Below are 60,948 nucleotides of genomic sequence, written 5' to 3'. Positions count from 1 at the left end.
GTAAACGTATAAAATGTTAAAAATAAAAAATTGCAACAACAAAAAATGTTTCGGTTGTTTTTATACTCACAGGTCTGATACGAGTTGCCATGATTCTTCTGGCTCCTTCGAACAGCAGGCGAACCAGTTCACTGTACAATATCCACTTTTTCAAAGAACTTACGTTACAGGCGTGTTGACGGTTAAATCTGCTGGACTATATTGCCGTTCAGTCTTAATTAATTGTTCTCAAAAACCACACTTACTCCTACGGCCTAGTAAACTGCACACGACATAAGAAACGTTACTCTTACACGGTAGTTGTATTAAAACATCGCTCACCTGTTGAACACCACAGCTGTAACGTTAACATATGACGCCATCATCGGCAGAGAATGCTGAACTCCCTGATTGGTTGAACCGGCTGCCCACATTCACGTTAACGTGTGAGCTTGACCAATAACCAAACGGTCACGTCAAAGAGCGCCACTACTCTGACCAATCAATATAGAGAACACAGTCGCCTCCCCTTACATGATCAATAGCCAGGCAAATTTATCCTAAGTAAGCATTTTAATTTATTTAGCTAAAGGTTATTATTGAATGTCTTGTACTAAACACCAGATACTCCTCTCCAAACACGCTAGGGCAAAAAAGGGATATTATAAGAGAAGTATAATAACGTGTATACCGTTTAATAACGTTTGTTTTTCTGCTGTCCACTGACCTTTGCAATAAACTTAATTGTTTTTTTAGATTGAGGTAAGATTGATGAGATATAAATCGGCAAATTGTTTCATTACCTGCATACGTACCACAGGAATAATAAAGAACATAAAAACCAAGAAAATTTGTTACCATCAGTGGACCAATGGGAGTCAATGATGTTTTCTAAAACCAGAGTTAAGCCACGTGTGTGTGTGATAAAATCGAAAGTTAAATCAAAGTCTATACTCTGCCGTCTGAAAAAGTGTAAATACAGCGAAAACCCTGGGAAGATTTACAAATCCTACTATGACGAATGGGTCCTGCTAAATTTACTTCCTGATGCGTCTTGTCATACGTAACCTATTTATTTTCAATGAGCCACGCCTTACCACCCTAGCTTCGAGCCACTGGCCGAACGAGGCTGAATCCAGCTCGTCACGAATATTCATAACAAATCCTTCACCATAGTAGTATTAATAAATTCTCCTTGTGGGCTTCTCTCGATTACGATGGTGAGTGGAACCATGTCTTCCTTTGTAATTTGTGTTTGTTTTTGAGATGAAAGGGATTTGACTTCCTTCAGGCGATTTTATTGAATTTATTGTTTCATTGCTATTTGTACGTAGCCTTACCGACACGTTGCTTTACACACATAACTGTATCTGTGCTACCGCCGCCGCCGTAAAAAATAAATATCTGGAACGATCGTCTATATTAATCAAAGAAACACTAACGTGTAATATCTTATGGCAATATATGGTTTACATGCACTGCACTGTTTCTTGTCCTGTATTTATAACCTGCAGTATATTAAATTCTGTTCGTTACTGTAATGGTCTCCTTTGTTTTATTAATTCTATTTTATTCTATTCTATTCAGGCCACCAGTCCCAAAAGACCCTCACTGGGTGCCGTGGCCCCTCGTAAAAAAGCCAGTCCAAAGCCTGAACTGACGGAGGAGCAAAAACAGGAGATTCGAGAGGCTTTCGAGTTGTTTGACACTGACGGCTCTGGTTACATTGAGGTGAAGGAGTTAAAGGTGAGATATAACGCCATGTAACAAATACATATACATGAAGGTGATGTGTAAAAGCTGTTGTGCTTTAACTGTGGAGTTATTGTTGTGGAACTACACTGAAGGTGGCCATGCGTGCTCTGGGATTTGAGCCTAAAAAAGAGGAAATCAAGAAAATGATCGCAGAGGTGGACAAAGATGCTACTGGAAAAATCTCTTTCATTGATTTTCTCTCAGTGATGACTCAAAAAATGGTAAGAGTTAAAACTATTTTAAATGTCAGCATTTCTCAAAGTCATATTTCTCTCGAAAATCAGAAAAATGAGCTTATCCATTAAGGATTTACAAATAATGACCATTAAAATGAATTACAAAACATAAATAGGGGAAAAGTACTCACATCCTGGCTTTAGAAATGTGATTTATGTAATAAAAATAATGCCACAGGGCAAAAAGAATTAAAATGCAAAAATAGAATAGACCTGAACATGTTTGTTTGTTTGTAAATCTTAAGGCAGAAAAGGACTCCAAGGAAGAAATTCTAAAGGCATTCCGGCTGTTTGATGACGACGAGACAGGGAAAATATCCTTCAGGAATCTAAAGAGAGTTGCCAAAGAACTCGGGGAAAACCTGACAGATGAGGAGCTACAGGTAAGACAAAAATCTGCTAGACAACCTTTAATAGTACTATAATATACAGTATGTTTGTTGTGTATGACTTGAATATAGGAAATGATTGAGGAAGCAGACAGAGATGGTGATGGAGAAGTTAACCAGCAAGAATTTCTGCGCATTATGAAGAAAACAAGTTTGTACTGAAAGTCACTGTAAGCACAGAAGTCTGATCAACAGAATTTTAATTCTAAAGATTTTTAGAATTTTAGCTTTATGCACCATTGATGTACCATTCCAAAACCTAGATGCCTAATCCCAGAGGTCATTTAAGATCTCGGTGTGTTTGCCAAACATCAAAGACGTCAGCCGTTTACAGACTATATTCTCAGATCTTAAAGGAATAGATCACCCAAAAATGACAATTCTGTCATCATTTACTCATAATCAAGTTGTTCCAAAACTGTGTCAATTTTTTGTTCTCCAGAACACAAAAGAAGATAATTTAAAGAACGTGGGATACTAAACAGTTCTGGGGCACCATTGACTACAATGGTGTTTTTTTCCCCTACTATGGAAGTCAATAGTGCCCCAGAACCGTTTGGTATCAAACATTTTTCTTAATATCATTCTTTGTGTTCAGCAGAACAACTAATTTAAACAGGATTAGAACAACTTGAGGGTGAGTAAATAACAACAGAATTTTCATTTTTGGGTGAACTATTCCTTTAAAGATATAAACAAACTGTAGCACACAACAGCAGTTGTAGTGATTGAATCGTATAATGTAGAATACACTCAGATATTCTTTACCTTTGTGTTTATGCCTTAGGGATGGTTGATATAAAAATATTTTAGAAATAATCACCGATTACACTATCCTGAACCTGTTTATGATTGTTAAAACAAGTTGACAATTTCTTCTGTTACCTTTAGCATCAATATGTTGTATGCAGCATGCCGTATGATACTGTATGCTTTCAGGGATTTAAACTATACTGTATCCCTTCTCTGTGCCTCAGTCTGATAAGAGGAAAGTTCTGCTATTTTAGTGAATTTCGTGTGATTCTGTGATTATATTTTTGTAATTTCTGTTTTTGCACCCTCAAATTAGTTTCAGATGTCTTGTATACGAGTATAATTGAGATGCTATTTAAAATTATTAATGAAACTAAATTAAATAGTGTTTGTTACTGAGATTGTGTTGAGTTTTTATATATCTGAAAAAGGCAAAGCAAATGTGTCTCATTTCGAAAGGCTGCATCCTCCGGAGGCTACATCCTCTGAAAGATGCGGTCACGGAGCATCCTCAACCTGGAATTAAACAAGATGTCCTTTATAGGACATGTTGGAAAAAAGGAAACAGGAAGCATCACGTTGCTATGCCAACACATTGTGCTCTCACACCGGTCAAATTAATAAAGCAAGATTTTTACATAAAAGTTAAAATTTAAAAAAAGTTGGTCTGTTTTTACCCGCCAGAAGAATTTAAGTGTTTTTTCATGTTTAAAATCACTAATTTACTACATCTGTCTACTGAGGAACTAAAACGTAAAAAACTTCTTAAATTGAAACTACACATTTGATTAAATGTGCAGCTGCTGCCGTTTCTTCAAATAAAGACGGTTGGTTCATGGCGACGCAAAGAATTGTGGGTTATCTCTAGCAACAAAGGATACACCTCATGCATCCGCCGAATTCCTGTGAAAGGTCGCAGTGTCGTTCTACTTGCTTTTTGAAACGAGACAGCCTCCATGACCTATGCAGACTTCTTATGCGACCTCTCTAGGACGCAGCCTTCCGAAATAAGACACAGCTATTGTGTACAGATAAGATGTTACATGTACCCCATCAGTCTTTTTTGGAAATAGATATTTGACAGACCGAAAGCTGCTTACAGCCCAGCTAAATATCCAGCACTGATACAGGCTGAGCATGCTGGAAGATTTACAGTTACACATGCAATATTTAAAGCATTACAAAGGGCTCTTCAACAGCCCATAACTAATCTATAAACACATAAAAGCAGGTTGTATTACAATGTATTATAGATCTCAAAACAAACATTAATGAACAGCCTTCAATAAATATTATTTAGTTATTTGGGGAAAAACACTTCTGTCGTTTCTAACTGAATAAATTATGAGTCTTAAAAAACCCACAGAAATTGACATTTTACTTGTTCAGTAACTACTCAGTAACTGCAAATGTACTAAAATTTTATTATGAAAGAACATAAAAAGACATTTGAAATAATTAAACAAACACATAAAAGGCAACTACTACACAAGAGAATGAGAGTATGAAATTGCAGAGTCCTCATATTAAACATTCAGAATCAAGTTAATGAATTGAATACGGCTCAAATATCATAAATACCATCACTTATCATAAATATGATAATTTCACAGTGGAAAACAATCTGAATCAAATCTAAATAAGAGACAGCATCCTCCAGCACTAACAGAACTCTTACTACTGCAGCAGTCTTGAAGGTTTGAGGTATTTAAGGTTTTATTCCTATTTAAGTATCTGATCCCAAATCAGCTTTGACTTATGCGCGTCTTAGTGGCAAAGTCTGCACTGAGTTTGCGCATTACCTCACCGTGACTTTGCCCGACCAGTTCCTGTCTTACTGAACCGTAATTCTCCTTTACGAACGTAGCGAAAGGTGTGGCTCCTCGCGGCTTTGACGGGGTCAGTAAAACCAGTTGCCCGGTGCACAAAGCACACACAAACTTTGTGGTGTCCAGTGACTTGGAGTGACGGCCAATCCTGTGCAGCAGAGGATACAGTCAATATTTGATCATCAACATCTACTAGTAGGAACAGTTGATCAACTTGTGAGTGAGTGAGTGAGTGAGTGAGTGAGTGAGTGAGTGTGCCGTGATGCTAACACGTGGTGGGTGGTTGCCAGAACGCCATAGGGCGTTTCTTGGTTATTGTTAGTGGGGTTCTTAGGAACCTTGCTATGCTCCAGCTTATTACCCTGGTCTCTAGATATGGTTCAGGTCACTCCTGCAAGTCTATGGGATCTATACCCGTTTTATCATTTACCCAGTGAAAACTGTCCGTCAGATTGCTTAGGTAAGATGGCACAAATGCCGAATGTGTCAAATGTTGATATGTAGTGTTTATAAGCAACAGTAAAAGTGACAGTTACATTTTTAACGTGCGACCTGAAGAGAAAAAAGCAACAGGATTTAGGCGAGTTTGACACTTACGTGTTCTTACAGCGGTCACACTGATATTGGTACTTGTAGTTGATGTCATAACTGTGGCAGCGCGTCACCATGGGCAGCTCAGGGTGTGCAAGCATGGCTTTACCGGCATAAAGCCTCCAGAAGGGCCCGTGACCATCACGCACATTGTTTATGAGCCATGTAGCAGCATGACACATTTCATGAACTAACGTATCACGCAACCGATCTGTTATCACAAAAAAACACAGGGGCTGCGTGCATGTACATAGCATATTCATATTCTAAACATACTTTTATTCTTATTGATGTTCATAGCATTTTGAAAACTGTAGTAAGTACCTGCGGAGTCACACACTTTGACAGACAGCTCGATGCGGGCGTATCGTTTTCCTGTGCCTCGCTCTTGACCCGAGATGCAATATCCGGCCGTCTTCCTCATCTTCTTATTCCATGTGACGGACATGTCGATGGGAAGCTGAAGGGGAGTGGAATTTGTAAATGAGGCCAGATTTAAACCTTTGCCTATGGTAAGAAAAACAGTGTCTAGCATGCATTATATTTCAATTAAATTCTAGTTTTGTTCACGAAAATCATATGTAGGTAAGCTCATTTTAACCGTTTAACCATTAACCTCAACATCCAAGTGATGATGAAATCTATTCAAAGTGTCTCTAATCATTTGGTAGGAGGTCAGCCGTGTTTTCTGTTTGCACAATATACATACAGTACTACACAAGAGCTATCGACTACTGTTACAGTTTGAAAGAGTTCCAGGTTTGCACCTTGCTGTCAAATACACTGGCGTTGTAGAGCTGATAGAGTTTACTGGTGAGCTCCTCTTTGTTCTGTTTGAAGCTGCGGCTGTATGAGGATCCGGGGACAGATAGAGACTGCAGGAAACACCCTGGAGTTTTACACACCACCACTCTGACAAACACAACATCACTGTCAAAAAAAAGGAGATGGCACCACTGCAAAAATTATGAGCAAAATGTCTTGTTCTTTCAAGATTAGGGATGCACAATATATGTGAGATCAACCACATCGGTTATTGGCTGATAACTGTGTTATCAAGGTTGTTTTAATGTGCGCTGTTCTGAACTGAGAATGTTTCTCAAAGTCTAAAGGGTAGCGAACAGGACCCAGAACGGACTGAAAATCGAACTGAAAGTAAGGAAGTAGAATTAAAATTCAAAGATATTTATTTTGCTGCAGCATGATGTCAATGTCATTTTTAATTTACAAAGGCAACTAAACCTTGTTTGAAAGTTGCCAGACAGGTGTGTTTGACGTGTCATCTATACATTCACCGGCCAACCGGGTTGGATCCCCTTTTGCCTTCAGAACTACCCTAATTCTTCATGGCGTAGATTCAACAAGGTGTCATAGATTTTGGTCCATACTGACATGATAGCATCACGCAGTTGCTGAAGATTTGTCAGCTGCACATCTATGATGCGAATCTGCATTTACATCTGCAAGACGCTTGCTCATCTGTAATATGTCTCTGAGACGTCTGCTGTCAGATGTCATATAGACATTTAGATGATGTCTGTACGATGTTTAAAATTGCTCCAAGACGTTTAGCAGATGTTTTTACACAGCATTTGTTTTCCAGATCTTCAGATGTTTAGCAGACATCACACAGATGTACCTGTGCTATCTGGGTAGACATGGTTGTGCGTGAAGATCTCAGTAGATCAGCAGTTTTTGAAACACTCAAAACCAGCCCGACTGGCACCAACAACCATGCCACATCCAAAGTCACTGAAATTCCCTTTCTTCCCCATTCTGATGCTCTGTTAAAATAACAGCAATTCGTTTTCACCATGTCAAGAGTTGTGTCCCAAATGACACACTATTCAATATGCACTTCAACTATGCACTATGTACTTAACCATCTGGTGTATGAATTTAAGAAGGGTAGTATCGTCCCAGATGGAATACTTAACGGTTTTATACTAACTGGAAGTATAAGCGGTTTCCCAGACGAGGGCAAATGACGTCAATCACACAACACAATGTGTGACAAGAAACTGATTAAACTTCAAAAAAATTGAAGTAGATTCCAAATCAACTCTCTGTAGAGAGTGATCAATTCACTTAAAATTCACAGGTAATTCACCTTTATGACCAGTGACTGTAGCCCTTTAAGAACAGATCAAATGTTAGAAAAAGCCCTGGATGTCGCAAGTTAATCCAAAATTAATATTACACAAAATAATGTGGATTTATAATATCTGCCAACCACAGGATTAACATAAATAAACATAATGGGGTGGTTTCCCGGACAGGGATTAGACTAGTCCTAGACTAAAATAAATGTAAGAGCTGTCCAAACTGAAAACAGCTTGTACTGACATATCTTAAAATACATTAGTGCAATTGTTTCGTCTCAAAATGCACACAAGTAATGTTTTTGGCAAGGCATGTTTGTTAAAATTACTTTATTACATTTTCTAATTAAACTAAGGCCTATTCCTGGTTTAAGATAATCCCTGTCCGGGAAACCGCCCCAATAAATTTAATGCAAATACTGTCAATGCATCTGGAAGTAAAAAAATCTCAAGATATTGTGAACACTGGAGAAAATGTTTATTCTTTTCGTGTAGAAATTACACACCATGTATAACCAGTACAGGTGTATGACGGCTGGATGTAGGTCATTACCTGCTGTTGGGTGGTGCTCTGGGCTCAGTATGGCTTACTGGTCTGCTGCTGGGCGTCTGCACTGGGATGTGGCTCACGTGTGATCGCTCGTCTGTCTTCTTACCCACTGCAGCCGGTGTGGACAAACAGGGTGGTCGTGGTTTGGGCTCTACAAGTTGGGAAGATAAATCATTTCCATTCATGTTCGCTCTGTATCAAACCTTGGTGTTGCAGCATTACAGTGTCATAGGCAAAATGTCAAAACACCAAAATGAAGCTGCCTTCAACTTTTGAAAAATATGCGCAGGCACAAATTAACTCAAGATTCAATTTAACATTCAATTTATCACTTCAAATAAAACAACCTTTTAAGCTTTTAATGGATGCATCATCCATGTCCATAGAATAATCAGTGCATGAAATATAACACACTTAAATGCTCAGCGTTATGGGTTCGTTTAATTCCTTAACCTTATACGAGTACTTCAGGTAGAAAACCCATCAGCTTTCATCTATTCTTGTGTTCATATTTTTGCGTTCATACTAGTCGTGTCATAACATCAACCTCTTTTGGAATCATAAGTTAGTAGACTGAATACACAAACTGAACTGCTACCTACAGTATGTATTAACAGGCACCTATAGTTCACCCATAAATGAAAATTCTTTCATCATTTACTCACCCTCACGTCATTCCATACTTAAAATGACTTTTTCTTCTGCACTACACAAAAGAAGATATTTTAAAGAAGGCTGGTTAACCAAACAACACTGAGCCCACAGACTTTCATTGTATGGATGGACGCAAAACATTTTCAAATGATCTTCTTTTGTGTTCCACAGAAGAGTCGTGTACACGTTTCAAATGAAATAAGGGCAAATAAATGATGAGTTTTTGTCAACTATGCTTTTAAATACCTGGAGGCAGTTTTGGACTTGCAGGAGTTTTTCCTCCCAGATTGTGATTCTGTCTGACTCTGTCCAGTAAAGACTGGAACTCTTCCTCAGAGCTGCATGTGTCGTCTTGACCACTGGGTGTCATCACTGTGATGACCGGCGGAGGAACAGCAGGTTTCTCTTTACGAGAGTTGTGATGTTCCTTAGATGCTGGGCGGCTGTGTCTGGAACTCCATGTGCTCTGGATCACAATGTTAGTGTCGTCATCATCACTGTCACTCAAGAAGACTGGAGGATCCCAGCAAGACAGAGGCCGTTTCTCTGTCTTCTGAAGCGATTTAGGAGTCTTGGCAGTCTTGGGTTTCCCTAGATAGAAGCAGAAGGTGTTGGATGTAATGTGCGGGTATTGCACAAAGGACTCACATTTACACATCTACTGGCTGATGAGAAACTTGGCCCGTTTTGGTTACAGTGAGATAAAACAGAAAAACAGGATGTATGGCCTTTTCCTGAACAAACGAAGAACTACTCATAAGAGTAAAATGGTCTTTGTCAAACCATGTGCTCATTCGTAAAACAGTTGAGAGTCTTTGTTCATATGTTTTGACATGCAGTTTAAAGGAAATATAAGACAGAAAATTACCGCATAATAACCCTGACTGTGTTCATCTGATAAAAGAAAGTCAAATACACCTTGGAAGGCACGAGGGTGCGTTTTAATTTTGAGGTAAACCATTCCTTTACATTAATAAAATGGGTACCTTTGGTAAGGAAAGGCTTCCTCTTGCCATTGATAAAATCATCATCAGATGACATGCTGTCCACTACGAAGCGTTTCAAACTGAGGCATGAGAAAAATAAACAAATGACTGAGACCAACATTTACAAGTATTAACTTATTTACAGCAAACTTTCTCTTTCACTTACCTGTCGTCACTGCCACTTGCAGACTGTGACCGCACTTTAGCCTTTGGGGTTTTCACTCGATTCAAAACTGTTACATTGTAATACAATTTGTTACATCTCTCAAAAGGAGATTTTTACGTTAAGAGAGAATGGATGAGAAAAACTTACAACTTTCAAACTCATTATCACTATCTGAAGACAGTACAGGAACTGGCTCTCTAGAAAAAATATAAAGAAACAGATTTAGTTTAAACTCATGTCCGGGTTACCAGGAGAATAATCTCCATATGAATAATTTAGAAGCAAAAACCTCTAAATATTTCGTTTAAATTAGCATTTTTCATTAGGCTCTTACATTTACTTTTAGCTATATATATATATATTCAGATATTTCAGACCGGGCAGAGTGTGGTATTTAGCAGATATAGAAGCAAGATTATTTGAGTAACGTATAATATGTGAGACTGGAGAGCATTCATTCAACAACATAATCTCATTTTTGACGGAGGTGGTTTTTAGAGGGTTTCCCATCTGGTTACAATGGTTATATGAAAATGTTTCCATAGACAATTTAAATGTGTTTTTACCTAGCTAAATCACATCATAGGAATTTAACCTTTTGTATCGATCAAATTCAATACATATACAGTATCTCACAGAAGTGACTACACCCCTCTCACTTTTGAAAATATTTTATTATATCTTCTTTTCATGTGACACTGACAACACTGAAGAAATGAAACTTTGCTACAATGTAAAGTAGTGAGTGTACAGTTCGTATAACAGTGTAAATTTGCTGTCCCCTCAAAATAACTCAACACACAGCCATTAATGTCTAAACCGCTGGCAACAAAAGTGAGTACACCCCTAAGTGAAAATGTCCAAATTGGGCCCAATTAGCCATTTTCCCTCCCCGGTGTCATGTGATTCGTTAGTGTTACAAGGTCTCAGGTGTGAATGGGGAATGGTTTAACAGGACAGGTTCCACTCAGAACAGGCATCGCCGTGGTCGACCAAAGAAGTTGAGTGCACGTGCTCAGCGTCATATCCAGAGGTTGTCTTTGGGAAATAGACAGATGAGTGCTGCCAGCATTGCTGCAGAGGTTGAAGGGGTGGGGGATCAGCCTGTCAGTGCTCAGACCATACGCCGCACACCGCATCAAATTGGTCTGTATGGTTGTCGTCCCAGAGGGAAGCCTCTTCTAAAGATGATGCACAAGAAAGCCCGCAAACAGTTTGCTGAAGACAAGCAGACTAAGGACATGGGTTACTGGAACCATGTCCTGTGGTCTGATGACTCCGTCTGAACCAAATAAGTTTATCTTGGTCTCAAGCGTGTGTGGCGGCAACCAGGTGAGGAGTACAAAGACAAGCGTGTCTTGCCTACAGTCAAGCATGGTGGTGGGAGTGTCATGGTCTGGGGCTGCATGAGTGCTGCCGGCACTGGGGAGCTACAGTTCATTGAGGGAACCATGAATGCCAACATGTACTGTGACATACTGAAGCAGAGACTGGTTCGCGGGGCAGTATTCCAACATGATAACGACCCAAAAAGAAGCTGAGGGTAAAGGTGATGGACTGGCCAAGCATATGGCCAGACCTAAACCCTATTGAGCATCTGTGCGGCATCCTGAAACAGAAGGTGGAGGAGCGCAAGGTCTCTAACATCCACCAGCTCTGTGATGTCGTCATGGAGGAGTGGAAGAGGACTCCAGTGGCATCCTGTGAAGCTCTGGTGAACTCCATGCCCAAGAGGGTTAAAGGGGTGGTGTAACGGTGTGTCAAGCATTCTGACTTCTTTACAATGTTAAACGTGCTGTCTTCTCATGCTTAACGTGGTCAACTTGTCAAAAAACGAGTTGGGCGTATTACGTAGTATTTCTGTGCTCGATACACTCCCCCAGCAATCGTACAGCTTTCAGAAAGTTTTTTTCGAACATATAAAACTGTTTCGTAGCAATTTTTCTTAGTCCCTTATTGGACAATTCTCCCAGAAAAGCACACGGCAGCAAGGAGGGCAGAAGAAGGAGCATGCGCAGACGTCACTTTCACTTGTGTGCAGGAGAGAGAGAGAGAGAGAGAGAGAGAGAGAGAGAGAGAACGTTTGCGAGTTCAGGTAAGTTCAGGTGTTTGTTTGTTCACTGCATTTGTTTGTTCACTGCATTTGGGTGACGAATGTTATATAAACGGTGGATATAACGCTGGATTTGGAGATCGTTTGAAACTGATATATGGAGCCGTCCCAGCGCTAAAAGATGCCGGACATGAACCGCATGCGGTGAGTGAAACTGATGTCTGTGTTTTGTTGGCAATGGCTGCGCAGTGGCAATGGGTGCTCTAGTTCAGTCTACCCCTCCCCCCGCACGCGCCGTATGCTTTCGCACATAATCGTACAGCTGTATCCATCTTTTATAAATGTGATCAAACTACATACTCTTCGAAGATACGAAGTATGCAATACTACTCTATAGGTACTCAAGATTATTATGAGATTGGCAGAAACCGCGTGTGTTAGGGCCGCTTTAAGGCAGTGCTGGAAAATAATGGTGGCCACACAAAATATTGACACTTTTGGCCCAATTTGGACATTTTCACTTAGGGGTGTAGTCCCTTTTGTTGCCAGCGGTTTAGACATTAATGGCTGTGTGTTGAGTTATTTTGAGGGGACAGCAAATTTACACGGTTATACAAGCTGTACACTCAAGTGTCATTTCTTGAAAAGATATAATAAAATATTTACAAAAATGTGAGGGGTGTACTCACTTCTGTGAGATACTGTAAATGGATGTACAGCTATGCATGCTTTCAAAAGCCATGTTACCTCCAGAAAGTGTTTCTTAGTGAAACACAACATAGAGGATAGAACTTGATTTTATTTTACCCATTAAAAACTTAATAGACTCTAAGTTTCACATTGACTCTGGATTAAACATGTTTAAAGTCATTTAGCATCGAAAAGAATATTCCCACCTCGCTTTCATAGCAGATGACTGCTTAAAAGTGTGTTTCGGTGTAGCCTTCTGAGCAAGAACTGAAATACAACATACGGAGAAAAAACAACATTCGTTCACACTGCAAGCAACCATGCAAACAATACTGAGAAAAGTGTTTCAGAATGCAACCCACATTGATCCAAATCCTCATCATCTGAACACAACAGCACATGATTTGGCAGAGATGGATTCTCTTTCCCTGAGCAGTCGCTGTCAGAGTGCAGCGGTCGGTGTGTTTGATCTCTGCCTGAGGACTGACTGGAGTCATAACTACCCAATGCTGGCCGTCTGCTTTTATTCAAGCCCTTTCTCAGCTAAAACAATTAAAAACTTGTCGTAAATATGCTGTAGTAAAGTATATTCACAGTAATGACAACAACAGAAATTTGGCAGATGCTTTTATCCAAACCAACTTAAAGTGCATTCAAGCTCTACATTTCATCAGTATGTGTTCCCACAACCTTTGCACTACTAATGCAATGCTCTAGCAACCGAGCTACAGGAACACTTATGGATAATAACAGTTGTATTAATAGTCAAAATAAAGGTAGGATATACAAGTTAAGTGTCGTACCTTCTTCTCAACTTGATCAAGATCTTCATGTCTATCCCAACCAAGCTTTTCTGAGACTCTTTGAAACAATGACACAGTACCGGGATCCATAGCAGCAAACCTGTTGTCACTGCAGTTTAAACCAGTACATGTTTAAAAATATAAAAATAAATAAACGCTCTATAAACCTCAAATGGCTTAAAGATTTGAACTTGAAATGACCACAAACAGTTACAGCTTTACATCATCATGGGCAAATTAATCTAAATAATAAATCGATCCTTACAGTACTAAACAAAACCTGCTAAACCTCATTTCCTTAAGCGTTACTAAAAACTCAACATATACGGGACTTTAACGTTGGATCCTCAATATCAATGATGCACACGCTGGCTTTTTCAATCGTAGTTAAAATAAACATAACGTTACAATTCAAACACATAGGTCGACCTTGTCCAAGCGTTTGGTACACACTGGATCCAAATTCGACTCGACGGTAACATAACGTGAACATTTACATTCATCATCGCCAGGAGAGAGACAGTTTTGTGAAGCGTATTTGTGTGTGACATACCTGATAAAAGCGGGGTTGATATCTCACTTCAAAAGAAACGTGCATCTAAGCAAACCCAAACGCTGAAACACTCACGTTCGTTCAAATTTCGTCGACCGGATGTTGCCGTCGAGAGCAGGCACGCAACTTCCGGTCCCACTGACGCTTTAACAGGAGCATTTTTGTGTCAGTACGTGATGTGTAGGTCAGATTTAAAACACTTTTACGTGTTTTTTTTTAAGAGTTTGTGGCGTATAACGTAGGTTACGATCGATACTCTCCTATGATATTTTCTTTCGTTGCAACTTAACTTCACCTTACCCATAACTCATAACATAATTTCGTAACCCACATAATACTGCATTTTAGCTTAATTTTGTTACATATTCTAAAAATAACTACTCTTCATTAAAATAAAAATGTATAAAACAGGCAAATAATTCCGACTAGAGCAGGTAATGTGTACAATGCTGCCTCCTGTTGGTTGTTCTACGTGAAATTTTTATAAGCCCACAACACCGTCACAGAAGTGTAGGAACATCTTTAACGCTTCTTTATTCAGCGGACACATCAATCAATTACATGTACAATGAGTGAACGTCACAGTTCAATCAGCAACAAGAACATACACAGTAGCATAAAGATCGCAATCCAGCTAATACTCCATTATGTGTTAGCTCCTAAAAGGAATGAATAAAGTATGTGCACATCTGAAAGGTTTGACACATCTCTTTATTTCAGTATTTGTTATATCAGAGCCTTGTAGAATCGACACAGCATAAATAAAACGGGTTAATAAGGAGGACAGTGTACAAAACTCAAACAATTCAGAACATACTTACCTAGACCTTTCCTGGTAAAATCATAAAAAATAAAGAAAAATCAACAGGTGTCAATGCTTTAGCAGTAATATGTGTGTAATATGACACTCCTATCATGTTCACATATCAATTTTCAAAAAAAGAAGAGAAATTGTTTTTTCTGTTCATAGCATATGGAATACGTTGGCATTCATTAGGGAAAAAGAGATCCGTGGTATGTATCCGTCACCCAACTTTAGGTTATGATGAGAGAGCTAAAATAGGTCAAGCAGCGCAGCACATCACCTAACTAAAAAATAAACATCCGCGTTACAGCCCATTATAGAACAGTTACACTGATCGATGACATTTTCCTTAGCTTAAAGACTCTTCTCTATCTTTGCCTTTTAGATTATCCATTTTTCAGTAAGACCCCTTCAAATGAAAGTTTCAGGGTACTGAAGCTCTTTAGGACCAACATCAATTTATTCAAGGTATGATGGGCAGGAGGGCAGAGTCTCAGCAGAGCAGCTCTGGGCACACCGCTGTCCACTGTGGCTCATGGAAACAAAAGCTAGCTGTGATCAAAGTGATGGTGCTCACATGTAGGCTCCTTAGAGTCTCTGTGACCGACAGGTACATCGTTGAGGGGCGCGGCTGAACGGTTAAAGAGGGAGGAGCATGCAACAGTGAGCTTGGTTTAGGTGCTCTCACTGGTCTCCAGAGAGTGAATTTTGACCAGGTGGTCAGGTTTGCCTCCACTAGCGTGGCGCTCCCACATCTGCAGGTAGAGCTTCTCCAGGTCCACGGTGTACTGTTTGGTGTTGAAGAGAGGACTGCAGATGCGCTGCTTCCACACACGCGAGCGGATCTTCTTCAGGCTGTGTGGAGTGAAGAATGAATTTCAGATGTACGCTTAATAAGTCTGCTTTATGTGTTTGAGATGCCAGGTGAAATGAAAAACAGGGCTTACTATTCCATGTCTGTGCCGAGCTTGACGGCAACGTCTTCGTACTCCTGGCGGCTCGGAGCGATGAGTTCAGGGCAGCCAAGACAGGTGAGCTGGGATGCCGCTACACGTGACGCCAGCGTTTCTCCTGCGCAAGACATCAGGATATCAATACACAAACCAAATAATCTGAGTGGTGCTTGGCCTGTTTTCTATGATGGTCGGGGTGGACAAACATTGCAACCAGCAATAACAACAATAATCGTGATACTCGCTTTAACCAATGCCACCACCAACAATAAAAACTGGGATGATGCAAGTGTACCAAGAAGTGCTTTAGTGTGTGCATTTCCTGCGAGCACTCATTACCTGGCATGGTGACCATAGGGGTACCAGCCCACAGCACATCCATGCCTGTGGTGTGGCCGTTGCAGAGAGGGGTGTCCAGGCACACATCTGCCAACTGGCCACGTCTTACGTGCTCCTCTTTGGGAGCCACAGGGGAGAAGATGATGCGAGAGGTGGGCAGGCCCAGATTCTGAGCGTACTGTTGGATGTTGGGCTCGCCCACCGCTGGAAATCGCAGGAGCCACAGCACACTGTTGGGCACACGCTTCAGGATCTACACAACAGAGAACAGTGAGTGGAGCTTGCCACAAAATCTAAAGTTTCGTGCTGATCTTGTGTGTTTTTGTCACGACAATTAAGCACTCTTTGGGTGTCTCAATCAGCTCCCTTGTTCAGTAGTCATGGCACTGATCAAGAAGTCGGCCATTTTATACGCATACGCAATATACGCAAAATCCTTCCAGTCCACTAAAATGTTCGTTCCCTAAAAATTCCCACAATGTAACGCAATAATAAGGGAGCATCCATGCGCCCTATGTTTCCTTAACAGAAATCACGTGATATTTTAGGAAGCCGTTTAACCGAAACCGCCAACTCAAACGTAATGAAACGTGACATAACTTTCGAAAAGACATGTTTTTTTAAATTGTATTTTATGTATAAACGCATTGCTAGACAGGCACGGAACACAACCTACTCAACAGTTAAATGTAATAATCAACCAAATTTGTGCACGGATATGTAAGAGAATAATTAACAGTATTTGAAAAATAAAGTTGTTTTGCCGGTTGTTGATTAATACTAGCTGTGAAGTATCACAACGCGCTTACGCTGTCACCTAACAGGAAAATAAGTGAAAAGTGTCCCATGTGAAGTGAGCCAGAATCCTAACCAGTGCCTGAACCCGTGCACACGATAAACTGATTGGGGAGCTGATTGAGACACAGTCTTTGTCAAACTGTCATTACTATAAAGGATACGTACATAAAACAGATAATTCAGAGTACTCGCTGAACTGCCTTTAATTTACGTCAATTAAAATATGTAATTCAGTATAGCAGTGACAGGAATTTGAGTTCTGTAATGCCAACTGGGGGAGAAATGCTGGTTATCTTACGTTGGCCCACATCTGCAGGGTGGGAGGGTCTATTTTATAAAGCTGGTTAAAATTGCAGTACACAATGGAGTCTTCAGGAAGGCCGTACTGTGAGCGGGTAGTCACCACGATTGTTCTGAGAACCTCCTCTCCGGTCGCCGCCTTGTTGTTAATCTGTACAAAAACAGCATTGCATAAAATACTAGATTAGGTCAGTGAAGAGACAAGCATGCCCCATGTGATGGTGTCTCCCACTTCTACAAGCCGGTCACCACCTCCACCGCGTTGTGTGCCACCTACAGCAGTGGTAAAGCCCAGGTGGAAAACAGAAATGGCTATTGTGAATCCTGCCGTACTATTCTGTGTACCATACCTGCAAGGCTACAGTTCCAGATACTACAACCTCCTCCACTGTACAAATCTGAAAAACAACATTTGAAGACATTCTGACTTTGTCTACCATGATATGATCGCTTTGCCAGATCTTTGCTCAAAGTAGGGGTCAAATCAGCAGATGATCAAAGTAGGAAATTAATCTGAGAGGATTCATTTTTTCCATCACCAACCAAAGGGAAAAGAAATTTTGAATGTGAAAAGCCAGAAAGCAACAGACACAGCTACATTTCCATCAATTTGGTCACGTTAACCTACTTGATGTGACGTAATTAAGTTTGTTTTCCGGTTACAAGAAACACAAACAAGACGGTAGAAAAGAAAATGCATTTCCAAACCGAAGCTGTAAAACAAATAAAGTACTCCAGCTCGACCAGTGGAGAACAGAGCTGCGCAACACGTAAACCAGAATCATTGCTTATCCAGAATATAGACCTTAAACATGACATGAACCACACCTTAATTTGATCAATCATCCATTCCTTTCCATTGAAAAGATTGATTTATGAGAATATATTACAACAGCCTAAAACCAAAGCAAGCCAAGAAGAAACCTTATTCTGAAAGTCAATCAAACTTCAGTAACACACATGCAGTCAAAGTCGAGACGTACGCTAAGGGCCAGCAGTGGGGTGTACCTGAGTTGTGGCCAGGCCGTTGCTGACGGTAAAACCGTTGATGGTGACTTGGATCTGGCCCTGGTTGATCATGTTAATGATGGCCTCGGCAGCTGTGTTCATTGGGATGACTGGCATTGAGAGGGCACCATTACTGTCAGCCACCTCCTGGCCGTCACACTCCATCTGAAAGGGGAAATTATGAATGAACACCTTTTGCGATTAACAAATGCCATGGGATATGATGAAGAAACCGCTTCTTTGTTTACCTTCACAATTTTGACATCAGGAAGGCTTTCCAAGAAGGCTTTAACATCTATGCCATTCAGTACAATACGATTGTCGAAAATGTGTCCATTTGACTTGAAGTCGATCACTGCCTTTTTCTATTGGGCAAAAAACAATACGTTAAAAACATTTAACAACTTAGCGATTTTAGATTGAAGTTGACAAAATCTTGCCTTGAGGTGGGGGAACATGTTAGCATGATCTCCAATAAAGAAAGTGTGAGGCATGTAGGCCAGTTTCTCCGAGTACTGCTCGGCAACATCAACAGGAGACGTCTCCTTATCACTGACGATGTAGTCCATGAATGGAGCTCCACTGGTCCCAGGGTAACCAAGCCACATGGTCTGTGGCAGAAAAACGTACATTGCTAGTCTGCGACAATTAGCCTATAGATCAGTACAGCTGACGTCTATCAGTAAGAACACATACCTGAATGGGCGCTGGGCACAACGCAAACAGCTCATTGCGTGCTCCCTTAGTATAACCGTTCATGTTGACCAGGATGTGGATTCCATCTTGGTGGATCCTGTCAGCTGCTTTTCCATTACAGGGAATCTGCAGAGACAAAAAGAAAGTCAATTGGATTGAGAGTGAAGAAGATAGGGCCAGACATGTACAGAGCTGCATACTTGCCTGCGAGAGGTCGATGAAGTGGTGAGCCTCTGCCATGACTTTGACTCTAAAGTTGGTGCTGTCATCTGGGCTGAGGGCATAACAGAACACCTGAAAAACACACCAGCTTCAGCACAAGTTCTTTATTGCGCAGATCAGCCCACAAATCAAGCACAACAGACTCCTCACCTCGAACTTCTCAGAGTTGTGCATACCAGGAATGGACTGCATCAGGTGGGAAGTGGGATGATTGCCAAAATCTGAGCTAATGTAGCCTACGCGCAGACGTCCTCCGCTGGCCTTCAGGTCTTTTGGATACTCATAGGCAGGTTTGTGCAGAGCATTGATCTACAGAAAAGAACGGACACATTACATCCATGCTCACACGTTCGGGAGCCAAAACCACACAACAGCCAAGCCATCTACAGTTAAGAAATTGCACTTAAAATGTGATGTGCATTCAAATGATTTAGGTTGCTTTCCATTTCACCTTCAACAAAGACAGGAAGCACTTTGCTAATGCCACAAAATGAAGGACAGTGCTTTATAAACTGGTTAAATTAGTAGTATACACTTCATTCCTGTACAAAAGTGGTTTCAAAAGAAATTGTACAGACAGCAGTTCCAATTTACTATTAACAATCAATGTCAACTTCATTTGCCATGATTCTTTATTCGAAATACCCAAACTCCAGACAATGGGGAAATAATCCTGGTATTTACAACATTGTGATTCCATTTATGTGTTCAAATTTGGGCAAAGATTATTGCAGCTGTAAAAATCACACACAATTCGACCCATCTTTCTACTGTAAATATAAAGCACAACGGACCTGTAAACTGCCACTTCCTTACCCCAGAAAACAGAATTTCTGGCAACCAATACACACCTTATCCAGACAGAGGTTGCCATGTCTCTCTGCAATTGCCTTGCGGAAACTGTGTGACAGGGGGTACAGCATACTGTGATGGGGGTGCACAGATGGCAGGCGGTTCTTCTCCAGCTGATCGGCCACAATGCTCACCAGCTTCTTCATACGCTCATCATAGTCAGTCCAGTCACACACAATCTGATGAGAAAAATCTAATATTAAGTCATGAATATAAAGTAGAAAATACAGTGCTAGTTTTTTAAGTTATTCATGTAACTGGGACAGGGACAATGGTCAGTCAATGACTACCCCAGAATTAGTTATGAAGTCGCTGGGCAGGAAAATACTACACTCGATACATACCTACACATATAAACCGAAATCTATCAATTTAAACATACTCCCTCACTTAACACTTGGAAATGCAGTCCAGATAACACGACATAGAAAATAATATTACATCCAACTTGAAATAACCACAAAACCATTACAAAAACAAAAAATATTCAATCATCACAAGCTTTGCTTATCTTTTGGCTAATCTGGCCTTATATACTCTGCATACAGGGAGACAAATTCTTTTAAAGGTGAAAGATAATTAACAATTGTGAACATAAAATTGTCAAAAGATAAAAGTGTACTTTTTAATTATAAAATATGTATTAGATTTCTTGACAAATATTTTTGAAGCATGTTTAGAAAAAGCAATGTTAAGTATATACCTGTAGGCAGTGAGCTAAGTTACAGTAGGCATCAGGGAAGTCTGGCTTGAGTTTTAAAGCAGTGCGATAAGACGCGATCGCCTCAGGAATATTTCCAGAATCCTATAAAAATGAATTAATTAGGAAGACAAAGAACAACACATCTCTAAATGCAAAAAAAGTTGTTAGCATTTAAAAACGTGCTGTTTTTGTAACTGGGATACGGTCACACATTTAAATTCAAAGCCACGGCAGGGGAGATATTTACAGGTCTCTAAAATACCTTGTGAATGGAAGCCAAGTTACTGTGAGCATCTGCAAAAGCAGGATTGATCTGAATTGCGCGAGTGTAGCACTGCAGGGCGCCCTGAACATCCTGCATCTCTTTAAGCGTGTTGCCCATATTGGAGTAAGCATCAGCAAATGTGGGGCTGATTCTGTTTAGTGGTAAAAAACAAACACAATGAGACATCTCGGAAGAGCGTAGCTACTACGTAGCTTTTTTCCATAATAATGTAATGATTAGGGTCTACATGCCTGATGGCCTCCTTATAGTGCATAAGAGCTTCCTGAAGCTTGCCTTGCTGCTGCAGGACACTGGCAAGGTTTGAATGGGCTGCAGCAAATTCTGGAAACACCTGAACAACAAAATGTCCAAACTTAAGAGAAATGAAGTTCATCTATGGAAAATAACATTTAAATATTCGCACTTTACCTCCAGAGCTTTTCTGTAGAGCTGTACAGCGTCCTCGATGTTGCCCTGCTCACGCTTGATGTTGGCCAGGTTGTTGAGGGAGTCGGCATGGGTCGGACACAGACGCAGGGCTGTGTTGTAGCATTCCTCGGCTTCAGATACCTGATGCAAGGCATACGAGTTAGCAGAGTCAAATATGAGTCATGTCCATTGCAGAGAAAATCCAAAGTGAAATACAACTGCTGCTGACAAGACTTCATCCAGAAGGCCGTTGCCAGTTTTTTTTTTTACTAATACAACTACAAGATCACAAGACAATTGCCATTGGGTTTATTGGGAAAGGCGTTTGCCCTGAAGTTGTGTAAAGTGAAAACACTGTATTGCCTTTGAGTTTCTTACATTGCCCTTCTCCTTCAGAGCATTGGCGAGATTGCAGTAAGCATCGGGAAAGTGGGGCTGCAGCTCAATAGCACGACGATAGGTGTCAATGGCCAAGTCAATCAAACCCTGTTCATAGTACACGCAGGCCAGGTTCCCATGCACGACGGCATGGTTAGGACTCAGGCTGAGGGCACGCAGATAACTGGCGACAGCTCTGCAGAAGAGAAAAACATCCATTAGAAAGTTATATGACAATACAGCATTCTTAAAAGGAAACGAGGTGAGCCTTTACAAGATTCAAGATTCTTTGTCGTCACTATACAAGGCAAAATTAGAGCAGCTCGTACAGTGCTGTCACATTAAATACAACAAGCTTAACATCTAATTAAATACAAACACAGTCTATATAGAACTACCTAAAAGCAAAATACACAAACAAGTCAAGGCGGTAAGTGCAAATAAAGTACAAGAACGCCGTTATAGACGAGTTATTGCACGATAGGCAGTAAGTACTGCAGCATGTCAAAAACGTACCTGTCAAAGATGCGAGCCTCTTTTAGGACATTGCCCAGGTTAATGTAAGCATCCAAAAAGTTTGGATCCAGGGTCACTGCCTGTAAACCCATTAAACACGTAACCTTTATAAGCCATAGTTGGATCTATCTTATGAGCACTTGAATTTGAGCAAAGAGGTCTGCAAACCTTCTCAAAATGATGAATGGCCAGCCAGATCTCTCCCTGGGCGTTGAACACACAGCCCAGGTTACTCCAGGCCACGGCAAAGTTTGGCTGAGTTTCAATTGCCTTCAGGTAACAAGCCTTGAACAGGTTCAAAGTAAAAACCAAGAAGAGAAAGACGGAGAGGGTGGACAGAGGAGGGGGTTGTAAAAGAAAACCAAAGAGAGCAAATAAAAAAAGGAAGAAAAACAAAAAGGGCAGACAAAAGGAGAATTAGCATCTCATGTCAAAGAAAGCAAAAAGTGAGCCTACAGCATGGGCTAGCGGGCGCGAAATTCTGCCGCGCAAAGCTGCACACTTTTTCCTACGCTGCGCTGATCCAACCAACACCTACACTTCAACTTACATTCTTCAGTTACGAGCTTAAAACAACAGAGATCAACCTTCAGTTAAATGACGCATAAATAATAGGTAGGAAGTCCCGCTCCCAGATCTCAAAAAGCCGAGACAACCGTTTTACTACTCAGTCAATTCACAACCTTAAATGCAAGTGTGGCGTGCAGGTGGAGGTCCCTGTAATGCATGCGCGAAAAGCCACACGGACGGCCACTTGGCGTTGGCACGCCGTGGTCGCAGTTTGCGTCGCTTCTGTACACGCTCGCATTCGCCTGCGCAAACGCCAGCTTTGGGTGCAGAATGCAGACCTGGAGCAATAAAACTCCCCACCAGACAGGCACACGCAATACAACCCTTTACACTTTGGGGGCTTCAACTGAGATTAGATCCCACGGCCAAATTCATTTGCATTTTGAATGCTCAGTATTCCATAACAGTTGCCAATGGTGTCCTTTGCAGGGCTGGGTATCCACTTGGCGCCATGCTAGTAGGGAGAGCATGCAGGTCTGCAACCCACAAGTCTGGGAATGAGGGGAGGGGTGGGGTGTGGTTTGAGCACGCGCCGTTTGGTCGCATTTGTCGCTGCGCAGCCCTTGCGCTGCTGCAGACTCACAGCGCATCATCTGCTCAGCAGAACGCTGCAACTCCAAATAAAGGAGAAAAAATAAATCATAATCCAAATGAACCGGAAAAAAACAATCAACAAGTAAGAGTTAGAGTGTTCTTACTGTGCGTTTGTTTGCTTACAGCATCCAATCCATTTCACTTTTTAATATACTTGACATTTACGGTTTACTTTTGCTTTCATTTACTATGTCTTTATTCTTGCTTGTTTTGGTTCTTCAAAGGTAGCCACAAGACTCTCAGGCATTGGAGTAAGGTGTTTTTCTTTTGTTGGCAGTTACAAACCCGTTACCATATTTTTGGACTTTGTCTGGGGCGGGCGGCCGCAGCTGGAAGAAGAGGAGAAGACTGATGCTGCCCTAGTGTTCCTGTCCACCGGACCGCACCTACGCAGGAATAGTGTCACCCACCTGAAACCTTCTTAATAACAATATCAGTGGTGGAAAACCAAAAGAGACAAAATAAGAAAACAAGAACGTTAGTAAAAGTTTGCAATCAAGTCATTTCATATGGATATCAAAACTTGTATTGACAAAACAAAACCAAACGAGTAAAAGAGAGAGCTTTAGCAAATTACCTACAACAACCCATGCAACCTATAGGAATTACATTTTTTAGAGAAGGGGAATATGCTCATATAGGGGTCGAGAGTGAAGAAAGGCTTTGAGTTAAGATTTACAAACTGATTGGGTCTTTTTTCATTATCACGCTACATTTTTAAATACAGAAATAGGAGGGAGGCAAACTGGCTTGATCTTACCCAAATGAACTGATCACATTTATTTGGGAATGTTACTCATAATCATAACATACAATGGGGAAGAAACAGAATCGTTGCTTCTTTTATTTTTCTTCATTGTAGTATTCTTTGCTTACATGGTTTAATACATTGTTAGCTTTTTCCTGAATTCTCTCAATTCTTGACTCCTGGCCATTGGGTAAAGAGAAAAGCCTGGGGTTTAATGATTTCATAATCATCTAGAAGCCTCCACAGCTCTGAAATAAAGAGGTCATCGCTTGTGTCGCGCAGGTAATATTCTCTCTCTAATATGGTATCTGAAGCGTGCAGTGGAGTGCAGAAAGAGATCTGTCTGCCTGGCACAGCCCAGGGTGGTCGCAATGCTCGAAATGCATAAACCCTCCCGAACCCGGCTGGCATTACTATAGTGATGGGGCAAGAATGGGGCCAAATGATATATGGGTGGGATACTGCTTAATTTCACTGCGAAGCCCTTCAAGACCATCTCTCGGCTTAGCTGTCGGGTCAGGCAGACAGTTCAGAGCGCGCACACTCCACAGACCCTTGGCAAGCGCGCGGGGGTTGGGAGCGACAGAGCTGGTGGGGGGAGCCGCTGGCCCCCTCGTACTCTTCCCCACTCCGTCCCCTTGAGGCACCAAATAAGAGGGCTTCTAACCAACGAGAGGATGACTCCCTACTTAATCTCCCCAAGACCCACTGAAACTACAAATGGCCATGCTGCCTCATTGCAGTCCAGGATGATGTTTACAAGGGCTTCATTAAGAAAATCTACGGGTCAGCCAAAGGCCATTCTTCAAACACTTTGAAGAACACACAGAAAACTCTTTAGGGTTAGAAGCCATCTTATTTTTTGCACAGCAAAGATCACTAACTTATCAGTCCATTTATTTCACCAAGACCGAGCCAGCAAAATCCCTCCGAGAGACTACAGGGAAAAAAGCATGCCAAAACAGCAGCACGTGTTTTAGGATTCCCATTTGTTGAGACAGAGTAGCTCAGCCTTTCTTCCTGTGTGTGGGGGCAAGCGGTAGCTGGCTGGGCCAAGGTGAAGCAGTGTTTACACTGAGAAGCACTGGAGTGATAGAGAGCAAAAGTGGGGCTGGAAAGAGTGTATGTCTCCAGCAAATCAAAAAAGGGAAAGAACAGGAAAGGAGGGCTTCCCTTTGTAAGTAAATGACAGAGAGAGACAGAGAGAATGAGATGGGTGTATGACGTTTAGTGCAGGTACACTCTGCTGTATCTCAATGCCAGGACTTGGTCTTTACTGAATGGTAAAGTGAGAAGTAGTGGAAAGAAACAAGTAAAGATAGCACACTCTTGAAAGTGTGTAAATAAGACTTTGGTAAGGGGGGGAAACTCCCTCCCACAGGAATGGCTAGGTCTCTGACAGGGGATTATGGTCTACAGCTACAGTACAACAAAATAAACCATTACGTGTTAGGGCCGACACGTTTAAACGTACCTTTGCTTCTTCAAGGCGCCCAAGCGCTTTAAGGAGGTTACCCAAGTCGCTGCGTACACAATACAGGTCCTGTAATACGTGAAAAACAAACCTCAATAATTGGCCAGTATACTTGAGCATTAGAATTATAATTTTTACTATAACACAGTTCTTGTATATGATGTCAGATGTAGGTGTTTAAACGGCCAGCACTTAACTCCACACTCACAGGGTTGTATTGAAGGGCAGACACATATGCTTGAACTGCTCCCTCCATGTCCCCTGCCGCCACCAGGGCTGCTGCCAGGTTAATGTATCCATCGATGAAGTCTGGTTTTAGACGGAGTGCGTGACGGTAGTGCTCGATGGCCTCTTGCAGTTGTCCTCGTTCCTTGTAAACATTGCCCAGGTTGGAGTACGCCTCAGCCAGCATTGGGTTCTGCTTGATGGCCAAAGTGCTGAAGTGCGCCGACCTGCATGCCAAGAGAAGACTGATGCGTTGTAATCGAGAAATGCTGATGTGTTGTGTGGGTTAAAAAGACTTGAATTGTGTGCGTTAAGTCATCTATGCCTACGTTCCCATTCAAAGCTGCGAATTCAACATGTCTGCAAAATTGGAACACAGTAAATTTTTGCAAAAAAGAGAACCAATCGTAACCTCCTGATAAACTGGCACCAATTAACACTAAGCAAACGAAAGTATCTGCAACAAAAGCCGCTCAGGTACTTTTTCTATTAATAATATAAGAAATGACTTGCACCTTAGAGTACGCAGATGAAATGCAATAAACGCTGTCTTTCTGAGGCATGTTTTGTGTTCATTTTGAAAAACTCCTTCAAACAAAGTCTATAACAATTGTTTCAGCATAGACATTTTTACATTAACAACAAAATGGACTGAGAAAACAGTAGGGCTGCAGCTATCGATTATTTTAGTAATCGTTAACACTTAACTCTGATTACACATGAGACTAAGCGAGTATCTAGAAAACGTGAGCGTCTCTTTTATTGAAAACCCTTTCGACGCGTCTGCAGCAGGCACGTATTTTGACATGACGCGCCACACACGACGAACTAAATTCATGTTTTCCCGAGCTTCGCATTACTGCTTCCCCGGAAGAGGAGTCACGGATCGCCACTGGTGGTGTGTATAAAGGATCTCACAAAATCCTTGGTGTTTTGAGTCAGATCCGTGGGCGTGGCTTGTTGGTTTTGACTAAATCTTTGGTGTTTCAAGTCTTATGAAACCTTTACCCTAACCATTTAAACTACTATGATTGTTAAAAATGACGAAAAAACACGTTTGGGTGATGACATCAGACTCGAAACACCAAGGATTTAGTGAGAGCCGTGCATAAACGTGCGCATGAGCCCCGCCTCCAAAATGGAAAGCAGATTAGAGATGACAGAGACAGCACCAACGGCTAATGTAAATGACATTCGTTTTTATGTAAACAAACACGCATGTGAACATGACAATATATTGCAAAATATTACAATGATATTACAAGATCCTTCATTCTTTATGCTAATTTGGTACCAAAATTTTTTGTTTAATTATTGTAGAAATGACCAACTTATCATTTCGTTTAAAGATCCAGTGTGTAATTTTTGGGATGATCTATTGATAGAAATGCAATATAATATACATAGCTATTCCTTCAGGTGTATAAAGAGCTTACATAATGAAGGGTTATGTTTTTATTACCTTAGAATGAGCTATTTCTATCTACAGCCGTCATAGTGTTTTGAACGGGAGGGGGAGGGTGTGGAATGAGCGGTTGGTTGCAATTCGCAACCTTGCCGCTAGATTTCACTGACTGGACCTTTAAATCATACACTGGAGTTTAACATTTATTCATATAGTTAATATTTGTGTTTTTTATTTAAAAGTACAACACAGTTTAATGGTTCAAGCAATAGTGATTATTGTTGTAATATACTTCATTGCTATTTTACTTTAAGTGTTGTTTTTTATTTGAAATAAATAAAAAACTATCGTTATCGGTAGGTACTGACCACCTTAGTAGGGGTCGACCGATAACCGCCATGGCCGATTACCGACATCTATATTAAACATTTTTACGATTATCGAAATCGGTCATTTTCAAAAGCGATTTGCCGATAAATTTATTTATTTGTGAAACGTGCTATTTGGCTCTAATGCAGCCTCATCTGTTGTAACAAGCCACTCTCTGGCCTAGAGCAAAGCCCGCCTACCGACCATCTGATTTGCTGAGTGTCAAGAGTCCAGTCAAAGGATTGCGCTCTCACACTGAAAGCATTTGCTAGCTCGAGCTGCTTCAGTGATCGCGCATCAGTTGACGGAATAGGCATTTGCACATCAAGTCATGCCAATTCACAAATACAAACCATTTTAAAGCATCAAGTACTCGTGTGCTTTCAAAAGACGATCTTCAGACAGTGCACTCAGGCAATGCTCACGCACACGGGACACAGGCGCCACTCAAACTGCTCGCAACAAGTGTCAGATTGAGTTATTTTTGCAAATTATTATGCATAAACGTTCAGACACACACATTATAATGCCCGTCTTGGCGAGTATACACGTAAGCACATTCGGTTGTCTTCAGTGAGTAAATGTGAACAGCATCTGTAATAAGTATTTTTCCGTTATGTCTTAACGCACCGCCACTTATTTTTTATTACTGTGGAGAAAGACTTAAATACTCCAGTCATTTTGGTCATACAAATAAGACTAATACATGATTTGAAACTGTGATTGGTCTACTTTTATTTGTGTGTACTCATAATCTACTAAATGTTTTGCTTTTGTAAAAGAATGAAAATATACAGGCTGTGCTTTCAGCCGTCTGTCTCCGCGTGCATCTTTCTGAAACGCGTCATTAAAACAGACTAAAACTCTGCGAATACTCATCATAGAAACGTAACGCATATGTCTAAAGAAAGCTTGAAGTGTCTACTTTTAAATGATCAAATTAATATTAATATTAGGGATGCACCAAAATTTAAATTCTTGGCCGAAACCGAAAAAGAGGAAACCAAGGCCGAAAACCGAAACACCGAAAGAAATTATGCCAATTATTAGTACCATTGCATTTATGGCTATGACTGTGTACTAACTTTACTAAAATCAAGGCATTGCAATTGCATAAATTAATATTAAAGTTTCAAAGAATAAATCAATTACAAATTATGCAAATATTTATTTAGCACATTGCAACAATGCACAGTATAAAATAAAATTCAAACTAAAATGTTTAACTTGACCCCGCTCATGTGTACATTAAATAATAATGTACAGGCCTGCTGAAAGGTAGTAAAATTAAATGTTCTCTCATAAAAACAAAGTGCATTTAGGTCAAGTGCATTTAAAATTTTTCTCTGTAGGACTACTACAAGAAAGTGCATTCAGAACAAGTGCAACTGCTTAAAGATACAACAATATTTTCTCTGTAGGCCTTCAACATAATAGTGCATCAAAACAAAGACTGCCATAGCCCATATGTTAACTGTAGAACTTTAACAACAACAAATGCCAAGAATTGCAGGTGTGCAAAGTGGATAATAAATATTTAAACACTACACAAGCCCATTCTACTTCTTGAGGTAAAGTGGCAGGTTTTTCTTGATGAAGAGTAGCTTCTCTGCTTTATCACAGTGAAGTCTGTTCCTCTTCTCATCGAGAACATGAGCTGCTGCACTGAACAGTCTCTCGCTGTAAGTACAAGTACTTGCGTGCCATCTTTGCCAGGTCAGGAAAGCGGACGTGATTATTTCTCCAGTAGGCAAGAGGGTTATCACTTCTTGGAATGGGGACTTCAGACAGATAACCATCTAGCTGTTGAGCTTGTCATCTGCCTGACATTTGAGAAAGATTTGAGAGAGTGTATTTAAATAGGGCCAGTGCATAAATAAACATTTTATCAAATTAAAAAAATATCTAGCAGAAATATGGCTACAATCTTATAGTCACATATATAGTAGCCTAAGAACAGAATAGCCTACCTATTATTTGAGGCACTTTCTTGCAGGATTTCACTGAACATATCAGACAACGAGGGTGCATGCCCCTCATCTGATGCAGAGAGACGAGTCTTTTTTTCTGCGCTCTGATCTCCTGCGCTGTTCCGTCTCCATCTCCACACGGGTTCTCCGCATCCATCGCGGCCTGGACCATTTCTCGTGCATTTTAGTGGGCGTGCTCGGAGGCGTTTTCCTTTTCTGTGCCGCGTTCCTCATATATTCAGCGTAGCAATCGGAATGTTTGGATTTCAGGTGATAAATTAAACCCGACATGGAGAAAGTCTTTGCAGATGCACCCCATCTTGAAATTTCGGCTTTACATGTTTTGCAAATCGCTGTCCGTGGGTCTTTCTCAGATATACTGAAATACGTCCACACAGCAGACATGTTGCTTCAGACAAGCAAGTGCAGGTCGCGGTTTCTGTTTGCGTCATCACAACAATTCGGCCGTATTGTTTCGGTGATAAAAGTCTTTCGGTGGCCGAATATTCGGTGCATCCCTAATTAATATTCTCTGATTATGCATTATGTAAAGTAAAGACAGGTACAGTTTCTCCCGCATCAGCTCATTATGTGATCACATCCCAACATAATCTGCGCAAGCCCCCAAACAATAGCACGACAAAACACCAAGATTCTTTGTCAAATATGTTGATTTTACTGCGCGTTTGGACGATGTCACGCTGCACATGTGGAAAGAGGAAAGGTTTACATTCCGTTTAAAAAAAATTACCACTCCCGAGGATAAATGGTTAAATTGTAAAGAGCGACTGCATCAAGTGGAGCGCATTCTTTCTGACGAGTATCGTTTTTTTCTCTCCCTACTGATTACCATGGTGTTACTATAGTAAACGTGTAGTAACCATGGTTTTTGGGCAAAGTTTTTCATTTTTACACCAGACATACACATCGGTTCAAAATATCGGTTTTCGGTCTACTTAATCTGTAATAATCCATATCGGCCGTGAAAAACGCATATTGGACTACCCCTACACCTTAGTTTTTGTTATTGGCAAAATCCAATATCGGTCAACCTCTAGAGCACAGCATCCACTACACGTACTGTATGTCCACAGACCAGCAACGGAGCTACATGAAGAGCACAGGCAAAGCCATCCATCTCACCTGTCAAGCCTGCGACACTGAAAGTGGATAGAGGAGAGCAACAGCAAGACGCCTGTATTATCCGGCTCCTGCCTCCACAGCTGCATGCAGTGTCGCTCAGCTGCCTCAAAATCTCCTGACTGATATTCACGGTGCGCCAGTTCTGCCAAACCTTGGAAGGAAAGCATACGTTTGGTTGGTTCTGAAGCACCAACGCAACACAAAGGAAGGGGGAAACAACATGTTAGAAGAAATGGAAATGTGAAAAATAAAACCAAATTAAAAATGACAAGATCGTTATTTTTTAAGTGACATTTTATTTAGTGGAACCATGTTAAATATTTAATGTCACTGCATAAAATGATCTAAAACTAGTTTTGACGGTTCCTGAATGATGCTGTTTTTTTATACTCTGCCAAAATCCACAAAATGGATAAATAAATGAAAATATAAAACAAACTTAATTTTCAAGAAACAGCATCTAACGACTAGAAATGTTCAAATGAATGAATGGTTATAAATCATTAATAAATCAATTACTGAAATAATATTAAACAGTAAAGAATAAAGATACAGACTATATGTAAATGTAAAGGGGTGAACATGAATGAAAAACAAGATTTTCAGAGGGCTTCGGGTATGAATGAGTATGACACATAAAATAATTCACATAAAAGAGTGTGCACAGACTGCACACAACTACTAGGCCTGATTATTATCGTCTATAATACTCTAACGTTGATGTCATTTTTTTATAAACATGATCAAACTACAAGCAGCCAGCACAAACAACAGATCAATCTGAAAATTATTTTGTTCACCCAGTCAAGGTATATTTGACACACGTATGCAAAAAGTTATAACTGTAGTAAAAGTTATAAAAGTCACATAGCTACTAAACCGTAATTCAACTTCATATAGTTTATTTATAAGGCGTTTTTGTCATGGTTACCTGTGCTGTCAGCCACGTTCCCCACCGAGCTTGCCATTTCTCTTTCAATTTCTACTGACTCCTGTGCCGCGACGGACAGCGTGGCGATACAACAAAGATGTGAAATATCAAAACCACAAAATTATTCTATAATTATCGTTAGCTGATGATGTGATGCCGAAGACAACGCACGCCGAAATCTCAGCCAAGCGGCCTGCGTTCTTCCTGCTGTTGCTAGGCTAACACACTACAGACGAACGCGAACAAATTCACGTAATCTAACGCGCAAAACTATTCTAAAAACGTTTCCCTTGGCGTTACTTGCACGAGAGTGATGCATATGTGGTTTTTCTAACCTCGAGACTAGATCGTGAAATTGGACGAATTTAAGGTCGACACTTTCAACATAACGCTGTTTTTGCTAACAATGGCTTTCCAGTCGCCTCCGAAATGGCGGATGTGGCCGGGACTTCTTTTTCGAGGGGGAGTGGTGAGGAAGATGAAAAAACAGGACCATCGAACACATTGCGCACCGATTCACACAGAATATATGTGAATATGAGGCCAAATATTGACCATATAACTAGCATGTAATAGCTCATATTTAATGAGTATATGCAAGTGGGAATAAATAAGGTTAACGAATGCTATTCGTACACACTTGTGTTGTCAATATGTGCTGCCCTTCGGAAATATGTGCTGCCCTTAATGTGTTGTATCATTGCGCGAGCAGCAAATGCAGTCAGATCGCAGTCCTTTAAGTTTTTAAGGTAAGTGTTGTTTATTTCCATTTGCACAGACAGGTGGCGTTTCTCAAAGTCAGCTTTAGTCACAAAAAGTTTGCACAAACTAGACTATACAAACAAACACTTTCTAATTAAAACACACACATATATATATATAGTATTAAGTTATATATATAAGTTATATAAATTATTTATAGTAGTAAGAGTAAATAAATAATATTGCACATAATGTAAATAAGTAACATTGCATTGCACGTTGTTAACTGCATTAGTGATATTGCACTTGTTGGTTTACAGATGTGAGATGATAATGCCTCTATATTAACACAATGATATAGATATGGCCCTATATTTGTTGTTGATAAAACATTTTTAAATTTTATTCTGGCTATTATATATAGGCCTCCAGGGCACCACACAGATGTTATTAAAGAATTTGGTGGGTTTTTATCAGAACTAGTACTGGCCGCAGATAGAGTCCTTGTCGTTGGTGACTTTAACATCCATTTAGATAACGATACAGATGCCTTAGGAATGGCTTTCAAAGACACTCTTAACTCCATGGGCATTAGTCAACATGTGTCAGGACCCACTCACCTTCGTAATCATACTCAGGGCCATCGCTAGTGGGGTTAAAGGTGGGGACAATTATAGGGGGCCCCACAAAATCCAGGAATTATACTATATAGGCCCATGTTCTGTGAATAATTCTAATATTTTATTAGTTGTACAACTGAGATATTATGAAAACCACAAAAAAGCAAGCAATTTGGTTAAAGAAATTTTCTAATATCTGCTCCTCTACCCTCCCGAAAAATGGTTTAGTCTGATACACTGTAAAAAACCCAACTCAAAAAAAGTTGAAACAAATAATTTTGTTGTGTTGGTTGAGCAAAAGTCCATGAAAAAGTTCACAGAACTTCTTTTAATAAGTTCATTCATTGTAACCAAACATTTTCTTCATTAACTTAAAAATATGAGTTGTGTGAAAAATTCTTTGCAAGTTCACTCAAAAAGACCTCTATAAATGTAAAAAATTGAGTTACGTCAATGTACAATGAAGAAACAAGAGTTTGAAAGTTCCCAAGATGCACTGCAGCATGTTCAATTCGGTGTTTCTTATTTGTTTTTCTTTTAAAGATTAGTGTTTTAGTTCTTGCTGGAATAATTTATGCTTTAATCTTGTTGTTACTGTTTGTTATCTGTTGTGTTTAGAGTTTTTTTAATGAATGATGGTTTTTGATTGTTACCATGGTTGAGATTTGTGTGTTGAATGTTGAGGTGTAAGTGCAGACCCAACGTAACTCAAACTGTTCAAGCAGTTGTTTGATCAAAGTTTACTCAAATTGAAGTAAAAGACAAAAATATTTGTTTATTTTTAAATAACCAATTTATATTCTTTATGTTCAGCCAACAAAAATAATTTATGTTGTTCATAATGTAAACTTGACTATGTTGTGACAACTAATGATTTAAGCATAATTTTTTTATACCTCAAGAAAACTAATAATCCTAAATTACCTCAATTCATTGTTTTTTGTATCTCCAATTACAGTACTTGTTTTAAATCAGTACAACTAATAATCCTGAGTTATCCCAATGAATTATTTTTTGTATCTCCAATTCATTATTTTAAGTCAGTACAACTTCTATTTCAAAAAGTTGAGTGAACAAGAAAAAGCGAGGGAAAATTAGTACTAAGATTTTTTTTGTTGGGAAGGCTTAATTTTTTTTACAGTGTACGAAGTATTTTCAGAAGTTCCACCCCAGCTCGTGAACAAGACAACCAATCAGAGTTGAGACGTGAGATGAAGTTAGCGATGTACATGCTGACTGACAATGTCGGGGAAAAGAAAATATAAATCAGGTTACCAGAAACGGAATGAAAAGAAGGAGAGAGAGGCCAGGAGAATTGCTGTATCCCAGTCTATCAAGACCTTCTTTAAGACAGGTTAGTATGTTGTCATGTAAACTATCGACCACCGCTGCCGCCATCACATAATTTTAATTAGGCTACTGGCGCATATTGGTCTCCGACCGCATAGCATGGTCAAAATCCCAGTCTTTTTTTTTTTTTTGAACGCAACTGTAAATAGAGTTAATTGGTTTGTATAACAAACAGAAAAAAACTGTCACGAGTCACGACGCATTATGACAAGCATTACGGACCTGCCGGCTGTGTTACGGTCAAGAAAACATGAATGCAACACAATGCTCTTGGAAGAAGAAATGTAGCTATTAGCTTTGTTCAATAATATATTATGCAGCACCATTTATTATAAGAATGGTTTGCATAATTTTCATAGTTATTTCAGTGTTCATTACTGATCAAAATTATTTTTTGTTGCTTTACTGTTGCTATTTATTTGTTATAATATTTGTTTTATATTTGTAAAAAACCTTTATATGCATTTATTTGTTAACTGTTTTGTTATTTTGTAATAAACACCTATTAGGATATATGTGGGCCTCCATGCTTGTATATTGTACAGTATATGATATGTGTGCGTGGGGGGGCCCACATCAATATTTTTTCAGGGAGCCCCCAATCCTCTAGCTACGGCCCTGATCATACTTTAGATTTAATATTGCCTTACGGTATAAATGGACGACGTTAAAATCCCTCAGCAGAGTGAAGACATTTCGGATCATTATCTGGTATTATGTATGCTTCACTGGCCTACGGCTGCAAATAAAACTCCTTGTTACAAATATTGTAGAACAATAACTTCAACTACCAAAGATGCGTTTCTCGATAATCTGCCTGAATTGTCTCAAATCTCTAGCATGATAAATAACGTTGAAGATTTTGACATTACCATTGAAAATTTTAACTCCACCTTCTCAGAAACGCTAGACACACTTGCTCCTCTATGTTTAAAGAAGATTAAAAATGGCAGCCCAACACCATGGTATAATGAACACACTCAGGCTCTAAAGAAAGAGGCCCGAAAAATGGAGCGCATCTTTAAGAAAACTAAATCAGAGGTATTTCGTACAGCGTGGAAGGATAGTATTTGAAAATACAGGAAAGCCCTAAAAACGTCTAGATCTGCCTACTTTTTATCACTAATGGAAGAAAACCAGCACAAGCCTAGGTTTTTATTTAACACAGTGGCTAAATTAACAAAAAATAAATAGTCAGCGACTTCAGATTCTGGATATCAGCATAACAGTGATGAATTTATGAACTACTTCACAAATAAAATCCAAGATATTAGAGAAAAAATTATAACAATGCAACCAGAAGTGAAACCCGCTGAACAAACTAACTACAGCGCCCCTAAGGAGATAATGCAATTATTTTATACCGTAGATCACGATGAACTGTCTAAAATAATTAGATCATCTAAATCAACAACATGCATGCTAGAACCTATACCTACAAATCTACTGAAAGAGATGCTCCCAGAAATTATAGATCCTCTTCTTAGTATTATTAACTCATCTCTGACATTAGGACATGTGTCTAAAGCATATAAGGTGGCTGTTATAAGGCCCCTTGTCAAAAAAAAACAACTCGACCCTATAGAGAACTAGGGAACTACAGGCCTATATCGAATCTACCTTTCATATCTAAAGTTCTGGAAAAAAGTAGTTTCAACTCAATTATGCTCCTTCCTCCAAAGGAATGACATCAATGAAGAATTCCAGTCTGGATTTAGAGCATGTCACAGTACAGAGACTGCTTTGATCAGAGTTACAAATGATCTGCTATTGGCGTCTGACCGAGGTTGTATCTCGTTATTGGTGCTGCTAGACCTTAGTGCTGCATTCGATACCATTGACCACAGCACACTCCTACATAGACTCGAAAATTATGTCGGCATTAAGGGAATAGCTTTGAAATGGTTTAAATCTTATTTATCCGACCGTTTTCAATTTGTAGCAATAAACAATGAGGTGTCACGCAAATCGCAAGTCCAGTACGGTGTACCACAGGGCTCAGTCTTAGGGCCTCTGCTCTTCGCATTATACATGCTACCTCTAGGAGATATAATAAAGCGACACGGAGTTAGCTTTCACTGTTATGCTGATGATACTCAACTTTATATTTCCTCGAAGCCTCATGAAACACAGCAGTTCCATCGAATAATGGAATGCATAGTCGATATAAAAAACTGGATGAGTAACAACTTTTTATTACTGAACTCGGACAAAACGGAAGTGTTACTTATTGGACCGAAAACTGCTATAAGTAACAACCAAGAATACTGTTTAACTATTGACGGATGTTCCATAAAACCCTCGTCGTCAGCAAAGAATCTTGGCGTTCTATTCGATAGTAATCTGTCATTTGAGAGCCACGTCGCCAACACCTGTAAAATTGCGTTTTTCCATTTTAAGAATATATCTAAACTACGTCATATGCTGTCAATCTCAGATGCAGAGAAGTTAATTCATGCATTCATGACATCAAGACTAGACTACTGTAATGCACTGTTAGGTGGTTGCCCTGCAGGCTTATTACAAAAACTCCAATTGGTCCAAAACGCGGCAGCTCGAGTTCTTACACGTACAAAAAAGTATGAACATATTAGCCCGGTTCTGTCAACCTTGCACTGGTTACCTATAAAGCATCGCGTTAACTTTAAAATCTTGCTTATTACCTATAAAGCCTTACATGGTTTAGCTCCTCAGTACTTGAATGAACTCCTTTTGTATTACAGTCCTTCACGTGCATTACGCTCTCAGGCGTCCTGTCAGTTGGTAATACCTAGAATTTCAAAATCAAGTGCAGGTGGTAGATCCTTTTCCTATCTAGCGCTTAAACTTTGGAATAGTCTTCCCTGCACTGTCCGGGAGGCAGACACACTCTGTCAGTTTAAATCTAGACTAAAGACGCATTTTTTTAAATCTTGCATACACTACACTTCCATAATATAAATCCTCTGAGGGTTTAGGCTGCATTAGTTAGATCAATCGGAACCAGCAACATAACTGATGTACTTGTTGCATCAAAGAGTGCAGAACAGTACTCTACTCTCAGCCAGTCTTGTCTCATTGTTCCAAGGTTACCACAGCGAGCAGGATGCAGTTCATGCCCAGACCTGATGGTAGAGCAGAGAATGGGAAGCGGCGACCTGACAAGAGCTGAGATGATAGAGCTGGATAAAGAAGGACGCGGTGACTTGACACGTCTTCACTACAAAATTTCAAATGCTATTAGATTATTAATGATAATCTTAAAACTATAATTTACCAGTTTATTTATTTTTATTTAGCCTTGTTGTGCAAGCACTGCTTGTGCAGAGGCAGCAGCTTTTGCCAGAGGGGAACTGGAATCCCCTGGTTGGGCCTGGGTTCTCCTGAGGTTTTTTTTCTCGATTGGAGTTTCGGGTTCCTCGCCACCGTTTGCATACTGTTTTGCACTATTTGCCTTGCCGGGGGGGCTGCTTTAGAATTTTAAAGTTTTACTTAATTAATATTGCATATAGGAATTTATAGTCGGTTTAATATTTGAGCTGTGTTTCTCTCTCCTTTATCTTAAATGTGTGCTTTCACTGTGTGTGCGTGTCTGTCTGTGTGTGTGTGTGTGTGTGTGTGTGTGCGTGCGTGCGTGCGTGCATATTGTGTGTGTGGAGTGTTTTGTATGTGTCTTCTGTGTTTTCACATTTTTCTTGTTTTTACAGGTATAACTTTAATTGTTTTGCTTATAGTCAATATGTCTTATGTACAGCTGCTTTGTAACAATGAAAATAGTAAAAAGCGCTATATAAATAAAGTTGAGTTGAGTTAATGATAATGTGATTAATGGATTAAAACACTATTGTACAGAATTGTACACAGACAGTCACAATACAAAACATTATACGTGGGGGGTTTGGGAGAGTGAAATTGCTGATTGTCCAGGGTGTAAAAGGGTTGTAGAGATATGTTAATTGGCCATTAGTCATAGTGGATGGGGATTGTGGAATGGGGTACTTTCCTCCTAATGTCCTGTGCTACTAATCTAACAGTAGCTGGAAAGAAACTGTTTACCCATTTGAACAGAGCATACTGTATAAACTGGGTGATTTTCCCTGAGGATGCTCTGTGCCTTCCTCCTGCAGCGCTGGGTCCATAATAATATATGTAATACAAATAATAGAGGGGAGACCAGAGCCAATGACCCTTTCTGCACTTCTAAAAATATTATTTATTTAAATTACATTTTTGCACACACACACCAGGTCATTCTCAACTAAGTTTATGTGGCACATTCAAATGTGCTTTTAAAACATTTTTAAAGCCGTTTCCATGTTCTCTGGATATACTCTTTGTTTCTTTCCCTCACAGGCCCAATTATTCTGTTCTATAAACTGTTACTGTAGGTCCAGTGCTCAAATTGACCCATGTATTATCAATTCGATGTAATAAATTGTACACAATAAGCCTCACTCATTTTTCATTATTACTGATTCTGATTTATTATTTTCTGATTCTGGTTCATTATTTTCTGATTATTTTGAACACTTATGTTATTATTGTAATTATTAGTAATTATTACTTGAGTCACTTTTAAACTGGCATGTGTTTTTTGCTTGTCTTCAAGTGCCCCCTGGAAAGTACATTTTATGTTTTGTGTCAGCAGAGGGCAGTAGTACATACATGTTTATCCCAATATAAGCACCATTTTAAGCAGACAGTGTGCAGACAGATTTAATGAATTTCAAGTCTGTGTTTTTGCTCATTTTGATGTTTTTAGACAATGTAGACAACAGTTTATGTATGTGTGGGGTTAAAGGGTTTAAGTGAACACTATATGGCCCGGTTTCACAGACAAGGCTTAAGGCTAGTCCCAGACTAAAATGAATGTGTGACTTATCTTAACTCAATATAACTTGCCCAGAAGTATCTTAAAATATTTCAGTGCCATTGTTTTGTCTCAAGATGCACATCAGTAGTGTATTCTTCTAAGGCATTTTCATAAAAGCGACATAAATATCTTAATTCAACTAAGGCATAGTCCTGGCTTAAGCTAAGCCGTGTCTGTGAAACCGGGCCTATATGTTCAAGACAAGTCATCTTCAGCTGTCTTTCACAAGACATTAATCTCTGCCAAAAGCAAAGGAAGTAAACATAGTATACCTAGCCTTACATCCTGCTCCAACCACTCGGACTGACTGGCATGTCTAAAGAGATGCTGAAGGTCTGAGTCTGCGATGTGAGGCTCATTAACTTTTTCTCCTCAAGGGCTGTTTGCTGATCTGTATGGGAAATGGTTGACATCATTGCTCCAAAGGCTTCAAGGCCCTGTATTCTTACTGTGTGTCAGTGCAGAGTGTGCAAGCTCGCCCCACTTACCCTGCTGTGGTGCTTGGCCGTTGCCTTGGAAAAAAGCTGTTGCGCACAAATGATGTCATTGCCATGTTTCAGGCAATTGTATTTCACATCTTTTATCTTTGTGCATGCCTGGTTCTGGCCGGCAGGTTAGATTCCATGTTAGGGGTCCTGTGTCATGAATCCGAAGTTTTCACACAGCCTCTTGCTATTTTAAGCGACACATGCTTACAAAGAGGGTCAGCGGGGTGTTCTACTGGGCCGGCGACCTGTAAGCTGAGTTTTGGGAATAGCTGGTTTTTAGACAGCCAAGTTTAGCCATTTGGTCTGCTTTCAAATCTGGTGACCCATATACTTCCTGTTGTATCAGCTCAGCCAGCCCCCAAAACAATGACCTTGTCTATTTCGTTTCTGGACATAACAAATGGCCTGGTTTGTATATTTTTAGCAGGGTGATGTAAAGTGTTGGTTTAGAGTTTGATATTTGCATTGTCATGGTTACGTCTGTGTGAGCAGAGCAAATGTATGTTTCTCACCAATACTATGCACCCTTATATGACCAGATCCCCTGTGCTTTAGCTCTTTTTATGCATATTCTCACTGGCATCCATGTTTGCATTGCCTGTGTATTGTGGTCTCCTGAAATGGGATATGAAGGCTTGAGGTCACAAAGGAAACAAACCAATTTCCTGTTTGATATTATTGTTATCGCTTAAACTGTCAAACCCCTAACTGTAAGCACCACACTTGGGTGCGCAGCTCCTCTCTGCAATGACATAAATGATACCACATGTTGTGCAGCTTGCTGAGGAGATATGTGCTATTGTTAGTGTTCCAAAATATCCATACACTTACAATGGACCTTTGGCCGTATCTTGCCTTTAGATTATTACTGAGAGGTGGTGACAGAGATTGCCTTATTTTAGGGAGATCGAAAGGTCTGTACAATTGAAGAAAGCTTAACAGCTAGCATGGATCACATGAGGCACCCTCAGTCAGTCATATAATGACAGTGCCGTCAATGGCTGGCGTTCACGGTTTTGAAAATGAAAGTTGTATCATTGTAAAGTGTACCTTGGTGTAAAACATGTTGAACAGATATCATTGCTCAGTAACGTGTGGCCCACGAAGTGGAAGATATGGCTGGACCAGGGCTTTGTTTGTCATGCTCTGGTATCTTCGGGGCATCCCTGAATAGTGCATAAAGTGGATTTTTGGAAACTCCCTTAGTTATCAGTCTAGACTTGACAGAGGCTATTCCCCTGATAGCACACATACATCTGGTTTACGTCTATTTGACGTCTGCAAGACATCTACAATACATAGTTTGCTCATCTGCAATACGTCTCAGAGATGTCTGCTGTCAGACGTCATATAGACATCTAGAAAATGTCTGTAAGATGTTTATGATTTAGAATGGATGTACAACAGCTCTTTCAAAGATGTTTAGCAGATGTTTTTAAGCAGCAGATCTCCAGATCTTTAGCAGACGTATTACAGATGTTCAGACGTCTCCGAGACGTATTGCAGATATGCAAACTATGTATTTAAGATGTCTTGCAGATGTAAATGCAGACGTCAAATAGACGTAAACCAGATGGATTGTGCTATCTGGGTCACTAGTGTTGGAACAAAAAGAGGAAATTGATTCATGCAAGTGACATTTCATTTAAAAGAGCATTGTTTAGATTTTAGCAGCATCTAGTGGTGAGCTTGCGAATGGCAACCAACGGCTCACTTCACCCTTCCCTTTCAAAGCACTATGGTGGCTGCACAGAACAAAGATGTCATCTTGTTTTCGCTTTTTTGCCGAAGTATTTACGAAACGCACTCTGTAGATGTTTGTCCATTTAGGGCTACTGTAGAAACAAAATGGCGACGTCCATGTAAGGGGACGTAGATGGAAGTATGTAGTAGAGGTGAACCGATTGACCGGCAAGAGATCGTAATCGGCCGGTTTTTCGTATGATCGGCCCGACCGGTGACCGGCCGGTCAGTCTCACGTCTCGCCAATTCCAAGCCGATCTTCTGTTGCCCGTGATGCAGGCAAGAACGTCACAGCCGTCAGTACACTCAAAGCCGCAAGTAAACATGTAAACGTTCACGCGCACAGCCTGTCTTTCACGGCTCGTTTATACTCGCATGTGTGTCCACCGGACCGCGAGTCTCTGCTGACTGACGCGCATCTCTCATATCTGCTGACTGCACGCGCGTGCACACGTATCATGTACTGAACAGACAAAAAGGTGCACTGTAGTTCATCTCTCGCTGCTCCGTCTACATGGTGTATGTATGCCAACAGTGATGCTATTAGCATCATGCTAAACTCTGACACATGCTAAACTCATGTTGAAGTCGTTCACTCTGTGTAAAACAAACGTAAATTCCATTCAACCTGATTCCTTGTCTTTTACTTGTTTTTAAAAATTCAAAATATAAAAAAATGAATAAATCAACCAATATATGTGATATATATCTGATTGAGTTCTTTACTAACACAAAAAACTGCAAATACATATACATCTTTAGAGTAGAATTCACTCATAAGATTTTTTTAAACTTTTTTATTTAAGTTGCAGCAAAAATCAACCCACTTCTTTTAATCCTACAGAAACAAGATAAAAACAATTTATTTTACATTTCAGAAAAAATGAAATAAAGCAATGTTAATTTCATAAACAAACGAGAATAAAGTTGAAGTATTTTATTGTTATCTTAGACTTTTGTGAGAAGAGAACAAAAATGAAAAATGTAAATTAAGTGACATGTTTAGTTATATTTTATTTTATTATTTGTACTTCTTTTCAGTCACAGAGTTATTCAATTTAAGAGTTGTTTGGGAAAGAGAAGATTCTGTAATTTAATGCAGCTTGGAGAACTGCATTTAGGGAAATTTGGGGAAATTGTAATGTTCAATCATTTATTCAATGAAAATAAAAAAATGTGTATTGAAGAAAAGTTCATATGGTTTTATATACAGTATAATGTCAATTATAGTTTGTGGATAGAAAATCAGAATCGGCAAAAATCGGAATCGGCAGGTTTCACTTGTAATAAAATCGGAATCTGCAAAGAAAATTGCAATCAGTGCATCTCTAGTATGTAGATAGAAATAGCTCATTCTAATAAAAACATAACCCTTCATTATCTACGGTCTTTATACACATCTGAAGACATAGTTATGTGTATTATATTGCATTTCTGTCAATAGATCCTCCAAAACACTACACGCTGGACCTTTAAAAAGCAGTTTTTCATTTTCTAATGATGTGGTCACTTAAGGAGGTCAGAATGCCAACTTTCTACTCAGAGCCCTATGTACATCAGAAGCAAGTGTTAGTCCATGGAAATGTTATTTTTTGCTAACCAAAACCTCTGCAATGACTTTAGAAAAGCACTAGCACACCTCTGCTCATCAAAAACCCCACAGTCTTAAAAATGATTTATGTCCATAGTCAAAAGTGCAGGAGAACGTTTAATCAGTGGCGCAAAAATGGGGTATGCAGTATATGCGGTGCATAGAGGCGCCGCACAAGAGGGGGCACCATTGTGCCAAAATATTAGTTAAAGATTTTTTAAATAAAACATTATAAATAATGGAAAATATAGCGAAAAAAGTAATTATATAAAACGTTTTAGTTGAACCTTTGTCTAGCATTTTAAACGAGTTCAACAAATATATTTTATTTAAATCAAGTTATTATGTCAACTACTCACTCTGTGACAGTCACATGACCAAATGGATCGAGCAAAGAAAGGAGGAGCAGAACAGAACAAGAAAATGAAAAACAAGTAAATTGACTCGTGCTGTTTGCTGTTAAAATCCAAGACAACAATCAAAAACAATGTCCAAGTTAATAAATATCTATTGGTATATCATTTCATGGCTAGTTCATATCATAGTATATGCAGGGGCGTAGCAAGCTTTTCAAAAGTGCGGGGGATGGATGTGGTTTGTTTGTTAACAATAAAAACGATGAATACAATAACAGAAGCGTACAAAAGGTATAACATACAAGATATAAAAAGCTTCGCATTTAAATGAGTGATACTAGAAAAGTATAAAAACACACTCGGTGGTAAGCTTGATAGTGACATGGGTCTGACAGGACTGTGACTGAGACTGCTAAATTTTGCTTACTTGCGCCTTGAAATGGGGAGATATAAAAAACAAACAAAAAAAACGCCCACACAAAGCTTTTTCTCTGGTGGTATAAATAATGTAACAATTTACTGTTTTAAAACATTAAAATAATATATACTTTCTTTCATAGTTCTTCAACAGGTATGCAAACAATAACATCATTTCTCACTTTTTTTCTCCCCAACAGGTACAATCAAACACAACAGGTAAGTATCCACAAAAGTATTCAGCTAATCAACAAACAATGCTCAAAATATCAAAATCAATTGCACTGGCAATAAACCCATAAATACACTGCTTAACAATGACAATTTGTCCCTCCTCCTTGTCAATTCCCTGCCTTCTTCATCACAGTTACTTTATACATTGCATGCCACATACATAACCGAATTTAGCTAGCTGCTGAACAATATCCCAATTAGCAATTAGCATTAGTCTAAAAAACGAAATATAATACAGAAAACACTCGACATGTCAACAAAACATAAACAGAACATCTTCCCAAACACATATCAAGCTTATTTAAAAACGTCGAAAGCATAAACACTCATTCAAAGTACCTGGAAAAGGGAGATGTAAATAACCATAACCATAAGTTCCCGCCTCCTCAGCATGAGCTGACCGATAAATCTAACACACCAAGAGAGGCGGGACTTAAGGCAGAACAGCCAATCATCAGCCGGTCACACTCAAAGCCGGTGGTGTCATGTTTGATAGGGAGGGGAGGGGATGGGGAGGGGAGAGAAGGCAGCCGCAGCGAGCGCAGACACAGAGCGGCCAGAGAAACGGAGGAGCGACTGCTGTAAGGCGTTTGTGCAAAACTGCAGAAAAAGTGCGGATGTTGAACCCGGGAAAAAACACCCACATCCCCCACGGGTGCGACGCCACTGCAGTATATGATATATTAACGTAACAGTTCACCTCCAATACCTCTGTCGCTTGTAAAAGAAATCTATGTTTGTCAGAGTCGGCGCCAGAGCAGATCTACTGGAGGGGCATTGGGTCATCGGCGGGGGGGGCACTGCCGTTTGAGAAATATTTTGACGCAGTGGCGACATCATAGTCAAGTCCAACACAGCAGAAATGCTATAAAAAACGAAACACGTTTTTTTTTTATTAATTATTATTTGCTAATTTCGTTTATTCTTGTTAAATTCCATATCATGTCACTTAGTCGAGGCTATGTGGTAGCCCTATAGTATGCACACAGTTTACTCAGTCACACACACGAAGACGATAATAAAAGGCAGAAATGGGGTGGGGTAAAGTTATGCCCTCTCTCTACTCCAGCACAGTCACACACAGCGGAGGGCTGTAGTGGAGGCTAAACGCAAATAAATGCAGTTTACCCATCTCCGACATGTGTTACCTTTTTGTTAATCCGCCTCTCCGATCGCAGATAATGTTAGCTGTAACAGTTTGCTCTGGTCCATTTCTCACAATGATGAGCCGACAAAGTTATTACGAAGCACGTTGTTTAATCTCGTCAGCGAAAGCTCCATCCATCACTATACCATTTGACAATCACTTGAACTCCCTGGTGGTTTCACGAATTTATAAAGAAAACAACAAAACCTCTAAAGCAGCTTACTCTCCTTTTCTCCGTCTGCTACTTTTCTCTCACATACGTGAATAGCCCGCACCCGCACTACTTTTCCCATCATTCAGTACAGCCAGGACTACAAACCCCATGCTTCTTAAAGGGACAATGCCCATATTCCCGCAACACATGTCAGAAATAGTTTATCCACCTCTCAACAGTTTATGCACTTCCAGAAAACAATTAAGTAGACCTACCACTGGTTATAAACATTAGACAACACCAGCCTCCACCATCATCAAAAACATCCCTGGCCCTGGACAACATTAAGTAACAGGACAGGACCGCTGACATAACTGAGGTACGCATTCGGGCAGCAAGTAGCCTATTGGACAAGCTGGACAACTTTAAAAGGATTCTGCGCGCTGCAAATCAAATGTAACAAGTTTACTCAGCGACCAATAAGCATTGACCAATGATGACCAAGCCTATGTCATGAACAACCAAAATTATGCGTTTTCCCCGTTCATTTCATTTTATTTCATTTAAGTTACAGTTTGCACATTTAATATTAAAAGAATAACTAAAAGGGATATTTTTTGGGCCACGCCATGGCCTGTGGAAGGAGGGGCATCAATGACCGCTAGGGGGGGGCGCGGCCCTCGAATGCCCCACCATAGCGCCGGCGCTGATGTTTGTGAATGAGCTTTACATTTGGGAGAGTCTGAGATGGTTGTTAAAGCTGTTAAGTCTCCCACTATCATGCATATAAGCTAGTTGTTGGGCTCTTCGTTAAACGTCAGACGCGTCTTTCCCCATACGACGCGAGCTGTGCAATTTGAACGTCAGGCCCGTGTTCTTCATATAACGGGAGCAGATGCATCTTCTGCAAACAGCACGAGCTGACGCGTCGTCTCCATACACAGAGCACTTGGAGATTGCGTAAAAATATGAACCACAAACTAAAAAAAATTACAGTAAGGGGAAAATCCCAAGATCTTTTATTTAGCTGTGTTAGGCTAAATGTATGTTACCCATCTTATTTCATTTTTCAATAAAGGTTTAATTATAAAGTTTCAGTAAAAGTATGTTTAACATAGGTTACTATTTTATTGTTGTGTTTTCATTAAATATTAATGAACCACAAACGAAGCATTAAAGTAAGTGGGGAAAAAACAAAGACCTGTTGTTTATACAACGCGAGTATATCATGTCATACGTCTTATTCATTTTGATAATAATGTATAATGTTAATAATACTTTTTGTTGAAGAAAAGGGAATAATCTAAATGTCTAACTTTGAAGATCAAAATAAGTTTATTATTCACTTGATATATTTCCTCACCAGCACATCTGGGCTACAACTCGATTGCTACTTATATTTGGGATATTTAAAGAAGTTTTATTGTTTAAAACTGGACAAGCTTTTTTATTAAAGGTATTAGGCTAAATGTCAAAATTCTAGATTATATAAGTGAAACCCAAAACCGGGCGCCAAAACTGATCTTGCATACCCCTCCGAAAATGTGCAGTTGCGCCCCTGTCCTAGGGTTATGGGTTTGCTCAAGTATGCACTACAGTACTAGTGATGCGTTCGTTAGTAAAAAAAAACTATAAAAGTTTTCCCTGTGACTTCATGCTGAAATGATGTGGTTGGGGAATGCGTCCTCCCCATCAATTATTCTACAGGCACTACAATACTCTGCTTAACATGAATAGCCTTCAGGAAAACAGATGAAGGGATTATACCTCACCTTCTATAAAACTCTTTGTTCTTACCCATCATTACAACCATTTCATTGTTGAAAAAACCTCACACTGGATTTTTTGCACAGCACAAGAGTTCTCTTCTCAGGTATGTTTACAACACAAACACCTTGAACTCCTTCATTAGCGCGGCTCTGTCAGCTGAAGGTCATAACGGGTAGTTATGATTCAGTATAGATGAGCGTCCTTAGACTTGACAGCTCATGTTGCTCATGGTACAAAACTGCAGGAGGATAAAGAGTTAGACAAAAACACAGCAGCTGCACTTTCTTAAATATCAGGTGCTTGGTGTTTGATTCATTCCTGTAGCCTTGTCAGGTGATCTGCTTGTTTTATAGCCTCACATTTTCTGCTCTGATGTGTTGTTTGCTACACAACTAGCAGTCGGCCTTTAAAATTTGCTCTGTCTAAAGTCTACCCAGTTTTAATTGTAAAATGGGAAACACGTTTCTTAGGTGCAGAACTCATGGGTTGTATATACATGTGCCTCAAGCGGTTGCTTGAGTGTTTCAGGTCTCCAGATGTCTTAAGCAGGAGTGTGTATAAAATGTCTTTCCTTTAGTGCCTCAGTGATTTCAAGTATATCACAACATAAACAAGGCTCTTTCTACAATAGGGTGTCCAATTTATCATATTTTATTTAAAATTTTCTATTTTTATTTAATAAATGTTTAACATTTTACAATAACATTCTATTTGTTAACAATTAGTTAAGGCATGGGATTAATAAACGCTGAAAAACATTGCTAACTAATGTTAGCTAATGCACTTACCACCGTTAACAAATACAACCTTATTGTCACCGTTCATTCATATAAAATAAGCTCAGATATACCATAAATGCATGCATTATTATATTGTGCTTTAAACATAAATTTATAAACATATAAATATGCAATTAAAATATGAAATGATACATTGAAATATGAAACGAAATTATGCCTCATCACTATTATTATTATTTAGGTAGGCTATTCCTTTTTACAATGCGCATTGTAGTGTGCATTGTGAATTTTTTTATCACAAAATTGAGCTAACTAAAGGTGACTGTTTAATTAAATATATTTTATATAATTGTGGCAAATTTGAAGTGTTTGGTCTACACACTCTACTCATCGTCTCTTCACGACTCCAAGCAAATGGCAATACCTTCCACCCCCAGATGGCACTTATCAAGAAGTGAAAGATGGACTTGTAGGTGTATCTCCACAACTCACCTCCACCCAATCATGCAGCTTTTATCACAATCAGATGCATTAGACACTCCTCTACCTCAGGGTAAACTGTTTATGTATTTAAAAAAACATCCTCGTATTTGAACACAATGCTGACTTGTTTTAGATCTTAATTTAGAGTTGCATAATCACATATTAATACAATTATGTTTTTACATGATTCAAGTTTGCAAAATGTCTTGACATGCTTTCAACTGAAAAACTCCTGCTTGCAGCCGGGTGGGTGAACCGCTATGTTTTCAACTTTTCGGTGAGGTCCAAAGCCTTCTGCATGTGTGTGTTATACATGGTTACAGCACCACTGTAGAAAGTTTATGAGCGATCAATGGTATGTCATAATGTTTAGGAAGACAGTGGCAGGATGGTTTTCTTTTCAAAGAAAAGAGGTTTTTTCGTTTGTGCAATGAAATGTCACATGTGTGTTGGTGAGGATTGCTGTTTCTTTAATGTTATAACTGCAGAGCCATGATTACGCAAATAACCTTCACAGTGGCATCAGGGAAGGTGTGCTCAATGATGTTCCCTGCAATTAATTCACCTATTAAAGCCATATGTCTTTACAACAGCAGGGTTCCCAGGTGTTGATAAGGTTTTAGGATACCTGACACCACACACTGACTGTGAAAAACGTTCGGTTTGCTCCGATGTCGCCGTGTAACTTCACATTTTTTTGTATTGAAGTGTAACATACTATTCTGCCAATAGAAAATGTAACAAATAACCAGCAAACACTTGAATATGTTCCCATTCTTGAATTTATGACTTAGTGTCCCCCCAGAGTCCAAACCCCCCCACACACTTTTATAAGGAACTTTTTAACACATTTGTGTGTGTGTGTGTGTGTGTGTGTGTGTGTGTGTGTGTGTGTGTGTGTGTGTGTGTGTGTGTGTGTGTGTGTGTGTGTGTGTGTGTGTTGTAACGGCCACATAATGTTTTAAGGTGTGCATGTGCCTTTAATACGCTGGAAGACTATACTCCTGTGTGAGCACACGCAGTCGCAGAGAGGTGAAGGAGAGTGATGGTCGCTCTAGCTCTACCGCTGACAACGTGTGTACGTTATTTTCTTTTGTTTGTGACGGTACCAGAGGGTTTTTGTTTTCCGTTTCTGGACTCGCTCCTTTATATGTGTGTAACAGGAGTGCTGGTGCGAACCGCTATAAAAGTTTGTCAAACGACTATCTAATGGACTCGTGTTTTCCTTCTCCTCTTGGCCATCTGTTTCAATTCGGGTAACGTTGTCTGGCCCGCCGTTACAGTGTGTGCGCGTGCGTGTTCGATAGAAGAGCTGCCAGAAAGAGCAGAGGCCCCACGGCTCGTTTAAAAGCACGTTTCGGTGCCCATACTTAAATAACATGTTCATATCGCAATGACAATAAAACTATGATCAATCTTATCTTTAAGCCCTACTTTCTAAACTTATCAAAATAGCCTACTCAAATGCAATGCTAACTCTGAAACAAGGCGTTAACGACAAGGCTGAATCCAGCTTCTTATTCGCAGCTTCGTATTGACGCTATCCGCTTCACCTTAAAAGACGCGACTCTTTAATTTTCCCGTTTCTTGTTCACGCTCAGTTAGGGACCGTCTCGATTTTCTCTTATTCGCTTTTTTTGCTTTTGTGTCTAGAAAAGAGCAATGAACAGTTTCTAAATATTAATAACACTGTGCGTGCGTGCGTGAAGAGAGGTTGCTCTGCTGGCTGTCTGGTGCAGGCATAACAAGCCTGAGCTGAATGCCCTTTGAGATGATAGTGGACTTCATGAGGAACCCTCATCACTTCCTCCCCTTACTATTCTCAATATCACTTTGGCAGAACAGTTTAAATTATGTTTATGTTTGTAAAATGCACAGTATGAACCGTTTTATTATGCAGTATTAAACTGTAGATGTGTAATTAACTTTTCCTCTTACATCTTATGTATTTATATGCTATGTTTTTGTTTTCTCGTTATGATTCTGGTTTATAGTTATTATAGTTATACAAAGACAAAACGATGTGACAACAGTTCAATGTACCATTCAATATACTAGTTATTGATTACATATGGTGCTCTTGGCTAATTACATGCACTAATTACTTTACATTAAAATACAGGTTGACATTTCTACTCTAGCATTTTCAAAGGTAGGTTATACCCAGTGTCCTTGACTACCACCAAGCAAAAAGCAGACATTTTTACTGTAGCATTTTAAAGTTATGGACCCATGAAGTTGGCATTCGTGTCAATACACTTCAATGGGGCAGTGCACTCATGGGCCATTTTGAGTTGATATATCTCAAGAACCCTTAAAGGTGCGTTAAAAGTTTCACATTGGGGTTATACCCAGTCTCCTTGACTACCACCAAACAAAAAGCAGACATTTTTACTGTAGCATTTTAAAGTTATGTACCCATGACAGGGCTCCATAACATGCGACCTAATTTCTCAATGGTGCGACTAAAAAAAATCTGAGCTCGCACTGGTGCGACCAGCCATTCGAGGGAAAAAAAGTCTCTGCGAAAGTCTCCCTGTGGTTCAACAGCAGACACATTAGGCCCATATCATGGTCTAAACCAATCAGAGATAGTGAAGGGCGGACCCCCTCTGATTGGCCGTGGTCCAGATATTTCTGTACGTGTGTGTACGTTTGAAAATGCTGTGCTGCTGTCGGACAGAGAGGTGAGTAGCCTAGGCCCGTCAGATAAACAGAGTGGATATAGCCGCGGATGATGAGAGAAGATGAAAAGAACGATTGACAACTTTTTCGTTAAGAATGTTAAGTTAAGGCCTGATCTGTCCGAAAATCATAACCAATGCTCTGACACGCTAGACTGCGACTAAATGGTCTCATTTTGCGACATATTTTCCTGCCAGTGCGACAAGTTTTTCTTAATGGTCGCACCGGTGCGACTGTCAAACTGATCAATATATAATTTTTGCGTATTACAAATTTAATGCGCAGAAATGTTATATTGCGCAAGCTGCGCATTCAGTCACTCATTTTCGTCTCCCCTCCTTCAACCATTCGCTTATCTATCAGTGCCCCGCCCCCAAAGACGTAAGTCGCGGGTTACGGGTAAGAGGCGAAGGACAGAAAGAGCAGACGAGTGAAGCGCTCTATCTTGCAACTTAAATAAATATGCAGAATACAAGAATTTCCCCTGCTAAGGTACAAAACAGCAAAGATAACAAAATGTGTTGCAAGTATTGTATGCATGTGAAGCTAATGCAGGAAACACGTGTTTAAACTTTAAGCACTGAACTATTGTATAAAGATTTTTAACAATACTGCAAAGCATGCAAAACGTTATACATCACGCTAAATACTATTTATTTGTTAGTCGCTATTGATAGAAGCCAAACGTGTATCGATGCAGCTTTCATGAAGAATAATCACTAAAAGCCTTAAGGTCTCGCGGGTTGTTTGAGATATGCGCGCGCCCAGAGAGTCAGAACACAAAATACTAAACGGAGTTGTCTTTCACGCCTTCTTACTCTGAAACGGACATAATGCCCTGGATCACAAAACCAGTCTTAAGTAGCATGGGAACATTTTTAGTAAAAGACAAAAATACATTGTGTGGGTCAAAATTATCGATTTTTCTTTTATGCCAAAAATCATTAGGATATTAAGTAAAGATCATGTTCCATGAAGATATTTTGTCAATTTCCTACCTTAAATATATAAAAACTTTATTTTTGTGAGTGGATGGTCTGCCACAGTGCCCCTGATTAACAACTTCAAAGGCAATTTTCTCAATATTTTGATTTTTTTGCGCTCTCAGATTCCAGAGTTTTAAACGGTTGTATCTCAGCCAGATATTGTCCTATTCTAACAACTCATATATCTATAGAAAGTCTATTTATTCAGCTTTCAGATTATGTAAAAATAAGACCCATAAGACTGGTTTTGTTGTCCAGGGTCACATATTAACACAAATAAACTAAAAATTCCATATTAACAAGAAACCTTGTAAAGGTATTCAGTTTGTTCGTGACCAAAGAGTTGGGAAACAAAACACGTTTCCAGAATATTGCGCGAGCTCTAAAGGGAAGCAGCCATAATAAAGATCCTGTTTATAATGTTCATCAAACAACAACGGACGGGCCCAAAAACACTCACTGATATTAAAGGAATTGTGTTCTCTTATAGGAGTCGTTCACAACAAATAAAGAAAGATAAGCTTTAAGAAAGATGTGCTTTAAATATGGTAAAGTGTTGAAAGAGAGTTTACATATACAATAAAAATAATTCAATCATAAACAATGATTGTATTAATTTCTAATTGATTTATTAATGTATTAAACACATTTTAAAAAAGTTTTAGTGATTCTTTTTTCTTACCTCACCCCACGACTCTGGTGCTATCAAATTAAGGGCTGGTGCCACCAACTGAATAACTTGGTAGCACCAGTGCCACCTCTCTCAAGTGTTAGTCTAGAGCCCCGCTTTCTTGTAGAATTGTGCTTCAAATAAAGAACTTTATGTTGACCAGATTGTTAGTTAATCATTTACAAGTCAATATTGCCTATATGGACAGCGATTTAAAAAAAAGTGAACTTGTAAAACTGTGATGTTAAATGTGATTTTGTTCTGGTGCACCTAAGAAAAAAAGTTAGGCGCACCAGTGCAACCAGTGCAAAAAGTTAGTCTAGAGCCCTGCATGAAGTTGGCATTCGTGTCAATACACTTCAATGGGGCAGTGCACTCATGGGCCATTTTGAGTTGATATATCTCAAGAACCCTTAAGGGTGCGTTAAAAGTTTCACATTGGGCTTATACCCAGTGTCCTTGACTACCACCAAGCAAAAAAAGCAGACATTTTTACTGTAGCATTTTAAAGTTATGGACCCATGAAGTTGTCATACGTGTCAATACACTTCAAAGGGGCAGTGCACTCATGGGCCATTTTGAGTTGATATATCTCAAGAACCCTTAAAGGTGCGTTGAAAGTTTCACATGAGAGTTATACTCAGTGCCCTTGACTACCACCAAGCAAAAAAACAGACATTTTTACTGTACCTTTTATATTCCCGTCTTGTTCTCTCTCTCATGGCTGTTGCATTGATTATTTTGCTTCGCTCCTTATTGTTGAGTCTAGTTCGTAATTTTTGTGTACCTTATTAATCTAGTTTTCTTCTAGTTGTAGTTCGATATTTTCTTTGCCCTTTGTTGGAGTTACCTGGACTGTTCGGCCGCTCGGACTCGGATCTCTCCACACCATTTAGACCTCCACCAGATTGGATGATGAGCTTGCTCTTCCCCCCTGGGCTCTGTCTGCGCCTCGATTGACCCTTACCTGCTTCGGACTATACGAGCCTGCCTTCTGTCCTGGACACTGTACCCACCTCAGCTGACCCCTTGCCTGCCTGAATTCCTCTCTGCCTCGCCCAGTGGATTCTTTGAGCCCGGCTCGGTCTTTCTTTTGAGTTTACCCTTTGCTTTATCCCCTTATTGACTCAAAGATTTTGTGATATCTCATCTGCTCTTGGGTCCGACTTTTCTGTGCTTGCCATTGAGGCTATCCTAAGGTATCTATCGGTAAAAAATTAAAATATTTTGTAATTTGTTCCTTTCAATGTAAATGCTAAAGGCTTGCCATGATTTCTGTCCAGGGTGCTGAAAAGTTGACTGTTTACTATGTAGAATGTTAAATATATTTTTCAAGAACCTTCAGTATTATAGTGTGTGTGTGTGTGTGTGTGTGTGCGTGTGTGTGTGTGTGTGCGTGTGTGTGTGCGTGTGTTGGTACACCTGCTTGTGCTTGGAGTGAAATTGTAAGAGATAACTATTTCTTAAGGTGCTAAGTAACAAATAGTGTAGTAGAAAAGTCTTACAATAACTGGTCCAATGTTTATTCTTGGTGTTTTTAAAAGGTTATGTATTCATGTTTTTTGACCGCCCCAAAACAATGGTAGGTAAAATGGTATTTAAGCGTTTTGGAAAAGTTGTATGTGTGTGTGTGCATTCTCACATATACATGCAAAAGTACTTAATGCAATAGCTCATTTTTTATCTTTAAAATGCTACAGTAAAAATGTCTGTTTTTTGCTTGGTGGTAGTCAAGGACACTGGGTATAAGCCCAATATGAAACATTCAACGCACCCTTAAAGGTTATTGAGATGTAGCACCATAAATTTGCCCATAAGTGCACTGACCCATTGAAGTGTATTGACACGCATGCCAACTTCATGGGTCCATAACTTTAAAATGCTACAGTAAAAATGTCTGCTTTTTTGCTTTGTGGTAGTCATGGACACTGGGTATAACCCCAATGAGAAACTTTCAACGCACCCTTAAAGGTTATTGAGATGTAGCACCTTAAATTTGCCCATAAGTGCACTGACCCATTGAAGTGTATTGACACGCATGCCAACTTCATGGGTCCATAACTTTAAAATGCTACAGTAAAAATGTCTGCTTTTTGGCTTGTTGGTAGTCAAGGACATTGGATAACGCCAATGCGAAACTTTCAACGCAACCTTAAAGGTATTTGAGATGTGGCACCTCAAATTGGGCATAAGAGCAACGGCCCATTGAACAGTACTGTGACATATGCCAACTTCATGGGTACATAACTTTAAGATAATACAGTAAAAATGTCTGCTTTTTGGCTTGTTGGTGGTCAAGGATACTGGGTATAACCACAATGCGAAACTTTCAACGCACCTTTAAAGGTATTTGAGATGTAGCACCTCAAATTGGGCATAAGAGCAACGGCCCATTGAAGTGTATTGACACGTATGCCAAATTCATGGGTACATAACTTTAAAATGCTACAGTAAAAATGTCAGCTTTTTTGCTTGGTGGTAGTCACGGACACTGGGTATAACCCCAATGTGAAACATTCAACGCACCCTTAAAGGTATTTGAGATGTAGCACCTCAAATAGCCCATAAGAGCAACGGCCCATTGAACAGTAAGGTGACATATGCCAACTTCATGGGTCCATAACTTTAAAATGCTACAGTAAAAATGTCTGCTTTTTTTCTTGTTGGTAGTCACGGACACTGGATATAACCCCAATGAGAAACTTTCAACGCACCCTTAAGGGTTCTTGAGACTTAGCACCTTAAAATTGCACTGACCCATTGAAGTGTATTGACACGTATGCCAACTTCATGGGTCCATAACTTTAAAATGCTACAGTAAAACTGTTCACTTTTCTGCATGGTGGTAGCCAAGGACACTGGGTATAACCTACCTTTGACATTTTTAAAGCACCCTCAAAGACAACTGAGATAAAGACCCTCAAAATGGGCCTTAAGTGCAATGTCTCATTGAACAGTATTGACACATATGCCAACTTCATGGATCCATAACTTAAAAATGCTAGAGTAGAAATGTCAACCTGTATTTTAATGTAAAGCACACACGCACACGCACACACACACACACACACACACACATGTCTGGTTTACTATCTCCGTGGGGACAGTCCATAGGCGTAATGTTTTTTATACTGTACAAACTGTATATTCTATCCCCTAACCCAACCCCTAAACCTAAAGATCATAGAACACTTTTTGCATTTTTAGATTTGAAAAAAATATTGTTCTGTACAATTTATTAGCTTTTTTGCCCATGAGGACCTCAATTTTGGTCCCCACGGTGACACGAGTCCCCATGTGTTGGTGTGCATTCAGGTTTAGGTCCCCACCGGGATATACAAACATGAACACACACATACACACAGTGTTATTAATATTTAGAAACTGTTCATTGCTCTTTTTTAGACACAAAAGCAAAAAAAGCGAATAAGAGAAAATCGAGACGTTCCCTAAACTGAGCGTGAACAAGAAACCGTAAAATTAAAGAGTCGCGTCTTTTAAGTTGGAGCGGATAGCGTCAATACGAAGCTGCGAATAAGAAGCTGGATTCAGCCTCGTGCATTAACGTACCTCTCTTTGTGATGCCTTTGCAGGTGTCTTACGAAATTGGATGTTGTCCCACAGGTTTCAGAGAAAGTTTTGTTGCAAAAAGTTTCCTTTTAAGCGCACTGTCGATAAATTCTTTATGGTTTGTAAAACCAAATTTTATTATGCCGCTGCTCGCTGACATCCTGCCTGATGAATGATTGATGCTGTTCAGTTCGCGCCGTGGACGAATCGTTCATTTGAACCGGTTCTTTATTTTAAGTGAACCGGTCGAACCAGTTCACCTGAATTGTTCGCGTTTAGCGTCTCCCATAAACACTTAACGTTACCCATAGATTAATTCAGTTCTTTACTTTCTGGCATGCATGACAGTCCCGAGGACTTGAACCAATATACCAGAGTAATTTAGTTACACCAAAAGCACGCACTGAACTGAACTGCTGTGTGAAGAGAGAACTTATGTATTGACGCGGCTCTTGAGTCGAGAGCCGGCAACAGTTTTCGGATCATTCGTTTTCAGATCACAAGAAGCATGCTCTATCAATGTTTTGTTTTGAAGGAGAAAAGAAAACATATCGCTGGACTCGGTCGAGACCGATTAGAACATTCGGCGAGACCAATGACCATGTCAGGGTGCAAATACCAGTCCAAGTCCAAGACAAGACAAGTCCAAGTCCAAGACAAGTCCGAGATCATAAAAAAACGACTGGAGTCCAGACTCGAGTCCGAGACCAGACTCGAGTACTACAGCACTACGTACGTGCAGATTGCCAAGAAAACACAGACATATGACTTATTTTGACTTTCATGATGCGGTTCGTGTCCGGCATCTTTTAGCACTGGGACCTAGATGCTCTAGGCTTGCCATCACCAATATGGCGGTGACAATGACATTAATGGGCCAAAGTGCTCAAAGCGGCATCTGTGTCTACAATTTACTGTGTCATGACTGTGTGTGAACAGAGACTCAATTCTTGAACTTATGGAAATTAATAGGTTTTTATTGAAAAGTTTCCACAAGAATCCAACAAGAGACACCGGCCTCGGAACCACGTGAGTCCGCGGGGAGTGGACTCGACCCAACGGCACTCACGGAAGAATCTGAAGTAGACAGAGTCCGGGAGATTCTGTCTCACGAAGGGGGAACACACGGCGGGCAGAACCCTCGACCCGCTGACCAATTCTTGCCGAGAGAGAGGTGGTCGCTGGTGAAGTGATTGCCGGAGTGTAGAGAGCAGGAAGGTCCGGGACGCCAACGGGAACTATTGGAAAACAGAGCTTGAGAACAAGAGAACTAGGCACTGAAGACTTGGACTATAGGAATAATTCCAGAAAGTTAACTAGAAGACTACCCCGAACTTAGAGGGGAAAACTAAGCTCTTACTATGACAAGCCTAGGACAGATCAGGAAACGCCTGCAACAAACACAGGCTATTACACACAGGTAACGTGCAACAATCTGACACAGGACAGTAGAACAGAAGGGAATATAAGGAGAGGAAATCAGAACCCAAACGAGAAACAGGAGGGGTGAGAGAAAACAACAGTAACGCCAGGTGAAAGTCATAAAGCAAATGAGAGACAGGAGTGGAGAGAGATGAGACACTGATTAGACAGGTGAGGGGACTGAAACAATAACGAGGAGACAACAGGGTAACGAGGGGGCGTGGTCACACTACAATCACAAGAAAACGCATTGCAGGTTGTAACCACACCATGTGCTCAAAAGAAACAAAACACCTACACAAGAGAAGAAACAAAGCCACAAGAAACAAAAACATCAACACAAGAGAGGAAACAAAGACACACTAAACAGGAACCCTGACATTACTGACCCAGGCTAATGTGTAACTTATGTAAAAATCCACTGTAATGGATGATAACGTTTACCACCGACGCCTGTCTTTTCCTCCTGAGCTATCCTGTTTATGTTCCTAAGCACTGTTGAAATATCAGGAAACGGTCAGATTTACAGAGGCCAATACAGACTAGAATTTATTTTCAGAAGATGAAACCTTGACAGAGCAAATTTCATTTCAAATTGGGACAAGAGGCTAAAAAACTGTGTTATTTTCACAATAGCTTCTCAGTGGTATCTGTTTTCAGAGAAGGATTGTTTGTGGGTCTGTGTGGGCTCTGATCAATGTTCTGAGGCAGGGTTTTCTGCGTTTGTGTCTTGATCCTGAGCACCACTCTGACTTGGTTTTGTGCCTCTATGAGAGCGGCAAGGAGAGGAAATCAGCTTGGCTGAAGGCAAGCATGGAAGTGCCTGGAGAGGAAGCCGAAAGGGCGTGTTAACAGCCTGTCAAGGAACCCCTCAATCACAGATAACAATTAAATATCTGATATGAAACTGATATTTTGTCACTTTTACAAATTAGTTTCTATTGTAATTTATCATTTTAGCTTATATAACTAGAGTCATGTTGTTATTGACAGAGTAATAATGCCCTTTGAACATGCTGTAATGCACAGGCCCCAATGACTTTTTAAATAATACAAACAGCATTATGTTAACGACACCACGTTCAATACATTTTTCAGGGATAGTTCACACAAAAATGATCAAAATTATTATAAAAAGTGACAAAAAATAATTTACTCCTTATGCATTCCAAACAGTTGTGACTTTCTTTCTTCTGCAGAAGAAAATATTTTGAAAGCATTGTACCCCAATGACTTTCATTGCATGGACACAAAACCTTTCTCAAACATTTCTCAGACTATCTTCTTTTGTGTTCCACTATCCATTTAATAGTCACAATAAACGTGTTTCTGTACAGTCAAAATTGTTGAGGCAAGGTGCAAGTCATGTCAAAGTCATGAGATACAATATGTTTTCAAATTATCCACTTGTTATATAAGTTGTATTTCTACTGTATTTGTTGATTAATATCAAATAGAAAGAAGAGTTGGTTGTGCTTTAAATGGGGTGATCATGGACAGGTGGGTATTTGGGTTTATAAAAATGGGTTCAGCAGCTGTTTGAGAGATGCACCACTCTCAAGATAGTGAACAGATCAGCTCCAACTTAGAATAGCAGTTTAGTGCCATTTAGAGCTGCAGCTATCGATTATTTTAGTAATCGAGTATTCTACTGATTTTCCATCGATTAATCGGGTATTCGGATAATAAGTACGTTTTCTTTATTAAAGATCAATACTAAATATACAAGAGAAAATAAGACAGGTCTCTTAAAATTAACAACTAATTAGTTTCCTTTTTAGAAAAATTAACATATTTATTGCTGAAATTGCATACATTCATATCTGTGAAAACTAAACCCATTTAGTACATTCCATTGCCATATTCCATTCAAAATGCAATATAGGCCTAATACAAGTGTATAAATATGAAACATGAATAAAAATAGAAAGAATAATTTCAAAGGTAAACAACTAACTTCAGCTTATGCATGATGCATTTAGTTTATCTAAATTAGTTTTAGTTTCTTTTTTTAATATTAAATAGCAATATACTGTATTTGTCCACATAAAAATTGTCACGGATGTGGCAGGAAGAACCCAAGCGCAGGCAGGCGGTGAAGGGGTTAACACAAGACTTTATTTTACTAACAAAAAACAGAACCAAAAACACCCACAATGGGGAAAAACTAAACTAAGAAAATATATATATAGATAAAACAAAAACTTCCCACGAGGGGGCACGACAAAACAAGGTCAAAAATGATAAGAATAACATAATAACAAAATACAAACACTAGACGGGGAACAGGATCAGGAACAAGACACGAGACTGGGTAAGCAACATACGTACGAGGCACAAGGCATACATGGAACGAACACAGTACACAATACACGAGCACAGGACAAAGAAACATGAGGGTAAATATAGGAACACAAACGAGGGATAACGACACGGGGCAGGTGTGGGTAATCAAACACTTAGGGAAGGATAACGAGGAAACGAGATGGCGGGAACAGAGACGAGACACTGGAAAAACACATGAGAGGTAAAAACATAAACATCTCATGGCCTTCCCACATAAAACCCAAGGACTCTGCCCCGATCCCACCACACGACTAGAATTTCATAAACAAGACGGTGGGACCGTGACAGAGCCCCCCCCCCTTAATGAACACCTCCAGGTGTTCACCAAGGGGCGACTAACAAGACCGTGACAAAAATACTGAGTTACCCGGACTTTTATTTTGGCAGGTCGTCGGAAGACGCTTATTTTTTAGTGCGTTAGCTTCAGTAAAATGTAAGTGAAAAATAAACTCTCAGAGCAACTCTGGGGGTGAAGTTCATGTCCTCATTCAGCACAGACGCAGACAAATTCATGAGCATCACGCGTGTAGCACGTTAAACTGTGCAGTTCATTCACTCAGACACATGCAGAACAGCCAGATAACGTGTAAGTAACATGATTCGGCATCCACTAGTGCGCATCTAGTTTTATGGACTCAATGAAGCCGGAAAACAAGTTTCACTCGCAAAATAGACTAAAACCAAGTAAAATAGCAGTTCACCATTTCAATAAGCGATCACTTATTTATCAGCATGAGAAATACGTGTGAGCATGTGAACAGACTAAAAGAGCCCTGTAACATGAATAGAGTTTAGCGAGCTGTGCGTCAGTAATAACGGTCCGTGGGGAAACGCAGTGCT

The 60,948-nt window shown here is 39.8% G+C and overlaps 4 protein-coding genes across 10 annotated transcripts; 2 read left to right on the top strand and 2 right to left on the bottom strand.

Moving 5' to 3' along the window:
- The first annotated feature begins 1,090 nt into the window (after positions 1–1,090).
- Positions 1,091–3,511, top strand: cetn2 (centrin, EF-hand protein, 2). The gene is made up of 5 exons (XM_057349554.1): positions 1,091–1,199; positions 1,567–1,725; positions 1,827–1,955; positions 2,216–2,353; positions 2,432–3,511. Exons 1-5 carry the CDS (start codon positions 1,197–1,199, stop codon positions 2,519–2,521), a joined length of 519 nt encoding a protein of 172 aa, XP_057205537.1. The 5' UTR covers positions 1,091–1,196; the 3' UTR covers positions 2,522–3,511.
- Positions 3,512–4,565: 1,054 nt separating this feature from the next.
- gcna (germ cell nuclear acidic peptidase) lies at positions 4,566–14,234 on the bottom strand. Of its 2 annotated transcripts, none has more exons than XM_057349742.1 (13): positions 14,165–14,234; positions 13,537–13,645; positions 13,096–13,276; positions 12,940–13,000; positions 10,138–10,187; positions 9,991–10,057; positions 9,825–9,904; positions 9,085–9,429; positions 8,188–8,335; positions 6,300–6,444; positions 5,857–5,992; positions 5,539–5,743; positions 4,566–5,089 (listed from the first exon to the last, which is right to left on the bottom strand). In XM_057349742.1, exons 2-13 carry the CDS (start codon positions 13,624–13,626, stop codon positions 4,858–4,860), a joined length of 1,740 nt encoding a protein of 579 aa, XP_057205725.1. In that variant the 5' UTR covers positions 13,627–13,645; positions 14,165–14,234; the 3' UTR covers positions 4,566–4,857. The 2 variants fall into 2 exon arrangements, with proteins under 2 accessions (XP_057205725.1, XP_057205724.1); XM_057349741.1 differs by having other exon boundaries at positions 14,090–14,197.
- A 547-nt stretch (positions 14,235–14,781) lies between these two features.
- Positions 14,782–32,230, bottom strand: LOC130563469 (UDP-N-acetylglucosamine--peptide N-acetylglucosaminyltransferase 110 kDa subunit). 6 transcript variants are annotated; one of them, XM_057348999.1, is made up of 22 exons: positions 31,783–32,230; positions 30,852–31,032; positions 25,938–26,191; positions 25,740–25,810; positions 22,522–22,638; positions 22,354–22,433; positions 21,823–22,033; positions 21,460–21,600; positions 21,282–21,382; positions 21,028–21,181; positions 20,766–20,867; positions 20,062–20,241; positions 19,361–19,519; positions 19,193–19,282; positions 18,989–19,114; positions 18,733–18,903; positions 18,541–18,657; positions 18,293–18,457; positions 17,283–17,435; positions 16,187–16,439; positions 15,842–15,965; positions 14,782–15,749 (listed from the first exon to the last, which is right to left on the bottom strand). In XM_057348999.1, exons 1-22 carry the CDS (start codon positions 31,817–31,819, stop codon positions 15,569–15,571), a joined length of 3,168 nt encoding a protein of 1,055 aa, XP_057204982.1. In that variant the 5' UTR covers positions 31,820–32,230; the 3' UTR covers positions 14,782–15,568. The 6 variants fall into 6 exon arrangements, with proteins under 6 accessions (XP_057204982.1, XP_057204984.1, XP_057204983.1 ...); XM_057349001.1 differs by having other exon boundaries at positions 21,838–22,033; XM_057349000.1 differs by having other exon boundaries at positions 25,740–25,808; positions 25,948–26,191.
- Positions 32,231–36,009: 3,779 nt separating this feature from the next.
- Positions 36,010–38,273, top strand: LOC130563470 (uncharacterized). The gene is made up of 2 exons (XM_057349005.1): positions 36,010–37,634; positions 37,733–38,273. The coding sequence occupies exon 1, from the start codon at positions 36,486–36,488 to the stop codon at positions 37,392–37,394; it is 909 nt and encodes a 302-aa protein (XP_057204988.1). The 5' UTR covers positions 36,010–36,485; the 3' UTR covers positions 37,395–37,634; positions 37,733–38,273.
- Positions 38,274–60,948: the final 22,675 nt, after the last annotated feature.

This window comes from Triplophysa rosa, linkage group LG13 (genome assembly GCF_024868665.1).
Source record: "Triplophysa rosa linkage group LG13, Trosa_1v2, whole genome shotgun sequence".
Taxonomy (NCBI): Eukaryota; Metazoa; Chordata; class Actinopteri; order Cypriniformes; family Nemacheilidae; genus Triplophysa; species Triplophysa rosa.
This window is presented reverse-complemented; position numbering and strand designations above follow the sequence as displayed.

Coding starts and splice junctions, on each gene's coding strand:
- cetn2 (XM_057349554.1), top strand. Junction 1,956..2,215: donor CAGTGATGACTCAAAAAATG/GTAAGAGTTAAA, acceptor GTAAATCTTAAG/GCAGAAAAGGACTCCAAGGA. Junction 2,354..2,431: donor TGACAGATGAGGAGCTACAG/GTAAGACAAAAA, acceptor ACTTGAATATAG/GAAATGATTGAGGAAGCAGA.
- gcna (XM_057349742.1), bottom strand. CDS start 13,626: ATGGATCCCGGTACTGTGTCATTGTTTCAAAGAGTCTCAGAAAAGCTT. Junction 5,993..6,299: donor CCAGTGTATTTGACAGCAAG/GTGCAAACCTGG, acceptor ACTCCCCTTCAG/CTTCCCATCGACATGTCCGT. Junction 5,090..5,538: donor TGTGACCGCTGTAAGAACAC/GTAAGTGTCAAA, acceptor TCTGCTGCACAG/GATTGGCCGTCACTCCAAGT.
- LOC130563469 (XM_057348999.1), bottom strand. CDS start 31,819: ATGGCAAGCTCGGTGGGGAACGTGGCTGACAGCACAG. Junction 20,242..20,765: donor ACTTAGCTCACTGCCTACAG/GTATATACTTAA, acceptor TTTTCTCATCAG/ATTGTGTGTGACTGGACTGA. Junction 19,115..19,192: donor ACTTCATCGACCTCTCGCAG/GCAAGTATGCAG, acceptor TTGTCTCTGCAG/ATTCCCTGTAATGGAAAAGC.
- LOC130563470 (XM_057349005.1), top strand. CDS start 36,486: ATGCTACCTCTAGGAGATATAATAAAGCGACACGGAGTTAGCTTTCAC.